This window comes from Camelus bactrianus, chromosome 33 (assembly GCF_048773025.1).
Source record: "Camelus bactrianus isolate YW-2024 breed Bactrian camel chromosome 33, ASM4877302v1, whole genome shotgun sequence".
Taxonomy (NCBI): Eukaryota; Metazoa; Chordata; class Mammalia; order Artiodactyla; family Camelidae; genus Camelus; species Camelus bactrianus.
In genome coordinates, this window is record NC_133571.1 from 4,468,484 (window position 1) to 4,540,572 (window position 72,089).

Sequence of the window (72,089 nt, forward strand, 5' to 3'; positions counted from 1 at the left end):
CATCTCCTGATTTATTGGCCTGTGGTTGGGGGAGCAGAATGAGTTTGGACTCAGCAACAGTCTCATTCTTTTAGTGCTTAGCAACAGTGTGATAAAGATAGCCATAATTTGATGAGGACACAAAATAAAACAAAATTAGGGAAAAAACAGAAAGGAACAACTAGAATATTTATGCATTTTAATAATTTTTCCTTGTTTTAAAAATATAGGAAGTCCCAGAAAATGTCAAGGAGTAGGAAAAATATTTTCCAATGATTTCTTCAGTACAAGCCAATTACAACATATTTTGACATCTACATTTTTATTGTTTTAATATATTTTTAACAAAGGTAAAGTCTGTGTGCATACACACTTAAGAAAATTATATTCTTTCCATTTCACTCAATGTTGTATTATTAAACCCTTGCAATAAAATTTAAAAACTCTTTGCAAACATTTATTTTTATTTACATAGACAATCATGTCATCTGTGCATAGGAACTGTTTTGTATCTTCTTTTCCGGTCTGTATGTTTGTTTTTTTTTTCTACCTCATTGTGCTGGCTAGAACTTCCAGTATTATGTGGAAAGTAGTAATAAGGGGTATATCCTTTCTGGTTTTGATTTTAGGGTAAAAGCTTTGCATCTTCCCACCTTTAAGTATAATAGATGTTAGCTATAAGATATTTTAAAAAAAATCAATTTGAAGATGTTCTATTCCTAGTTTTCTGAGAGATTTTATCATGAACATATATTGAATTTTTTCAATGCTTTGTGTATGTGTGTTTGCATCTGTTGATACAATCATGATTTTCTTCTTTAGAAAGACTGAATTGATTTATTTTTAAATATTGAATAAGACTTGCATCTCTAGAATAAATTAATTTGGTTATATCCTGTAATTATGTTTATATATTAAAAAATTTCATTTGTCAATATTTTGTTAAGAATCGTTACATCTACATCCATGAGGATTATTGGTCTATAGCTTTGTGTGTGTGTATTGTCTTGTCTAGTTTTTAGTACCAGGGTAGTTCTAGCTTCATAAAATGAACTGGAAATTGTTGTCTCTTATTCAATTTTCTTGTGATGATTGTATAGAACTGATGTTAATTCTTGTTTGAATGTTTGGTAGAATTCTCCAGGGAAACCATCTCAGCCTGGAGATTCTGTTTGGAGATTTGGAGTTCTTAAATTGTGAATTCAATGTCCTTAATAGTTATAAAGTTATTCAAAATATTTTTTTCATATTCTGTATTTTGTGCTTTTCAAAAACTATGTGCATTTAATCTAAGTTGTCAGATTTAGTGTAGAGTTGTTTGTAGTATTTCCATAACATCATTTGGATGTCTGCAAGGACTGTATTGATTTCCTTTGTCTTACTCCTAATGTCGGTAATATGTGTCTTTTCTCTTTTTTAAAATTGCTGGTCTTGCAAGAGGTTTGTCAATCTTACTGTTCTTTTCAAAGCAGCAAATTTTTTATTCTTTGATTGTCCTCTATTTTTTCAGTTCTCTTTATTTTTGCTTTTATATTTATTGTTTATTCTTCTGCATTCCTTCACATCAGTTTACTCTTATTTTTCTATATTGTGAGTTGAGACTTTTCCCCCTTTTCTAGTGTCAAAATTAAGTGCTATTAATTTCTTTCTTAACATTGCTTAAGTTGGCCATATCAAACAAATTTTGATATGTTGTTTTTTAATTTTTATTTAATGAAATATTTTTCATAATTCTCTTGAAAATTCTTCCTTCACCCATGGAGTAATTGGAATTGTGTTCACTATATTCCAAGTGTTTCATGATTTTCTTGTTATCTTTTTATTATTATATGTAATTTGATTCCACTGAGTCTGGAGAAAGCACTCTATGATTTTTAAATTATTTTATATTTATTTAAGTTTGTTTTGTGGCCCAGGATAATACTACCTTTCTTAGTATGTGTCTGTGATACTTGAAAACAAAGTGTCTTCTTCCCTTGCTGTGTAAAGTTCTATAAATAATAATTAGCCCCCATTTGGTTAATAGTGATGTTGCAGTATATGTACTTGCTGATTGTCATATAAATTGCTGAGATGGAGTACTGACGTCGTCACTCAAAACGTGGATTTATCTATTTCCCCATTCAGTTCCATCAGTTTTTGTTTTACATATTTTACAGCTCTACTGTTGGGTTTATATACACATAGCATGGCTTTGTCTTCTTAGTGGATTGACCCTTTCATCATTATATAATGTCCCTCTCTATGTTTCTGGCAATTTTCTTTGCTCTAAAGCTTACTTTACTTGGTATTAATATTGCTACTCCAGTTTTTCATTTTACTTTTTCTTTGTTTTCTTTTTCTCAACTTTCTGTGGATTATTACACATTTTAAAATTCCATTTGATTTATCTATACTGGTTTTGAGTTGTCTTTCTATAAAGCTTTTAGTGATTATTCTAGGTATTACAATGTTTATATATAATTTATTGCGCACTACTTGTGTCAACATTTACTACTTCAAGTAAAGTGCAGAGATCTTACATCCCTGAGTGCCTTTACTCTCCACTATTTATAAAATAATTGAACTAAATATTTCTTCTACATACATTTAGAGTTATATCAAATAATATTATAACTTTTGCTTCAACCATCAACCATAATTTGAAAAACTCAAAAGGAGAAGGAAAATGTATATATGCCCATATTGTTATTGCATACCACATACTGGTTTTTCTCCCTTCCTGATGTGTATAGAACTTTCTGTGTAGAGCTTTGAGTAGAAGACTCTTTTATATAGAGAGCTTGCTTTAGCTATTATTTTATTGTAGATCTGCTGGCAGGAGAGCTGGGGGTACCTCTTTGCAGCCTGGTGAGTGTGAAAGTCTAAGCTTCAAACTTGACTTCTGTGGAATGGCTGGAAGTGAGACCAGTTTTCTACCACCCACTGTGGTGTTTAGTTGTAGCATAGCAGTTACTATCTAAAAGTTTCCTGTCTTATCATGCTGCTTTTTTCCTGGTCCTTTAACTAGAGATAGCAGATTTTATTTGTGCTGCTTTTTTTTTTTTTTTTCCTGAGCCCATTAGTGTTTCTGGTTTGCCAGCATCTTCAGCTTCAAGTCTAGATATATAAGGCAAAAAGAAAATCCAAGGAAGTCACCACCATGTTGTTCTTTGGGTCCCAAATTGCCTAGCTTATCCACATTCTTCTCTCAACTTTGCGGAGTCTTTTTATGTTTATTTTATTCATAATGCCCAAAGGTTTTATTGTGCTTAATGAGATAAACAGGAAAGGGTGTATCAATCCACCTTCCCAGAAATGGACATCTAAACAGAATTATTTATAAGTGCAAAATCTGTGCATTAACAACTACAAAACTTGAGTGAAAAAAGACTAATATCTTGTAAATGGATAAATATACGGTGTTCATGGATTGGAAGACTTATTATTGCTAAAATCAATTCTCTACAACCAGATCTACAGATTCAGTGCAACTGCATTCAAAATCTTAGCAGAATTTTTAATATAAATAAATCATTTTCTACAATTTATATAAAGAAGGATCTAGAATAGCCAAATACATTTAGAAAAAGAACAAATTTGAGGAATTTATACTAATGATTTCAAGTCTTGAGATAAAGCTATGATAATCAGGACAGTGTTGGCAAAAGGAAAGATACATACATAAATGGGAAATAATATGAAGTCTAGAAATAGAGTCACACATACATGGCCAATTGATTTTCATCATGGTTTACATGAAAATTAATGCAGGAAGAATAATCGTTTCAACAACTAATGTTAAATCATATATATAAAAAAGTTAACCTCAATCCATACATCACATCATATACAAAAATTAATTCAGAATGTATCATATATCTAAATGCAAAAATCTAAAACTATAAAATGTATTAAAGAAAATATTGAGGGGAAAATGTGTCACCTTGGGTTAAGCAAAGTTATCCTAGGTAAAATACAAAATGCACAATAAAAATTGATAAAATTTAGATTTTTTCAAAATTAAAAACTTTTGCTTCTTAAAACATACTTAAGAGAATGGAAGAAAAATAACAAGCTGAGAGAAAATATTTGCAAAGCATATATCCAGTAAAGGTCTTACATCAAAAATATATGAAGAACTCTAAAAGCTCAATAACTAGAAATCAAATAAACCCACAAAAATAGGCAAAAGATTTGAATGAACATTTCACCCAAAGAAGATATAAAGTTGACAAACAACCAAATAAACATAATCTTGGTATCATTAGACATTAAAAAATGCAAATTAAAACCATAATGAAATACCATTAATAACTTAGATAACCTTAGAATGGTTTAAAAAAAGTTAGGTTATGGAGCAACTTGAACTCTCATACATTGGTTTGGAAATCAGTGTGGCAGTTTATTCTAAAGTAAAATATATATATACATATTACCCAGAAATCCCACCACTGGGTATTTGCTCAAGTGTTCCATACAAAGGAACAAGATAAAATACCAGAAGAAGAACTAACTGAAGTGGAGATAGGCAATCTACCTGAGAAAGAGTTCAGGGTAGTTATTGTAAAGATGACCAAAGAACTTGGGAGAAAAATGGAAGCACATAGTGAGAAGTTAGAAGTTTTTAACACAGAGAAAATATAAAGAGCAACCAAACAGAGGTAAAGAATACAGTAACTGAAATGAAAAACACACTAGATGGAATCAGCAGTAGACTGTGAAACAGAGGAATAGGTCAGCAAGCTGAAAGACGAAGTAGTGGAAATCACTGATGCTAAACAGAAAATGGAATATAAAGAAATGAAGACATTTACGAGATCACTAGCACAACATCACATGCACTAATATTTATAATACAGGGGTTCCAGAAGGAGAAAAGAGAAAGGGGCTGATAATATATTTGAAGACATAATAGCTAGAAACTTCCCTACCCCGGGAAAGGAAACAGTCATCCAAATCCAGAAAGCATTTATGCAGAAAATTAACTCAAAGAGGAACTCTCTAAGTGAAAAAGAAAAAGCCACAGCTAGAAACAGAAAAGTTACAGTATGAAAAAGCTCATCCGTAAAAAGCAAGCATATAATAAAGATAGGAAATCATCCACACAAAACTGATAGAAATGTTAAAAGATGATTCACTTCAGATCTAAAGACACACACAGAATTAAAGTGAGGAAATGGAAAAAGGTATTCCCCATAAAATGAACATCAAAAGAAAGGCAAGGAAGCAAAACTTTGACAAAATAGAGTTTGAAATAAAAACTATGACCAGAGACATAGAAAGACATTGCTTAAAGATAAAGGGATGAATCCAAGCAGAAGATATAACTCTTGTAAATATATATGCACCCAACATACGAGCACCTAAATACATAAAACAAGTATTAATGAATATGAAGGGAGAAATAAAATAGATTGTAACACAATAAAGGTAGGGTTATTTAACACTCAACTTACATCAATAGATCTCATCCCAACAACAACAACAACAACAACAACAAATCAATAAAGAAACACTGGCCTTAAATGATACATTACACAAAATGGCCTTTATATATAAAAATAACATTTATATATTAATTACATATATAATATAAGTATAAATTTGTAACTATTTAAATAGTTCCATCCAAAGCAGAAGTATGCACATTCTTCTCAAGTGCACATGAAACATTCTCCAGGATAGATCCCATGCTAGGCCACAAAATATGTCTTGGTAAATTTGAGAAAAGTGAAATCATATCAAATGTCTCTTCTGACCACAGTGTTATGAGACTAGAAATCAACTACAAGAAAAAAAAAACTACAAAAAAAAAAAAAAAAAGAAATACAAACACATGGAGGCTAAACTATATGCTGCTAAACAACTAGTGGATCATGGATAAAAATCAAAGAGGAAACTAGAAAAAAAAATACCCAGGGAAAATGAAAAATAAGACACTACAGTCCAAAATCTACAGGACACAGCAAAAGCAGTCCTAAGAGGGAAGTTATAGTGATACAAGCTTACCTCAGGAAACAAGAAAAGTCTCCAATAAGCAATCTAATCTTACACCTAAAGCAACTAGACAAAGGAAAAATAAAAACAAAACCCCATGTTAGTAGAAGAAAATAAATCATGAATATTAGAGCAGAAATAAATGAAATAGACAGTTAAAAATAGAAAAAGATTGATGAAACAAAGAGCTGGTTCTTTGAAAAGATAAACAAAATTGATGAACTCTTAGCCAGACTCATCAAGGGAAAAAGGAGAAGTTACAACTGACACCACAGAAATACAGGGGATCATAAAAGACTACTACAAACAACTATATGCCAATAAAATGGATAGCCTAGAAGAAATGGACAAAATCTTAGAAATGTACAATCTCCCAAGACTTAACCAGGAAAAAATAGGAAACATAGGCACAGCAAATACTGGTAATGAAATTGAATCAGTAATTTTAAAACTCCAAATAAACAGAAGTCCTGGACCAGTTGGATTAGAAGTGAATTCTCCCAAACATTTAGAGAAGAGTTAACACCTGTCCTTCTGGCAACTATTCCAAATTTTGCAAAGGAAGAAAGACTTCCAAACTCAGTCTATGAGGCCAGGATCACCCTAATACCAAAAACAGTCAAAGGTAATACAAAAAGAAATGAAGGTAGGAGGGAGGGAAGGAAGAAAAAAAAAGAGAGAAATTATAGGCCTGTATCACTGATGAAGATAGATGCAAAAATCTTCAATAAAATATTAGCAAACTGAACACAATAGAATAGTAAAAGGATCATACACTGTGGTCAAGTGGGATTGATCTCAGGGATGCAAGGATTTTTCAATATCTGAAAATCAATCAATGTAATACACCATATTTACAAACTGAAGAATAAAAATCATACGATCATCTCAATAGATACAGATAAAGCTTTTGATAAAATTCATCCATTTAAAACTTTAAAAGAATTCTCAACAAAGTGAGTATAGAGGGAACATATCTCAACACAATATTTGACAAACCCACAGCTAACATCATACTCAACAGTGAAAAGCTTAAAAATTTTCCTCTAAGATCAGGAACAAGACATGGATGCCCACTCTTACCACTTTTATTTATATAGTATTGGAAGTCATGGCCACAGCAATCAGATAAGAATAAGAAAAATTTCAAGTTGAAAGGAAGTACAAGTCACTGTTTTCAGATAACATAATACTATCCATAAAAAAAATCCTAAAGTCACCACCAGAAAACTACTAGAACTCATCAATTAATTTGGTAAAGTTACAACATACAAAATTAATATACATGTTGCCTTTCTATACACTAACAACAAACTATCACAAAGAAATTAAGGAAACAATCCCATTTACAGTCACATCATAAAGAATAAAATACCTAGGATGATGCTTACCTAAGGAGGTAAAAGACCCATACTTAGAAAACTAAAACCATGATGAAAAAAATTGAAAATGACACAAACAGATGGAAAGATATACAATATTCTTGGACTGGATAAGTTAATATTATTAAAATTATCTTACTATGCAAGGCAAGTTACAGAGTTAATACAACCCCTATCAATATGCCAATGGCATTTACCAAGGAAATAAAATAAATAATTTTAGAATTTGTATGGCAACACAAAAGATCCCAAATATCCAACGCAATCTTGAGAAAGAACAGAGCCGAAGAATCATGCTCCCTGACATCGGACAATACTACAAAGCTACAGTATGGTACTGGCATGAAAACAGACACATAGATCAATGGAACAGGATAAAAAGCCCGGAAGTAAAGCAATGAACTTATGGTCAATTAATCTATGGCAAGAATATAGAATAAGGAAAACACAGACTCTTCAAAAAGTGGTGCTGGAAAAATTGGACAGCTAAGGGTAAAAGAATAAAATTAGGATATTCTCTAGCACTATACACAAAAATAAAGTCAAATTGAATCACTATATTTTACTCCTGTAATTTATATAATATGATACACAAACTACATACTTCAATAAAGAAAAAACTGATGATGTTATTAAGCAACGTGACCTCTCATACATTAATTTGGAAGTGCAAAATGGTACAGCAACATTGAAAAATCAGTGTGACAGTTTCTTATAAATATATACTTACATATGACTGAGCAATCTCACCACTGGGTATATATGCTCAAGTGAAATGAAACTGTATGTTCATACAAAGGCCTAGGCACAAATGTTCATAGAAGCTTTATTCATGATGCCAAAAACTGAAAATAATCCAAATGTTTATCAACTAGTGAACAGATGATAAAACAATAGTTCAACAGAATACTGCTTGGCAAGAAAAGAACTGAATTACTGATACACACAATGCGGATGAATTTTGAAAGCTTATTGCCAGGTCAAATGGACCCAACTCAAAACTTTACACACTATGTGATTCCATTCATGTTACACTGTGGAATAGACATATTTATAGAAAGAAAAAAAGAAACTGAGGGGTGGTTTCCAGGTGCTTGGATAGGGATAATAAAGAATTTTTTCTCAGTGGAAATGATGAGTACCTTGATTGTGGTGGTAGTTCTTATGAGGCGGTATGTGACTATCAAAACTGTAATTGCTCACTTTTAAAAGGCTGAATATCAAACACTAATAAAAATATACTTTAGTAGACACCTGGATCTCAGTATTATAGGAAAACTGGATTTTACTGAATTAAAAAGAAATATGAAATCACAGGGTTGAAGCATGGTATGTGTAACCTGTAGGGTTCAGTGCCTTATAAATCACTCCATAACTGTTTGTTGAAGTTGTTAATTGGGACACAATTCCTGATATTTTCATTTCAGATCAGCATCTTTTAAGCAAAAAATTGTGGTGTTGGGGCCCAGCACAGGCTCCCCAAAATGTGCCTCTATGTCATGCTGATTATTTTGAATTAAAGTTACTTAAAAAACAGCCAAAGCAATAGGGACACTTTGGCACTCCTCTCTCCCTGAAGGCAGGAAATAAGCCCCTCATGTGAAATGTGCACTCCCCGACTCTGGAGATAGAAGGACACCCTTACTGCTGGCGGTAGTGAAATCAGGCCAAGAAGCCTATATGTACAAACGTTTTATTTTTTAAATTCACTACCCCAAGCTCAAAGTCTGTTCAGATTCTTTACTAATTGAGCACGCAGAACCTAAGTTTCTTTGTCCTGTTAATTCCTCACAAACATACTGTTTCTTTGTCTGAAAAGTATCAAAGCTGCCTGCTTTGACCACTTCTTAGGTCTCATTTTTATGAGACCTCTGTGCACACTAATTAGAGTTTACTTATTTTTCTCCTGTTAATCTGCCTTGTGTTAAGACAAAAGAACTCAGGAGGAGTAGCAAGGGAAAATCCGCTCCCCCCAATAATGGTTAAACTGAACATGCAGATGCCTGTTGGCAAAAATATTGTACCGAGTGGGAATTAGTTTCACAATGGAGCACTCTAGGACAGCATTGTCATTATAAATTATGAATTTCTATTCATTGTTCACTTTTTTTAATTGATTGGGGCATCTATATTAATTTCTCTTTTTAACTGCATGTCAGAAATAATTTATAAGTACAGAAATAAATTTACCAGTTGTCTTAAACAGTATCACCATCTATTAATAGGTAGCTTTTTAAACCCAAGATATTTTTAGTTCCACTGTAATTTTCATGAGTCATTTGTCATCACTGAGCTTTATTTTATTCTATCATAGTGCCTTAGCACAAAAAAAAATTAACACTGATAATGTAGAATATTGTATTAGGGTCTCCATAGTTCAAAGAGACTTGAATAAATTTCAGATGGGTGAGTGCCCCTTTGCTATCCTTGGGACTGTCAATGAAGTGTCATATACATAACTATGGAACAGACAGTGATAGCTGTTAATAGGTTATTCAATAGTTATTTAACAAATATTTACTGAGTTTGTTTGTAAATTCTGCAACATGGGCCCCTAAAGATGTTGTCCCCATAGGCATAAGTGTCTTGTCAAGCTGTCTACTGGAGTTGCACACTACCATGTGTGACTCATCTGCCACTGCTTCTGCAAAGTCTGTTTCATTTTATGCCCTAGGAATGAAAAAGGATTAAAATATCAATTTCATCCCCACCAACATAAAAACCATTTGAATGTCCAGGAAATCCTGGAACCTGATCAAGGGAAGTAGAATATCGTAAAAAGAAAGGGCTCTGGAATGAAATCAAATTGGACAAATTCCAAGCTATGTGACTCTTACTTTGCTTCTATAATTTTAGATTGCCTCATTTAGAGAGAGAGGAAATGATTATATTCTTTTTATAGTATTGTAAATGTCATATGTAATTTTTGAAATGCATGGAGTACAAAGCATAAGCAATACATTATAGTTCCATTTCCTGTTCTCCAGGCCTGATCCATGAGTTGAGTAGATGCAGTTCCTATCTTTGTGGACCTTATTATGACTTGGGACCTAGAATAATCATGTGGTTATTGAAGAAGTCAGTATAGCCTCTAGGAACCTGTCTATAAGTTACCTCTTAAATTCTGGCACTTGGTTTTAATCTTGTTTATGCATTTTATAAAATAAAATTTATTTTCATCTACCATCCTATATGTGTGAAGAGGAAGAGGGGATTTCCTTTTTCAACTCAGGCCACAGTAGTAAAATTCTCTGTGATAGACTCTGTAGATTCCCCACTGATGTCTCTAATTCTCTAGAGAAAAGTACAAATTAACTAAACTTTTGCTCAACCTTTTATTGAATAAAACTAACGTTGCTTAGTGCTACATAGTAAAGATGAACTGGCACAACTAAGAGAGCGTACATTGATGAAATATATGTTGCTTTTAGTATGGTAATCTGTTTAGACAGGAGGACATAACTTTCACTATGGCTTGATATACAAGATGGTCAGTTGAGCTCTGGCAGTAGATTGATTTCTGAATGGTCAAATCAATCAATTAATACTAGCAGCTAAATGTACAGGAATTTATCTGTTGCATTTATTGTTAAGATAGTTTAATGCAATTCATATTGTGTGGCGTATTTTTTACTTTAAGTTCAACATTAATTAATGGTGAAAAATAGTCTGGATGGATGCTAGGTAAGTTACTCATGACATGAAATGGACATGACCTATGAATAATAATGCTTAGTATAATCATTAAGATTGTAACTATTTTTATTGGGTTTTCTATATTTTTCAACAAGTTTGGTATTGGTTGATCTATTTCTGTGGGAATAATTTTTGTAGAAAACAATTACCATTAAATATCTCTTACACCTTACAAATAGTACACTCACTATGCTTTTCTGAAAAGGTTACCAAAGTACTTCATAATCAGATACACTAGTATTAGCCCTCCAGTGCATGGGAGGAGTTAAGGTTTAGTAACTAAGTATAAATTTCAATTATACATAGTGAATCAGTAGCCAAGAGAGAAAATGAATCCTTTTGGGGCCTCATTCTGTGCTCTGGCCTGACCACACCATGTCAACAGCATAAATCTACTCAGGGCGTTCAGGGCATTTATTAATGAGGTCATGTGGATGTGCCAGGAATAGAGTGATTTTACTGAGTACTGTAGAATCACAAACAGGAGCACTGAGTTAAACAGACATGAAATTTCAAAACTTCACACTGATAAACACATGTTGCAAAAGAGGAAGAAGATGAAATGGGAAGGGCATTTTCTCCTTCAAAACCCTTTATTCTGATTGATTATTTTTAATTTCAGTTTGATCATAATGAAGGGAGCAAAAATACTGAAGTCATCACATACACTAAAGATACCAATTAGCAGGTATTTTTACTATGTTCAATAAATGACTTTGGTAAAGTAGTGCCTTCGTTTGCAATTATGTTTGTCATCTTGATCCTAGGTTATTATCAATTGTTCTTTTATTAAACTATCAGATAACCTGGAAGAACATGAAGTTGGTATTTGAAATCTTATGTTTGTTTCTTGGCTTTTCTCACCAGCTTTATATACGTTTGTGTAAGCCATTGGACTAGAAATATGATATATTTTCATTTGGTCAAGTGTGTGCACCTGTAAAGAAGTTTAAAACCAAATATAGATTTGAGATTTGTGCATTTATCTGTATGTATGGTATATTTTTTTGAAATATAAATTTCTCTGTACACGTATAGAGGAAGTTGTAGAACAGATACCAAACTGAGGATTTGTGTGTTCTCTAGAGGAGTAGGTAGAAAAAAATGAGAATTTAAAGAAAATGTTTTATCACATATTAATCTATGTATATGTGCATGTGTGTACATCTATATGCAGATATATACATATGTATATATGCAATGTGTGTATACATAAAAACACATATGTACATGTGTATGTAATATTTTTATAGATTGTCCCATACATTCCTGCAACTACTACTTCTATATTAAACATGTGTTTGAGATGTCCTTGTGTTAATGCATATAGATTTACCTTTTTTTGAGACTACTAACAAAATGTCTATCAGAAGGATGAATCATACTTTATTTGACAAATCATTCATTGATGGATTTTGAAATTTTTCTAGAGTAGGTTTGAAAAATGGAGTTGATTATTAATAGGCTATGAATATACTCCCCAAAGTAGCTGTACCAAATTACATGTGTACAAGAAATACATAACAATGTTTTTCCTCACTTCCTGGCAATAGTGATTTTACTACTTTTAATTTTTTTTATCTGGAAGTTTTAAAATAATTTCAATTTGAATTTGCTTCTTTCTAAAACATCATTGCCTATTTCTCCATCATACTTATTGAGGTTTGTCCACTTTTATAAATTACATCTTCATATTATTTTCACCTTTTTGTTGGACTTTATATTTTTCTTATTTGCCTAATATATTTATTTGCAAATAAATAATTTTCTATTATGTTCATTTGCAAATAAGTAATTTTCTGCTATCTTGGTGCCTGTGTTTCAACTCTGGTAATGTTTTTCTATCCTACAGAGGTTTTAAAATGTAATATAATCAAATAGCAATTTTCTTTTTTAAAGTTTACAATTTTGGTTACAGTTTCATTATTGTTTTCTTAACAAGTCTACTGTTTAATCTCTCAGGACTGAAAAAACCAGTTATTAATATGATAAAGAATTAACAACAAAGGAATGTCAAGGGAAGGGCACAACTGCCTCATTCTCTAGGGTATAATAGCTATTCCAGTTTTATCACCGAGCTTCAAAACAAAATGAATTTTTATATTTTCTAAATGAAATAATGTACAACCACCATCTTAGGCTGTACAACCACCATCTTAGGCTGAGCTTATCACTTTCAAACACAAAGCTTCATTTTAAGCTTGGTAAAAAACTTAACAGGAATGATGGCCGACCTTAGTATGTAGTGTGTACCTTACAGGCAATGTTTTTTTAACAACCATAACACAGTTATAATGCCATTAATGAAGTCCTCAATTTAGAATCTGGAACATTCTTCCATGAAGGGGGGAGGGGGGATTTCAGTCCAATGAGTCTGTCTCAAGATCTTCATCTCTTGTTTGCTCCACTTGTATTCTCTTTTCAGTAACTGGATTAATGCTTTGAGCCCAAAATTAGATACATTTTTTATTACTGTAGATTACATGTTGTCTGGTGCTCAGTTTCCATTTGTTCCTCTTGCCTGCGTTTTCTATCTGCTGCGTCTTTCTCATGTTGGCCGTTCACCATCTTCCTTCTATGAGCAGTCTGAAAGTTTCTTCCACCTTTTCTCTTTTCACCTTGATCATCTCCTTCCTCTTCAGAATCAGAGTTTGAAGTAACCCGTTTTAGCTAAATTTTTCCTTTCTGATTTAACTTCTTTGTTCCCCTCTTTTTTATCTGGCTCTTTTTTTGGCTTATCTTCTTCCTTCTGGCCTCTTCATCCTTTTTAGGCTGCTTGTTAGGTTGTTTTTCCTCTTGACCCTTTTTCTTACTTTTGTCTTCTTCAGTTACCAGGTCACTTTCTGAAGGACAGGTATGTTTTACCATTTGGGGTCGGCCTCTTGGTTTTGGAATCTTGACTTCTGTAGCTGTTTTAGTACTCACTTTCAGATTAACAGATGCTGCTGCTGCTGCCGCCACTACTCCGGCCTCCTCAGTTTCTACCTGTTTTTCTGCCTTTCTCTCTCTCCCTCTTCTGGCAGCTTTTGGAGTGATTATGTCAATTGCTTTAGTCACGTCCTCATCGCTGGCTTTTTCTTCATGATCAGTATCTTCCTTTGAAACACTAGTTTCCTTTTCTTCAATGTCAACATCACATGATGCATTTGATTGTTTAGTTGATGTCTGTTGACTTGAAAATTTCACTTTCGGATTGTTACCTATCTCCCATAAACCTTCATTAAAACCTTTTCGTTTATTTGGTTTGCCGTACTTTTCCTTATTTTCTGAGTAAGGAAATATATATATATATATATATATATATATATATATATATATATATATATTTTTTTTTTTTTTGGAAATATATTCTTTGGGCCTATAAAAGCAGTCTCATAAGTTCCAAAAAAGAAAAAAAAAAAAAAAAGGTAGTTTGTTTGTTGGTGTTTTTACAGCCCCATCGGGAACTTCATCTACTCGAGCTGGCCAGTGAGGATAACCTTTCATCTTGGCGAAGATGAGGTCCCCAGGTTTGAAATCGCAAGTCATGTTTCGGGGACGAGGCTGGAGGTCCGAAGCCCACGAAGGAGATAAGGGGGGAGGACAGGAACCCAGGTCCCCCGAGGGGCGGGAGGGGTGGGAGGGGTGGATGCCTTGCGGTGTCCCGACGCGCCTGCCAGGGCCGCGGGCGCAGAGGCTGCGGTGGCCGGCCAGCCGCCTCTGCTCGAGTCCACGCAAGCCACCGGAGCCACCAGCTGCCACAGAGGCGTCTCAACGGCCCCAAATCACCGCCGCCGCCGCCCGCCGCCGCCCGCCGCCGCCGCCGCCGCCCGCCGCCGCCCGCCGCCGCCGCCGCCGCCGCCCGCCGCCGCCGCCGCCCGCCGCCGCCGCCGCCCGCCGCCGCCGCCGCCGCCGCCGCCGCGCTGCTCACAATTTGCTTTTTTCTAATTTGTATTGTGCACATTAGTTAACAAGATCTTTTCACCAATAAAATTTATTAAATTATTATATTTTCTTCTAATAGATCAATAACTTTATCTTTAATTTTGTATTAATTTGTTTTTCATTTATTTTCATGATCTAACATTTTACGCATTTATTTTTTTTCTGGACCTTAATCTACCAGAATTACACTAATTATAGTCCTTGGTTCCTCACATCTTTAAACAACGGCCCAAGCATTTTATGTGTATGTTTATTGTCTTTTAGTAATACAGTTGACCCTAGAAAAACATAGATTTGAACTGCTCAGGTCCACTTCTTTGCAGATTTTTTTTTTCAATAAATGGTACTACAGTCTGTAAGATCCAGGGTTTGTTGAACCTGTGGATGCAGAATTCCAGATACAGAGGGCCAGCTCTAAAGTTATATACAGATTTTTAGTAGCACGAGGGTCAGACCCCTAACCCTCTCCGTGTTCAAACATGAGCACTTCTGAATCAACTCCCTTAACAAAAAGGGGATCTCGAAAATAACCTGTATCTTTCTGTGCTTTCTCCCACCATCGTTTGCCATAAGACAAACATTATTCCAAATTCTGAGTTCATCATTCTTTTCTATTCTAGTATATTTTTAAAATTAATAAAGTATAAGTTATAAACAATAAAATCACACTTTTAAATGCACAAGCCAATGATTTTTGATAATGCATGTACTCAAAATACTCATCTCCTCAATTAATCCAATTGTAGACCATTTACAACTCTTCAGAGAGTTCCATCATGCCCTTTTGCAATTACACTCCCCCTTCACTGTCTGCTATAAGCAACCACTGATTTAATTCCTATTAGATTATATTAGATGTGCATGCCCCCCAAATATTACATAAATGGCTTCTTTCTCTCAGAGAATGTGAGATTCATCCATATTGTATGTAGCAGAAGTTTGTTCACTTATAATGCTGAATAATATTTTACTATATATATATTTGAATAGTTTACTTAGTATATATAGTATATGTTGTATAAATAAATTATTTGAACTTTTTTCCCATTTCAGGACCATTATGAATAAAACTGTTCTGAATAGTCACATACCAGTGTATTTGTGGATGTATGTTTTCATTTCTCTTATGTAAATTTCAAGATGTAGCATTGCTGGGTTTACACACCAAGGGTATTATTTAACTTCATAAGAAACTGTCAAATAGTTTTCCAAGGTTATTATACTGTTTACTCTTATCAGTAATATGTGAGAGTCCCAGTTATTCTAAATCCCTGCCAACTCCTGGAATTGTTCTTTTAAATTTCAGTCATTCTTGTGGGTAAAAAGTGGTGTCTCACAGCAATTTTGCTTTCATTTTCAGATTGCTAATGATATTGAGCAATTTTTGTGTATGAACTCATTGACCATTTGTATACTTTCATTGGTGAAATGTTTGTTCATTATCTTTTGCATTCTGAATATTGGGTTGTGTGTGTTCTTCTTATTGACTTATGAGAACTTTTTATATGTATTTAGATAAATGTGCCTTGTCAGATTTTTAGGTTTCTACTATTTCCTCCTAGTCTGCAAGTTAAGTTTTCACTTTCTTGAGAATGTCCTAAAAAGAGTATATGATTTGAATTTGATAAAGTACAGTTAATTAATTTTATCTTTTATGTTTGATGCTTTGGGGAGGCTAGGAAATTTTTGCTTATCCCAAGCTGTTGATTTCCTTCTTTGTTTTCTGTAAGTCTTCTATTTAGCTTTCATGTTTAGGTCAGTAATTCATTTAAAATTAATTTTGCTTATTGTGAGGTAAATTATTTACAGTAAGTATATCCAGTTGCTCCAACTCCACTTGAAAAAAACTGAACTACATTTTTCTCCTATTGAATTACATTGTCTCCAATGTTGAAAATCAATTGGCCATGTATTTGTGGATTCTGTACTTTTCATGACTATTATTATTCCAGTAATTTTTTTGATAACTGGGGCTTTAAAAATATGTCTTGGAAAAAAGTTAGTTTATGTTTTCCAACATTATTAATTTTTTTGAAACTTGTTTCAATCATTTGGGTACTTTGAATTTTTCTACAAATTTTAGAATCAGCATACAGATAACACATAAATATTGCTGAGACGTAACTGAGATAGCATTTTGTTTATAGTTCAAGTGGATATTCATCTTAATCGTGGATATTCAAATCTATTAATTAGTTATAAATTTCCACTTATTTAGATTTTTTAAAACTTTCAGCAATGTTTTGTATTTTTCAGTATACAGGTCTTCCACATGGTTTGTGAGCTTTGTCCCTAAGTATTTTATGTTCTTAATTCTGTGTATATGCAATTTTGCTTCAGTGTCTGGTTCTTCAATGCATCTATATAGAAATATAATTGATTTTTGTATATTGATCTCATTCCCTGTAGTCTTGTTAAACTCACTTATTATTTTGAAGTTTATTGATTTTCTACATATATGGTCATGTCATCTGCAAATAGAGCTTAATTATTTCTTTCCAATCTGTATGCATTTAATTTCTTCTTCTTGCCTTATCTTACTGGCTAGAACTGCTAGTTAAAGGCAGTGGTTGGGGGAAACATACTCTCATTCTTAATCTTAGGAGGAAAACATTCAGTAGTTCAAATTTAATTATATCATTAACTGAAGATTTTTTTATGAATGCCCTTTATCTGTTTTAGGAAATTGCTTTCTATTCCTAGTTTGTTGAATTTTTGTTTTATTCTCAGAAGAGGACTTGCATCTTGTTAAATGCTGAAGATTATCACCAGCTTTTTCTTTTTTAGTTTGTTCTTATGATGAATTGCTTTGATTGATTTTTAAATTTTAAATTAACCTTGTATTAGCAAGAAAAAAACCTACTTAATCATGGTGTATAAACCTTTCTATATATTAAATTATATTGTTTAAACTTTTGCTTGAATTTTTGCATGTATGTTCATGAGGGATATTGGTCTGTAGATTTCTGTTCTTGTAATGCTTTTGGTCAGGTTTTGGTATCAGGGTAATGCTGGTTTTCTCAATTTTCTGGATGAGTTTCTTTAGAATTAGTATATATTTTTTAATGTCTACTAGAATTGACCAGAAAAACCATCACAGCCTGATGTCTTCTTTGTGGAAAAAATTTTAACTACAAATTCAATTCCTTTAGTAGATAATAAGATCATCTACTTCTTGCAGGAACTCCAGTTTTCATGTTTTTTTCTCTTCAAGAATTTATCCATTGCACCTAAATTTGTTTAAATTACCAACACAAAATTATTAATGACATTCCCTTCATATCTTGTTTGCATTTATAATAATGTCACTATGTTTTCCTGATATTGGTAACATGCCTTCTCTCTTTTTTCTTTATCTATATGGACAAAGTTTATGACATATTAATCTTCTTAAAGAAATTGCATTTGTTGTCATTATTTTTTCTATTGTTTTTCCATTTCATTGATTTCCAATTTGATCTTTACTGTTTTTTATCCTCTACTTATTTTGTGTTTCATTTATTCCGTCTTTTCTAGTTTCTTGATATACAAGCTCAGGTCCTTGATTTAGACTTTCTTTCCCAATATAAGCACTTAGTCCTCTAAATTTTCCACCAGTTTCTACTTTAAGTGTATTACAAAAATCTGGTTAAGTTGTGTTCTCATTTTTGCTTGAGTAAAATTAGTTTTTAATCTTATTTTAGATTAATTTGTTGACCTATGAGGCTTTAAAAAAATAAGTGTATTATTTAGTTCCTAGCTCTCTGGAAATTTTCCAAAGATCTTCCTATTATAGTTTTCTAATTTAATTCCATTATAGTCAGAATATATTTTGTTTGATGTGAATCCTTTTTAACCCAGAATGTGGTTTATGTTGATAAATGTTCTGAATTAGCTGGATGAAATGTTCTATAAACATCATTTAGGTCAATTTTGTCATTTGTATTTTTCAAGTCCTCTATATGCTTATGATTTTCTGTCTACTCATCTGTCAGTTTTTGAGAAAAGGATATTGAAATCTCTGACTTATTATGGAGTTACCTGTTATTTCTTATAGTTCTATTAGTTTTTGTTTAATGTATTTTGAAGCTTTGTTATTAGGTACACAAGTGTGTAAGATTCTTTGTTCTCTGATGAGTTGACTGCTTTGTTTTTATGAAATAGACTTTTTTATCCCTGCTAATATTCTTGTTTCTGAAATTCACTTTATCTAATAATATATATAGCCACACCAGGTTTTTCTTAATGTGTTTTAATGTGGTGTGTTGGTTTATTAGAAACTCTCTTACAAATTATTGCAAATGGTTTAAAACAACAGAAATTTTCTCCTTAACTGTTCTAGAGGTCAAAAGTCCAAAATCAACACATCAGCAGGCCTGGTTCATCTGGAAGTGCTGAGGGGGAATCCATTCCACATCTCTGTCCTTGCTTCTATTAGCCGTTGACAATTTTTAGCATTCTTTGGCTTGTAAACAAATCACTCTAATTTCTAAATCCCATCTTCACATGGTTTTTCCCTCTGTGTCTCTGTTTCTATTCTTATCTCTTATATTGGACTTATCATTGGATTTTAGTCTAAACTCAATCAAAGATGTTCTCATCTCAGTATCCTTACCTTAATTTATCTTCAAAGACCCTTATTCCAAATAAGGTCACATTCTGAAGCTCCAGATGGACATAGTTCAACTTTTGGCTGCCACAGTTCAACTCACTACACTTGATACATCTTTTGCCTTCCTCTGACTTGTAACCTATTTGTAGGCTACCTTATATTTATAGTGGGTCTTTGGTAAGCATGATATAATTGGGTCTTTTCATCTAGTTTCACAGTATCTCTCTTTTATATAGAGATTTAGCACATTTATATTTTATGTAATTATTAATATTGTTAGTTTTAAATCCGTCCACTTGTTAGCTGTTTTCTATTTCCCCCATCTATTCTAGCTTCCCCTTTTTCACATTTGCTTCCTTCTTTTGGAGTAATAATAATAAATTATTATTATTATTATTATATTTTTATTCTTTGATTTTGTTTGTAAGTTTAGTTTTGCTTTTTTACTGTGAGAATTCTAAGTGAACTGATTTTAAGTTTCTGATTATCTATCTATATATATATAGGTAGAAAGAACTGAATAATACACCAGAATGGATTTCCTCAAAACCAAATAGTATTACACTAATTCTTAATAGCATCTACCATGAGCAATGCACTGTTTTAGGTATTTTACTCATGTCAACTCATTTAATAGAACAACTCTATTAAGTATATACTATTTTATAGATAAGAACATTCAGATACAAGAAGTTTAACTACTCTTCTTAAAGTAGCAGGTAAATAGTAATATCTGGGACACAGAACTACTCAGTATCCAGAGATCATATTCTTAACTAGAATGCTAGTAAAGCTTCACAATGTTTGACTTTGTTGTTCTTGTTGACTTTCTACATGGGCCTTGAGTGAAAGTGAGGGTTTTGTGTGTGTGTGTGTGTCTTTTCTTCCACTTTCTTTTTCCTTTCTTTTCCCTAGTTTCCTCTCACATCTGTTGACTTAATCAGTGCCTTTATCTAGATACTGACCCTAGTCCAAAATTAGGTACTACATTGGTGTTTAGGGGGCTTTCCTCTTTTGGAATATTATAAATCCAAGTTCTCATTCTGCATCAGCTTGATGCAAGTCTTGGCTGAGCAGCTGTCTTTCTTCCTTCTCGTAACTCATACAGAAGCTTGATCAGAGGTCATAGCACCAAGAAAAAAAATTATACACCAAACTAGGCACAAAATTCATGACCCTGTGAGCCTGGCTCTGTTTATTTGTTACCTGCAGGTCTCTTGGGGTCCTGGTTCCCTGATTCCCTGCAGGAATTGAGCTCTTGACAACTTCTCCTGAATTCTGGTTCAGAAGTCATGCATGTATTTGTTTCAGCACCTTTTTACCACTCTTTTTATTTGAAGGTTAGTTATTAGCATATCCAATTTGGCAAATGTAGACACTGGGCCTCAAACTAGCTAAGCAGCTTTCCCGAGGTCACCTCGTTAGTGCTAGTCAGAACCAGGCATTAAATTCATAACAGAACAACTCAGGAGTCTGTGTTCTCTCACTCTACCATACATCCTTCTAAGACACAGATAATACACGTTTATCCTGTGGGCCAGGCCTCTGGAATACCATGACTTAATCTAACCCTTCAAGTTCAAGCATAACCTCGTGTACTGCCTGTGGAAAGACTGCTTTCTTCATTTGCTTTCATCCACAGGGAGAGCAGTGGTAGGCAGGTCTTTCAAATGAAAAATATCTTAACATGATGTGATTCAAATCAGGGTCAAAACCTGACAGTGTTGTGTACACATACATTTAGTGAAGGCAATGTGAATTTATTAAGCATCTGCCTGTAGAACAAGTTAGAAAAGTTTCATTATATTGGTGGGATCATCTTAGCAATAACATATGAAAAATGACCCAGCCTTGTTAGTCTCCATACTAGCCCAGCAGGGATGTATTAAGAAAAAATGAACAATATGGAGCATCTGTTTGGCCAGGCATCTTTTGAAGACTTTTACGTTTGTTAATTTGCCTTATTTTAAAAAAAAATGAGTTGTGTATTTTACTACATAATAGTTATCATTGAGAGAATATAGGCTCAAAGAGATTAAGTAATTTGTTCACTAACACCTGTCAACTAAGTAGAAAGCCAGGTATCTCTGGTCCCATATCAGATGCGTCCTCTTTTTTAGCAGCTAGATTGCCTTTGTCTGACGTCTTACCACGACTTGTTGAAAGACGTCCACTTCAGGAGCAAGTATTTTTAGACTCACAAGTGTTTCTTTTATCTTTAAAAAGGCCTACATTCTTTATTAACATTGGTATTAATAATCATTCTTCATTCTTGGACTAGGCACAAATAGAAGTTGCTCTGTAGCTGATAAGGTTTCTCTCAGTGACCTTTCCCATGTGACACTTCTGTGGCCACTGACCTACAACTACCATCCCAAAAATGGAACATGACCTAAGCTGGGCCAATTACAGGTCTCGTCCCCCTGGACACAGTGATTGGTTCAAGGGATAGGTGGATATACGAGCCACAAGCTCCTCCTTAGATATAAGATAGAGAGAAGACCTGTATCTCCTGAACTCCTGAACATTTGCTCCTGAACAGAGCAAATTAATATCATCTTATCAGGTGATGAAGAAAATTCACTTACAGTTGAAGAGATCAAAGCCAGTAAGCTGCCAGGGGTGTAAGTGTGTGATAAACAGTTTCCTAGTCTCTGGATCCAGGCATCTCTAAAAACAAGCCTCCTCCTGCCTGTCCATTGTTGGGTTATACAAGTCAATAAAGTTTGCTAAAGCTCTTCTAAGTTGAATTTATGCTCTTTGCTACCTGCAGTATCTTGCCTGATACAGCTTCTTACCAAAGAGAACAACTTACAAATGGGAAATCATGGATCTTTTGCCCATGGAATTTTATGGTATTGTTCCCCCTGCCACGATCACATCACCCCCCAAAGAGTAGCAATGATAGAAGACATAGAAGTACTGTTTCTACTATGACTGTCATAACTTCTACAGATTACATCAGAAAATGCAAACTTCATACACTTAACCTCTCTCCTCAGATTATACAAAGACAGAACTGCTTTGGAGGATGTGGGCATTTTCTAGATGGCACTGACAAAGACTGGGCAGAAATGAGAAGGAATAATGGATTTTCCCAGAATTAGCCATAGTGCCCTCACCAACATTTCTGGCTTAGGATGCTGGCATGGTTGGCAGGGGGATTTTTATCTGACTATTAAGAAATCCCATACATTAAAGTGCCAGAGACTGCTGATTGTGTTTTCCTTTTCCCTTTTAAAGAGAGATGCCTTTGATTTCACCTGCAAAAAATCATGAGGAACAACCCTAAGAGTGGAAGAGTTCTGCTTATGCCAAGACAGAAAACACCGAGTGCCTCTGTGAGGAAGACGCCAGTGGTGAGCCTGACGATGGGACCGTATCTCAGAGGCCATCCAAGGACTACCTTAAAGTGAGTAAAGGGGAAAATTCAGAATATAAAAATCCCAGAAGTGGCCTTTATCAATCAAGTTGCCTTGTTTCTCAAAGAGAAGTGGCCTGTTTGTTTTTATGGCACCTTTCTCCCTTGAGATACACCTACTTCATGTCTCATTCCTTTCAAAGCTTTCTATTGGAAATAAAAAGATTTTTCTTCTTGACATTTATTCAGTCTTAAATAATGTATTTATTATCAGCTTCCTCTCTGTTATGTACCGGCTATGCTTGGAATTGTCCAGTCTTCCCTAGATTGGACTACAGGGAAGTTCACTCTTTAGCTCATTCTGTTCCCTGGACTCTTTCCCTTGCACTCCTGTAACCATCCTCACCATCGTGGCCAAAGACTAGCTAATTGTCAAAGACAATGGACCTTACTTACTATATCTTACTTAACATCACAGAGGAGATTAATCCCTCCCAAGAAATCCCTTTTTTGGCACTTGTGAAGCTTCCTTGCTGTTCTATTCTGTAGTCATTCTTCAGACTTATCCCTTGGACTCTTAATTCTTTTCTAAACATTAATACTTTTCAAAAATTATTTTAGGCCTTTTTCACATTACTCTGTCCCTGAACTATTCTGTTCAGCTTAACTAAATGCTGATGGCTCCAAAATACTCACATGAGTACCAGATCCATGTATCCAGCTGCCTGATGAGTATTCTTAATTTAAGGTTTCCAGCAGAAAAAAAAAAAAACCTCAGCTTGTCCAAATGTAAACTAAACATTTCTTGCACTACTTCAAATTTCTTCCTTGTCCTATATTTCTTACTTAAATTAATTACTGTACAGAGTAATGCAAGATTTTTAATTCTATTTTATTGAAGTATAATTGATTTACAATATTTTATTAGTTTCAGGTATACAGCAAATCAATTTAGTTATACATATACATATATATTCTTTTTCAGATTATTTTTCGTTATAGGTTATTACAAGATATTGAATATAGTTCCCTGTGCTGTACAGTAGGACCTTGTTGTTTATCTATTTTATATATAGAAATGTATATATGTTAATCCCAAACTCAGAATTTGTTCCTCTCTCCCCGTTTCCCTTTTGGTAACCATAAGTTTGTTTTCTATGTCTGTGACTCTTACTTCTGGTTTGTAAGTAAGATGATTTATATCATTTTTTCAGATTCTACATATGAGATATTATATTTGTCTTTCTCTGTTTGACTTACTTTACTTAATATGTAATGTCTGGGTTCATCTGTGTTGCTACAAAAGGCATTATTATATTCTTTTTTGTGGCTGGGTAATATTCCATTGTATATATATGTATATGTATGTGTGTCTCTGTGTGTGTGTATGTGTATGTGTGTATGCCACATTTTCTTTACCCATTCCTCTGTTGATGGACATTTAGCTGCTTCTATGCTTCTATGTCTTGGCTATTGTAAATAGTGATGGTATAAATGTTGGGGTGCATGTATCTTTTCAAATTAGAGTTTTCTCCAGATATATGCCCAGGAGTGGGATGCTGGATAAAGGATAACTCAATTTTTCATTTTTTAAGGAACCCCCATCTCATTGTGATTCCTTCTTTATGTCTTTAGTTGTAGGAGATCTTTTCTGTAGGTTCCAGTCTTTTCCATCAATGGTTGTTCTGCAGTTAATTGTGACTTACGTCTTAGTGAGCTCTGGCTCCTTCTACTCTGCCATCTTGGCTGCTCTCCTTTTCATTCTCTGTTATTTCCAACCTATTTATTCCTTTCAAGCTACTTTGTAAATAATCCTTGAATAGGTGCCCTCCTTTAAACTCCTGCTACTTTCCAGAACATACCTTCATTTCCATGCTTAATTACTGTTGTAGCTTAACCATTTCCTGCCTCTAAACTGTCTTCTATTTTACCACCAAGGTAAGCTTTCAAAAATGGAAGCTGAGTCAGATTCCATTCCTTCTGGAAATCTTCAGTGGTTGCCCTTGTCTTTGGTATAATTCAAACCCTATAGTGTACTATTGAACATGCTTTATTGTTCAGTCCCCATCCAACTAGTCAGCTCCACCTCCCGTTCTATCACTGTACTTTATACTTTGACAGTTGATGTTCTGGGACATTTTCAGGATTCTGTCCTTGAAGAAGGGAAAGAACAGCTGTTGCTTCTCACTATACACAATTTTGTTTTAAAGTGAAGAGCTTGGTTTATTTTCTAGGTGTGTTTTTTTTATGAATCAAAATATCTTCCAAAATGTAATGGGTATTGATTCTCAGGAATTCTCTGATTATCCAAATAGGTCTAGAAAAGTAATATCATAAACCAATACTATGTTATTCCAATTCTGTTGAAATGCATTAACAGGAAGTGAATATGTATACTTTTAACAACATTTAGGCTATTTTAGTTGTATAAATTTACAAAATGTATTCTTCATCATCAACATCATCATGCACTTTAAAAAAAGACAGAGATGAAATGAAATAGTTGGAGTAATAGGTCATGCTTATGGACACGTCTTGGTTAAACGTGTGTTGGGGTCATGGAAGAACTTACTGACATGCAGAAGGGAACAATATGAAAACACATAGATGTGCATATTTCATTTACAATTTTATAATTTTGAACTTAATAATATAGTGTTTATATTTGAGAGTATCTTAAACTGGGTATTAGCAGCTAAAAATAAAAGCAAAGTATATTCATTATGTCATAAAAGCAAGTGAATTACACCAGATTTAAATGTTAAAAAATGATTTCCTGAATTTTAAATGAGAATAATAGGATAAACAGTGTTATTATTAATAACAATACTCAAAATTAGGGAGCGCTTCTCATATCCTAAGTACTTATATCCATTTAAATCTCAAAATTTTCATAGATTAGGAAATGGACCTTTAGATAAGTGAAATCATATTCCAAAGATCCATGTAACTAAAAGTTGCAAACCCAGGTTTTCCTTGGCTTCCCAAGCACTATTTATAAGATAACTTAATTTTTTATTATTCACCTCCTGATGAATGTTGGAAAAGCTCTATGGGTAAGAACAGAACAGATAAATGTAGGAAGTAAAAGTCAAGAAAAAAGTTCCCAGTAGTGAGTGTTGAACTGTATATGCTGAATCCATACGTGATCATTTCTGATAAGCCACTTTGAAACAAGGACTATGTTATCCATAAGCGGAACCTATGTCCATTTGCTTCTGTAGTTGTAAAGAAGTTTTAGCTGTGATGCAAATTATGTATTAGAAGATAGACTACCTCAGTAACTAGATCAACAGAAGCACTTGTGCTAAAAAATACCCCTTTTTATAGCATAAATAACTGGTAGAGAAGTAGAAACTGATGAGAGATGGATCTCTGTTTCCCATGTCTTTAAGAAGAGAATACTGGTTTTCAACTTCACAACATTGGATTCAATTCCTCCTTTCATATCTTCCCTGTATAAGCTCTGAATTCACTTAAGTAATTTTATCATAAACATCATTTTTTTCTGTGACTTTAAAAAACAAGATCAGTAATGAAGGTAAAAAGAGAAATTATCCTTTGCTCCCTACTCTGAATCGAGGACAAAGAATTATTCTTGAAAATACCACCATAGAATTGAATTCATCGTGCTGTGTGAATTGCACTTTTTAAGGTTGTAAAAGGTGTGACATTTTTATCTAGCAACAATTCAAAAGTGACCACAAAATAAATGAGCTTCCTGGTTTTGCAGCATTATGTCATTCCAATATAAAAGTTCTCAGAATTACTTCTAACTGAAGAGTTAGAAAGTAAATAAACGGGGCTTCATCTCTAGGTATTGAAGTTTTTTATTCATGCAACTCTCTCTTCAAACTCTTTTTTACCCCCCGATTCTTCAAGAGGCAATACAAAGCAACAGAGAAAGCAGTTAAGACCTGTGCTCCCCTGACTGAACTGAAAGTGCCAGATGTGGGTAAAAGAATGCATTTTTCCCATTTGCAGTCCTCTAGTCCTTGTAGTGGTTTCCGAAGGAATTCAGCAGAACTCCTGGGTATCAAAGAGCACAGGTTACAAGACATTGGACCTCAGAAACTAAGATAGAAGAGAATCTATAAGGCCGTCTAGCTAGTTTCTTCAAAGATCTATCATACTCTCTATAGCTTTCTTGATATGTGGTCAGCTAAATAACTGAGTATTTCGAGAGCCATCATGTTTTTCACCTAATCTTTTACCTATGTGTTAACTCTGCTAGTGTATTATGATTATACTGAGCAAAAGCTGTTAGATGTATCTTATGGTACACACTAATGTTACCAAGTCCAAACACATTCTGCTCACCACACAACAGGCCAATAAATTGGGAGACAAGGTGTTGGAGCAAGGAGTAGCAACTTTATTTGGAAAGCTGACAGACCAAAAAGATGATAGGCTAATGTCTTGGAAAATCATCTTACTCAAGTCAGAACTTACGAAAAAGGGGAGAGGGTGTGGTTGGTTGTTGCAAACTTCTTGGTGCAGGAATTCTTGTAGCTGTCCACATGGATTAGAAAACAAATGCTATTTTCTATTCTGCAACTTGTTATCTTTATAGGAGGGCAGAAGTGTTACTATCCTTAAAGGTCAGAGCTTTGAGAATAGGCTCTCTTGTATATTTCAGGCCAAAGGCAACATTTCTTTTAAAAAGTTGCAGAGCGAGCAAGACAGCCTAGAAAGTAAGACACAGGGTTAAAAGCCAAAGGAACAGATCTACAATGGAGTCACATTTGTTCTTTTCTTTTTCACTAAGTCTGTTCCTTTTTCCATAGTCCTTCTTGATATTATATTTCTCTTACATCATATTTATCAAAAACAAATATCATTAATTATTTCAGTTGTTCCATAAAGATACTTAGTTTTGTAAACTTCTATTTTAGCAGTTCTTCCCCAGAACCGCTTCTGTTGTCAATGCTATTTTTGAAACTATGCTTCCTAGAATAGAACATAAGACTCCAGATATGAACTGACTAGGGTAAAATATACTAAGACATTTTTCTTGGTTTTAATGCTGTATATTTATAAATTATGTCTAAGATTGGATTATTCCTTTAGGGAAAAAAAAGTAAAATGTGAATTGGGAATAAGAAATTCTTGAGGAATTACTGAAGATTACTTAAAATTATTGTTTTTAGTCTGTGTGAATTTTTTATACTTCTGAGCCTTAAATTTTTACTGTAATTTTATTTTACTCATTTTGGCTTATTTAGGTGTTTTTATACTGAGACTTTCATTAGGTTTTTTTTTTTTTTTTTTTTTTTTTGCAGTTTGCCATCTTCACAAGTGATAATCTGCTCTCTATGTGACCACATAGTTTATTTGATTAAAATAATGAGGACTTCTGCTCTTTATCAAGATGGAGTAAAATGGAACAGGTTTACCCTCTACCATAAAACTACTAAAAGAAACAAACAAAATCTACGAAACAATGGCATTCAAGACATTGGGCATCAAGCAACATAAGATAGTAAACCCGTGAGATGGATGTGAAAAACAGGTGAGCCCTACAATTGCCTAAGCTTACTTCTTGGTGAAAGTTTCCAGGCCACAAAACAGAGAGTGGAGCAGAGGCAGAGCCTGGGAGGTGTGTCCAGAAAAGCCACAGCAACTAGTTGTCACAATGTGAAGTCCCAGAAAGAAGGCAGCTGAGCACAAAGAGAATTCTGAAGATCTGAAAATAGTTTCCCTTCAGTATTCTGCTGAGTACAACTGCATACTGATGCATACACATGAGAAAATCACTCAAGGTGGGGAAAGAAACATTCAAAAAGGATTACAAAGAATAATACCTAGTGCTGACACAGAACCAGGACTAATATATGTTCTAAACAGCCAGAGTAGAATATTTCATAATCCACAGTACATCAGATAAAGGACAAAGCACGATCACATTAGTACTGAGAAAACATTAACCTTGTTTAAACACAGGTCTGGCTGGTCTCATCTAATAAAGTCAAAAGCAAGACCTAAAAGGATCAAACTGTTTCCCTGTTTTTTTAAATCCTGTCTCAGGTTAAAGTTCAAGAATATGTATAGAAGTAATAAGACAGATCTAGCACCAAATATGATCGAATTCAGTGTCTGACATTTGATCAAAGATTAACAGAGACTCAAAGAATCAGGAAAATACAACCTATGCATAAAAAGTTGATCAATTCAAACTGACACAGAAATGACTTAGCTGATAAAATGAGTAGGCAATAACATTAAAAGTTTTTATGACTCTATTTTATATGTTTAAGAAGCTAAAGGAATGACTGAACACTTACAATATTGACATGGGAGATCTAAACATGACCCAACGTAACTCTATAGAAATGGAAATTAAAATTAGATTAAAAATACACGGGATAGTGTTAATATCAGATTAGACATTGCAGAAAAATATGTAGCAATAGAAATTATCAAATGGAAACACAGAGATAAAATATTTGAGAAGTGATGGTCAGAAATAATTTTAAAAAATCAGTACCTAAAAATAGTCCAAATTTGTTTAAAACAATAAACTTAGAGATCTGAGAAGCTAAATAAAACCCAAGAAACATGGGTAAAAATATATCAAGGCAAAAAATAATCAACCTAATTAAAATCAGTGATAAAGAAAAAATCTTAAAAGCAAGCAGAGTAAAAAGAACATGTTAAATATAGAGGAATCAAGATAAAGATAACAGAATATTTCTTGTGAGAAACTATGCACACTGAAAGAGAGTGGGACAATATGATTAAAGTACTCAAATCAAAAACCAATCAATTTAGTACTATTTAATCAAAATTCTTTTTTCAAATGAAGGTGAAACAAAGACAGTTTCAGACATCCAGTAGTTGAAAGAATTCAACCACAAATCTGAATTTCAAGGAATGTTAAAGGAAGTCTTTTAAGCAAAGAAATGATACTAGATGGAAATCATTTTTGTACAAAGAAAGATAGACCACCAAGAATGATAATTACTTGGGTAAATATAGACTTAATTTTTAATTATTTAAATCTCTTTAAAAGAAAATTAACCTCTTTTTTTTTTTAATTAAAGTCTATTCAGTTACAATGCATCAATTTCTGCTGCACAACATAATGCCCCAGTCAGGCATGCATATACATATATTCATTTTCATATTCTTTTTAATTAAAGGTTATTACATGATATTGAATATAGTTCTCTGTGCTATACAGAAGAAACATGCTTTTTTTTAATCTATTTTTACATATAATGGTTATCATGTTCAAACCTCAAACTCCCAAATTTATCCCTTCTCACCTCCTTTCCCCCTGGTAACCATAAGGTTGTTTACTATGTCTGAGAGTCTGTTTCTGTTTTATAGATTAGTTCATTAGTGTCCCTCCCTTTTTTTCCCCCCATAGATTCCACATATGAGTGATATCATATGGTATTTTTCTCTTTCTGGCTTACTTCACCTAGAATGACAATCTCTAGATCCATCCATGTTGCTGCAAATGACATTATTTCATTATTTTTTATGGCTGAGTAATATTCCATTGTATGAATATGCAACAACTTCTTTATCCAGTCATCTGTCAATGACATTTAGGTTACTTCCATGACTTGGCTATTCTATATAGTGATGTTACAAATGTTAAGGTGCATGTATTTTTCAAATTAGAGTTCCCTCAGGATACATGCCTAGGAATGAAATTGCTGGATAATATGGTAAATTTATTTTTAGTTTTTTGAGGAATTTCTGTACTATTTTACATAATGGTTTCACCAAACTACATTCCCACCAGCAGTGTAGGAGGGTTCCCTTTTCTCCACAGCCTCTCCAGCATTTGTCATTTGTGGATTTTTTAATGATGGCCATTCTGACTGGTGTGAGGTGATACCTCATTGTAGTTTTACTTTGCATTTCTCTGATAATTAGCAATATTGAGCACTTTTTTCATGTGCTTGTTGACCATTTGTATATCTTCATTGGAGAATTGCTTGATTACATCTTCTGTCCATTTTTGGATTGAGTTGTTTGTCTGATTTTTGTTCTTAGGTTGCATGAGTTATTTATATATTCTGGAAATTGAGCCCTTGTGAATCATATCATTTGCAAATATTTTGTCCCATTTTGTAGCTTGTCATTTTGTTTTGCTTATGCTGTGCAAAAGCTGTAAGTTTAATTGGGTCCCATTTGTTTATTTTTGCTTTTATTTCTTTTGCCTGAGTAGACTGCCTTAGGAGAACGTTGTTGAGATTTATGTCAGAGAATGTTTGCCTATGTTTTCTTCTGTGAGATTTATTGTGTCTTGCTTTATATTTGACTTTTTAAGCCATTTTGAATTTATTTTTGTACATAGTGTGAGGGAGTATTCTAACTTCATTGATTTACATGCTGCTGTCCAGTTTTCCCAACATCACTTGCTGAAGAGATTGTCTTTTCTCCATTGCATATACTTGCCTCCTTTGTTGAAGATTAATTGGCTAGAAGTCTCTGGGTTTATTTCTGGGCTCTCTATTTTGTTCCATTCATCCATATGTCTGTTTTTATGCCAGTACCAAGCTGTTTTGATTATTGTAGCTTTGTAGAGTTGTCTGAAGTCTAGGAAAGTTATTCCTCCAGCTTCATTCTTTTTATTCAGTATTCCTTTGGCAATTCTGGGCCTTTTGTGATTCCATTTAAATTTTAGGATTATTTGTTTTAGTTCTGTGAAAAATGTCCTGGGTAATTTGATAGAGGTTGCATTAAATCTGTAGATTGCTTTGGGCAGTATGGCCATTTTAACAATTTTGATTCTTCCAACCCAAGAACATGAAATGTCTTTCCATTTCTTTAGGCCATCTTTAATTTTCTTAGTCAATGTTTTGTAGTTCTCTGTGTATAAGTCTTTCACTTCCTTGGTCAAATTTATTCCCAAGTATTTTCTTTTTCTTTTTCTTTTTTTTTTCTTCTTTTTGATGCAATTTTAAAAGGGATTGTTTCTTTACCTTCCTTTTTTGATATTTCATTGTTAGTGTAAAGAAATGCCACTGATTTCTGTATGTTAATCTTGTATCCTGCTGCCCTGCCAAATTCTTTTATCAGCTCTAGTATTTTTTGTGTGGAGCCTTTAGGGTTTTCTATATATAGTATCACGTCATCCATATATAATGAAAATTTTACCTCTTCTCTTCCAATTTGGATCACTTTTATTTCCTTTTCTTGTCTAATTGCTATGGCTAGGGCTTCCAATACTGTATCGAGTAGAAGTGATGAGAGTGAGCATCCTTGTCTTGTTCCAAATTTTAGTGGGAAGGCTTTCAGCTTTTCACTGTTGAGTATTCTGCTGACTGTAGGTTTGTCATAAATAGCATTTATTATGTTGAGATATGTCCTCTGTATACCCACTTTGGTAACAGTTCTCATCATAATAGGTGTCAAAGAATTTTATCAAATGCTTTTTCTGCATCTACTGAGATGATCATGTGATTTTTGTCCTTTCTCTTGTTGATGTGGTGTATCATGTTGATTGATTTGCATATGTTGAAACTTCCTTGTTTCTGTGGGATGAACCCAACTTGATCTTAATGTATAATCTTCTTTTTTATGTGCTGTTGGATTCTGTTTGCTAATATTTTGTTGAGGATTTTTGCATCTATGTTCATCAGTAATATTAGCCTTTAGTTTTCTTTTTTTTGGTAGTGTCATCATCTGTCTTTGGTATCAGGGTGATAGTGGTTTCATAGAATGAGTTTGGGAGTATCCCCCCCCTTTCAATCTTTTGGTAGAGTTTGAGAAGGATTGGTATGAACTCTTCTTTGTATGTTTGATAGAATTCCCCAGTGAAGCCATCTGGTCCTGGACTTCTGTTTGCAAGTTGTTTTTTTCTTTTGTTTTGTTTTGTTTTTTACTGATTCAATTTCACTTCTAGTGATTGGTCTGTTCAAATAATCTGTTTCTTCTTGAGTCAGTTTTGGTGGACTGTATGTTTCTAGAAACTTGTCAATTTCTTCTGAGTTGTTCAGTTTATTGCCTTTTAGTTGTTCATATTATTCTCTCATGATTGTTTTATTTCTGTGGTGTTGGTTATAATTTCTCCATTTTCATTTCTTATTTTATTCATTTATGTGCTCTCTCTTCTCTTCCTGGTGAGCCTAGCCAGAGGTTTGTCAGTTTTGTTTACTCTTTCAAAAAAACAGCTCTTGATTTGATTGATTTTTCTATTTTTTTTTAATCTCTGTTTTATGTATTTCCTCCCTGATCTTTATTATTTGTTTCTTTCTGCTGACTTTCGGTTTTATTTGTTTTTCTTTTTTCTAATTCTTTTAGGTGGTAGGTTAGGTTGTTTATTTGACATTGTTTTTGCTTTTTGAGGAAGGCCTGTATTGCTCTGAACTTCCCTCTTAAGACTGCTTTTGCTGCATCACATAGATTTTGTGTGATTGTGTTTTCATTGTCATTTGTCTCAAAGTATTTTTTAATTTCTTCTTTGATTTCATCATTGACCCACTGGTTTTTTAGTAGCATGTTGTTTAGTCTCAATGCTGTCACTTTTTTCTCTTTTTTTTTTTTTCTGTGATTGATTTCTAGTTTCATGCCATTGTGATCAGAGTAGATGCTAGAAATAATTTCTGTCCTCTTAAATTTGTTGAGACTTTTTCTGTGCCTGAGTATGTGGTCTGTCCTAGAGAATGTTCCATGAGCACTTGGCAAGAATGTATATTCCGCTTTTTGGGGAAGAATACCAACCAAGTTCAACTGTTCTATTATGTCATTTAGTATCTCTTTTGTCACTTATTTTCTGTCTGGAAGACATGTCCAATGATGTTAGTGGGGTTTTATAGTCTGCTACATTATTGTATTCCTATCAGTTTCTTCCTTTATGTTTGTTAGTACTTGTTTTATATATTTAGGTGCTCCTATATTGGGTGCACATATGGTAATGAGTGTACTATCCTTATCTTGTGTTGCTCCTTTGATCATTATATAGTGTCCTTCATTATCTTTCTTTATGGCCTTCGTTTTAAAGTCTATTTTGTCTGATATTAGTATTGCTACTCCTGCTTTATTTTCATTCCATTTGCATGAGATAGCTTTTTCCATCCTCTCACTTTCAATCTATGTGTGTCCTTCACTCTAAAGTGGGTTTCTTGTAGGCAGCATATTGTAGGCTTTTGTTTTATTATCCAATCTGCCACTCTATGTCTTTTGATTGGAGCATTTAGTCCATTGACACTTACAGTAATTATTGATAGATGTGTGTTTGTTGCCATTTTGAACTTTGTTTTCCAGTAGATTTTGTATTTCTTTTTTATTCCTTTCTTTTCCTTTTTGTTTTCCTTTTTGTGGCTTGATAATTTTCTTTTGTATTAGCTTGGTTTCTTCTTGGTTTTTGTGACTCTATTGTATGCTTTTGAAGTGTGGTTGCCCTGTTTTTCAAATATGTTAATCCCTTTCTATAGACTGGTAGACCCTTGCTGTAGGCTGGTAGTCATGTAGGTTCAAATATACTGAAGGAGGTTCAGTTTGAATGAACTACATTTAGTGAATTCATATTTAATCTTATTATCTTACATGGTTATTTTAGAACTTATTAGGCATCAATGAACATCAAATTCACTGGTGAAGAATAACCCATCTCTAGTCTCTGACTACTGTGTCATTTTTGGTGATTTCTCTAAGATGACTAAAATTGTTCTGCAATAGCAGTTCCAAAAATTTACAGTACCCTGGTGAAGGGTGACATGAAGAAATGAAGAGACTCTAGGGATCAGGCTTAGCAAGTTTCTTTATTATCCATAGTATTGGTTTCCTAATTTGTAGGATTTTGGGCCAGATAATCTCTAGATTCCTTTCTAATTTCAGATCTTAAATTTTTGGTTAAAAAAGAGTGCTTATCAATTGTGTTGCTTACATTTGCTTGTTTTTCCTTCCAGACAACATTAAATGCTGGTTTAAAGTCCCTGAAGACAAGAAGGCCATGTGGGCAGAGAGAGTGAAATCAGCCACAGAGATGTAGTACTTTCAACTAACCACTTTTCCTGGGCTCTCTGCATTGACCCAGTGATCATACTTGAAATTACAGGTAATTGTTAGTTGGCTTATCATCTGTTTATCATCTCCTCTTTCTTATTTCTTAAATTTGCTTTGCCTAATTTTTGCTTTGATAGAGAACATCTCAGTCCATTTACATTGCTAGTACCAAAGTAACTCCTTTTAGCACACCAATCCTTATGCACATACATTAAGCCTGTCAGTATTTATTTGCAGAGTACAATGTTCAAATGCATGTGTATAAACTCATCTGTTATACATTTCCCCTTTTGATTGCCCTGTGCGTAAAACCCAGCCTCCTCTCTTCTTTATCACAAGTTCTTTAAGGACAGAGCAATCTGGAAATTCATTTTTCTTAATAGACCAGCTTTAACACAATGTTCACTTGAAAAACATTTCTTCCTCCTTAGCTGATGATAAAAACATGAAAATAGAAGCTAGACTTAACCCTCATCTTAGCCACTGCTTTTAACTTGCCAACACATGCAACCTCTGCAAGAACAGTTAACAAATGATAGGACTGAATTAGGTGTTCTCTCCTTGATGGAAGTTTTAATGAGGTGAGTAATAAACCAAAGGTAGAGAGAATCAGACAGAAAGAGAATGTAAGTGGATGAATAGTTTGGAAAACATGTAATTCAGCAGAATAATGCCTGGACTAAATCATGAGTGTTCGTTGTATTCATAGGCAATGAATATTTTTAGTGGGGTCATTCCAACTCTTTTTAAAAGAAGGAACTCAGAGAAATAGTACCTCAAAATTTCAGAAAACTGGTCTTTATTTAGGTCCTTATCCCTGTCAATACTTAATTTCCTTGAATCTTTGAATGTAATATTTTCTAAATGTTAGAATCCAGTGGCTATTAGGGTAAGCAGAAACTTAAAATTTTCAAGGATATCATTTTTGCTACATTTAGACCCATTCATAATTTATCTGGATTGTTAACACAAATAAGAACCATATCAGTTTATCAAATATAATCCTGATGTTGTGTGACAATAATTAAATTGTGGGTGACTAAAGGTAGAGGGAATATCAAAATAACAGCCTATTAGGGATTTTTTATTAACAGATTTTGTTTGTATTCTGCTCTTTTTAAATTGCTCCTTTTTTTGCTTTAGCTGGAAGAGTCAACTAAATTTATTCCTAGGGATCATGAAATTTTTATAGCATATAAAATTTTAACATATACACACATTAAAATTTCCATGATAACTATATAAATATTTATTAAATATATGTATATATATTTAAAATCAACTTGTTAACAAAGGAGGGAATTCAAACGTAATTTCAGTTTAACCTGATTTAGCATGTAGGCAATATGGTATGATAGAAAGATCACAGTCTTTTGCAATAAAACAGGCCTTAGTTTAAACCTAGTTCTGCTACTTATAAATTGTGTAACATTGAGCAAGTAACTAACAATCTTTCTAGAGTTGGTGTTCTCATTTACAAAATGGGGTTAATCTCCCTTTACTTCTTTATATATTTTCAAAGATTAAATAATTAATACAGTAAAAATCTTGAATTTTTTTGAAAACCCATAAACTAGAGAGTAGGAACAGTAGAAAAAAATTGTTTTTAATTTCTGTAAAGGATAGTCCAAAGCCTTACTGGAAAGACAATATGGGTAAATGATTTTCTAGTGGGAAAAAAAGTAACATTTCACAGAAACTAGATAGAATAATGAGGGAACACATTGATCATCTACATGTTTACTAGAAACACTATTCTGTCAAAAGTGGAGTTTCTAATCTTGTTTTATTGATAAGTTTAGCTCTCAGAAGTGAGGTTTGTGAAATACAAGAACAAGCTTTTCTGGTTTTCTTTCTGATAAACAAGAAAGAACCAGTTAGTCAAGTGGAAGTGAAGGCAATACTGGGGGAAAAGTGGTCATCTAGTCTTTAATTTTAATAGCCAAAAAAAGAAACCTGGGTCAGGCTGCTAAAAAAAAAAAAAAAAAAAAAATTGCTGTACAAGAATCCTTTCAAGAGAAATTTTCAAAAAAGGGATTCCCTAATCCCATTCCTAGAAAGCCAGTGGGCTTGGATGGCCCAAGAGTCTGATAGTGAAAATTCTTCCAGGCCAATCTTGTGTTAGCTAGGATTTGAAAAAGATGTCCAAGACAACAGACTAACAAGTATTATGTTATATAAAAGCATACACCTTGAAAGAGAAAATAGATATAGAGAAATGGGGGATTCTTAAATTGGGTTCTGATAAGGAAGAAGATTTGTAAAGAAAATGTCAATGGCACTCACACTTTCAAAGCGCTTGTACATAATGTAGAAGAAAGCATATTTAACCTAGGGCACTGGGACAAAACTTTGAGGATAGCTAAAAATTGCATCAAGCAAATATACAGTGCTTGGGATAGATACAATAATGTTAAAGATCCAATTAAGTTAAAAAAAAAAACAACCCTCTCAGCACCTGTTTTTTTCTCAGTTTCTATAATAGAGAATGATCTTTTTAATTGGACAGAGCAGGTTATTAGTAAATGTTACTGCATAACAGAAACTTGAAAATCTCAGTGGCATACACCAATAAGCATATATTTCTTTTTCACATGTTAGCAGCTCATTTTCCTCTTGGAATCAGCAAAGTAGCCAGGACATGTTCTGGTGACAATAGCAGATGCACAAAAAACCATGTCCAATTGTGCAAGCCAGTGTCAATGCCTTGTTTGTATCACCTCTACTTACATTCAATTGGCCAAAGCAAGTCAGATGTCTGAGCCCACTGTCAAAGAATATTTGGGGGGTGGGGGAAAGGGAGAATTATAAAATTAAATAACAAAAGGAATAGATATAGAGAAGGGTGAAGAATTAGGGGCAATAATTTAATCTACCACAAATACTGATGAAGTCATATGATACTCTTGGGGCCCAGGGCAGGCTGGCCTAGATATGCCTTCATGGCCTATTGATTATTTTGAATAAAATTTACCTAAAATGATCAGTGCAAGAGAAACATTTTGACTCTCCTTTCTGTCACCCTAAAGGCAGGAAATAAATCTCCCATGTGAAAGATTTACTCCCTGCCTTGGGAGGTAGAAAGATACCCTTATTGCCAGAGACAGGCCAAGAAACCTATATAAACAAATCTTGTAACTTCTTTACTACCCCAAGCCCAAACTCTGCTTAGCTTCTCCACTAAGTGAGCATCTAAACCCTAATTTTCTTTGTCCTGTCATTTTCTTACAAATGTGTTGTTTCTTCTTCTTTCTCTAAAAAGTATAAAAGCTACTTGCTTTGGCTACTTCTTAAGTCCCATTTCTATGAGACCTCTGTGTGCATGATTAAAATGTTTCTTTTTCTCCAGTTAATTTATTTTGTGTCAATTTTATTATTAGCCCAGCCATAAAATCTCAAGAGGGATACAAGGAGAAACTTCCCCCTTCCTGAGAATACCTATTTTATTTTGTTATACCATATAATTTAATACTAAAGATTCTGCTTTGCACATGAGGAAGCTGATAAAAAAATGTGAAAACTATATCCTGAATATAAGCTTAATGCTCTGTCCAATGCAAAAATATTGCCTAAAATACTCAAAAGGCATATTTACCATTGCTAAATATTGAAGTTTTTTTTTTAATACTTTGAAATATATGTCTTCATTCAATATTAGCTAAACTCCTGCTATGAGAAGGTACAAGACACAAGCCTGGAAATTTAATAGTAAACAAAATGGGGTTTTTGATATTAAGGACTATGGGGGGAAGGGTATATAGCTCAGTAGTAGAGTGCATGCCTAGCATTCACAGGGTCCTGGGTTCAACCCTCAGTACCTTCATCAAACAAATAAATAACTAAATAAACTTAATTACCTCCCCCTATAAATAAATAAATAAATAAATAAATAAATAAATAAATAAATAAATAAATAAATAATTTTAAAAGGACTTACAGGGACTAGTGATATTCATTTAAAAATGAAAGTCATACAAACATTTCCAAATATTTTATTGAAATTTGTTTTACTTTATTTTTTTTCATGAAAAAGAAGAACTAATAAAGATAGTAAATAAAAACTTAAAAGACAGAGATCTGAAAGTCAGCTGTAATGAGGGATTCAATGGTGTCATGGGGAGAAAATACTGGTTAAAATCAGAGACTGTGCATTCCAGATCTGAATCTGTCCCTTACTAGCTGTGCTGATATTTAAAAAAAAAAAATTAATTCCTTTTAGCTTCAGTACTCATTTTAGTAAAATTGGGGTAATAGTATCTATTCTCCCTACCTCATATAATTGTTACATCTCAAACCCATTAAAATCATAAAGTGCTTTAAAATTGGGGCACTTTAAAAAGTAATTAAACAAGACTCAGAAAACAGATAAAATAATAGCTGAACTTGCTGGCATAAATTTAATCTGACACTATTTTCTGTAACTCTGGGTTCCTTTTTCAAGCTCCAAGGCAGAAAGTTAAAGGATATTTTAAAGGCCCTTTTAACTGCTATGATTCTACTGCTGTAAACAATCATCAAAAACATCTTATTTTCTGTGGACCACTAGCGCTTGAATTTGTCACCATGTTGCAAAAGGCTGATTGAGTATCAAACACCAACATAGGCTCCTGTTTGAACATCACATAGGGAGAAAAACAGCTGCCCTCACTGCTAGCTTTGATGATCATTTACTCTGGTGAAAGTAAATAATGTCTGCTCCTTTGAAAGCTGACTGAAGTTACTTTAAAACAGGATTCATTTTTGCTTATGGGTGAGTTTTAATTTAGAATTAGCATTCCATTCAGGGTCAAGAACAAATATATGTGTGTATGTGTATGGCTGAAACATTATACTGTACACCAGAAATTGACACATTGTAGACTGACTATACAAAAACAAACAAAAAAAACTCACCTTAATAGAATTTTGTGTGCTTAAGACAGAGCTTTTCTGAGATTATTTTGCAGTGAAACAGAATGTCCCACAGCCTTTTCCACCATTACTTTTGATACCATTGTTGACAGCTTTAATTCCATGTGCATTTAAAATTTTTTATTAGCCCCCTAGTTTTTCACTTTTCTTGTCTTCTGTAAGCTCCATGTTAGGCACCCCTCCCTGGTTCATAGTCTTGATATTGTCATCCCTAAACAAAATACCACCTCTGAAATGCTGACTTCTCTGAATACCACTGCCTGTCCCTCAGCTTATCTAGTTTGGTGGTGCCATTTCAGCAGCTGTTCACTCTCAGGGTCTGTTTTCTTTCTGTATTTGTTTTACCATAAACATTTAACTTTTAAAATACTTTAGATTTGCAGAAAAATTGTGAAGAGAGTACAAGGAGTTCTTATATACCCCACACTTGGTTTTTTCTAACTAACCTCTTACGTTAGTATAGTACACTTGTCACAATTAATGAACCAATATTGACACATTATTAGTAATAAAGTCTATACTTTATTCATATTTCCTTAATTTTTCCCTAATTTTTTCCTCTGTTCCAGGATTCTAGACAGGGATGTTATATTTAGTCACCATGTCTCCTTAGGCTACTCTTACATCTGCTATGTAGGTAGTCTTGGCTGTGACAGTTTCTCAAACTTCCCTTGATAATTTTGAGTACTGGTCTAGTATTTTTGTAGAATGTAATTTGTTTGATGTTTCCGTCATGATTGAACTGAGGTTATAGGTTTTGTGGAGGAAGAGCACAGAGGTAAAATGCTATTCTTATCACATCATATCAGTACGTATGTATGTAACATGTATATATTATTAACATGACTTTGCTTAATCTTCTGGATAAAGTAGTGTTTTTTTGTTTTCTTCAGTGTAAAATTACTTTTTCCCCTTTCCCATACTGTACATTTTGGAAGAGTATTAGCTATGCCCGGCCCTTGCTTAAGGAGTAAGGAGTTATACTGCATCTCCTTGAATACGAAGTATCTGTATAAATTACGTGGAATTCTTTTGCACTGGAGATTCTCTCTTTTTCTTATTAATTAATTTTTGTTTATTCAGTCAGTCATTTGTTTACATCAGTGTAAAATCAGGGATACTTATTTTATACTTCACTTTATAATTTAAAGCTATATATTTTATTTTGTTGCTCAAATCATTCCAGCTTTGGCCATTAAAATCTCTTTCATTTGGCTTATGTGTCCCTTTGACGTGCCTCTCATCATTCTATTTTCTCTTTAAGCACTTCCTCATTTTCTGACACTACAAGATGCTCCAGCCTCATCTTGTCTATTTCCTGCCCCAGTCCTAGAATTAACTATTTATCCAAGGTGGCCTGGTTCCTTTCATTGAAGAATGGAATTAGAAACCAAGGTCTAGGATCTATCTTAGAGACTTTTGATTTATTGATCCATTACTTTCTCAGCTTCTATCTTCTACTCCTGTGTTCTAATTTCCATTCTTCAAATTTCACACTTCCTTTTTCTTCAAACTTTATCAACCTTAATCCATCACTTTCACTTGATTATCTTGCCTCACTTTATATTTTGTTGAGAAAATACATGCAAAAAGGAAATCCCTCGTATTTTCACCACCCAAACTACCAATCTGTTTATCTTTACTCAGACTATTTCAACCCATCCAATACAGAGACTGAAATGTCTGCATTCTGGAATCTTAAGGAGTGAGGGAAATGTAAATTTATTGTTATTCTGCTTGTGAAATTTCACATAATCTCCTTGTTTTCAAAATTATTTACAGCTATTTCCATGTTCAGTTTCCTGGAGTCAATTATTTCCCTGATTCACCTTCTGTAAGTAGTAAAAGTCGATCTTCTGCCAGGGTGGAGGTGAAGAATGATTGGTAGAAGGAAAAAAACAGACTTCCAACTGTTTCAGTCCACTTCAAACTCTAATCTTGAGAGAAACCTAAAGACAGTGCTTTCTGGGCCTTTCTAGGTTCTCTGGCTTGAATAAATCCCTTCGGGTTCCATTCTATCACCTTATCCCACTTTCCCCACCACAGTTTTCACCCTATCTCCAATAATTTAAGTTTTACTTTATTCGCCAAAATCAGTTACCATTCATAAATATACTCCAAAAATTTTTACCCATTGTTTTCTCCTGTCATTGATCTGTAGGATTTATAATTTTTATCTTTATTTACTACCATTTCAGTGATTTTGGGGAAAATAAAATAACATACATGCTCAATGTGTTCTCTTTCATCAAAATTCTCAAAAGGCAGAGATTTCAAAAATCCTGCCTTCTTAGATCAAGTTTTTAAATTACCCATTTTCCCCCCAAACTTCCAGATTTCATCATCATTGCTAGACATGAAAAACTAAAATCTGAAGTGAAAAGAACATTTGTCTTTGGAGCCAAAGACAGTTCGATTTGGATCTTAGTCATTCTGTGTACAGTTATATACCAAAATTAAAAGTTTAAGTTAAAAAAATAGAAATTCTTTATTTTACAGTTCTATAGGTGACAAATTCAATATCAACATAGTGGTAGGTAACACTCCCAAAAGATCTATGGGATATTCCTTTCTTGACCTCTTTTAGCTTCATTTTTACTTGGCTGCATCATTCCAATCTCTGCCTCTGTCTTCACATGGTCAACTCTCCCGTGTGTCACTTCCTTTGCCTTTCTGTTACAAGGACACTTCTTATCACCTCATCTCAAAATCTTTAATTAATTACATTGCAAAAAGCTTTTTTTTTTCCCCAAATAAGATAATATTTGCAATTTTCAGGAATTAGGACTTGATCTTTGACTAGCCATTATTCAACCTACTACAATATGTGTCAGTCAGGTCATTTGCTCGCAAGCAACAGGAATTGATCTTGTTGTCTTAGAAGAGCAGGAATCTATTGTAAGATGACATTGGAGACTCACAGTTGATGGAGACCTGAAGGTCAGTTTGGGTGATGGAAAAGAACAAAGAGGTGGGTGTCCAAAGGCCAATAAGTAGGTACATTCTGCCCCAGGACAATGTCACTGTGAATAAACTGTAACCAAATATTTTCCTTTGGGTTCCTTCATCAAGATTCAAAGTTTTTCTCCAAGGTGGCTGGTTAGCTTAAGCCTAAGCCACACATTATTTCTGGTTCTTAAGGGCTGGGAGATGGGGCACTTCCTGCCACAAACAAGTATCCCCAAGTAGGAGAGCAGCTAGATGTTAAACAGTTTTTAAAAAGGAAAATATCCATTATAAAGAAGAACTATTCCTCACGTTAGGAAGATGAAGAAGCAGATACTGAAACTAGCAAGTGGGAAAATAGGATCAAACCCCAGGGCTGTTAACTCCATAGTTTATACTCTTTTCAGGCAGTGATGTTGCCTTCTGCTATATTAAGATTCATGCTATTTATAGAATTTTGCATTGATGAAGTAATTATAAGTAACCTATAGTGAAAAAGAATATGAAAACAAATATATGTATGACTGAAATATTATGCTGTACACCAGAAACTGACACATTGTAGACTGACTATACTTCAATAAAAATAATATAATTTAAATAAAGTAATTAATTATATATATTCTCCCTAATTCACAGGATAAATGAATGTCAAAAACTTTAGAAACTGATTTGAATGACATTTAAGCTCTCCACTTTATGGAACATTAAAACATTCAAACTTCAGTACCCTTTCAAATCTAATTCTGAAAATTCTATTTTTAAAATAATGCTATCATTACTCAAAGGAATTTTGGAACTCCTATTTTTAAAATTAGCACAAAAGTCCCCACATTGCAAGTTTGTATCTTAAAGACCAATCCATGCATGTTTATATTATTGCTCCTACTAAAATATCTGTTTTAAATGAAATGGGGGGGCTGATATCCTTTTAAGAAACACTTCTGGCATAAATTCTAATGTAGTAAGCAACTGGTCAAAAATGCTGGTTGCTACAGAAACCACTAAGTTTGGATTTTAAGTTCTATAAGAAGGGGAAGACACCAATCTTTATAAAGATACTCATGACTTGTCAGCATTGAAAGAGAAAAGAAATACTCTGTGGTTAAGGAAACTGAAAGTTCATATACCTATTTCAAGATCTTAGAGTTAGTACATAGTCAGAATTTTTATCCTGTACTAACACAAAACCCATGCAAATTTTAAACTTAAAAAACATAAGGTGGAGTTATAGCTCAGTTTTCTTTGCAAAAAAGATGAGAGCTTTGGAAATAAGCTAAGAAGAAATATAGACTTTATTTTCCTTCTTTGTTTCTCTTGATGTAGAGTTGACAGAATTTCTAAGAAAGAGTGCTTGGAAAGAAGGACACAGATTTCAAGAGTAAGTAATTTCTTCCTTATTTACCAAGAAAAAACTAAACAAGATTATGATTTAAAACAAATACCAAGTAGAAGTACTGAATTGTGCAAGTTCATTCTTTCTATAACAAATATATCTTAGTAATTCTAAGTTTAGTTGTTTTACTAAATATTTCACATTGATTTATACGAAAGAGAAAACACCCTTTTCTCTCTCTCTTACTCAGTTAACCATTAAATGACTTTTTAAAGACCAAATCAGAACATGTGTTTTAGGTTTCTCAGCATACAGTTTCAAATATTTGAAATTAAGGTTTTCTAAAACATTAAAAAATGTACTTAGTGGCTTGTTACATAAATAACTCAGTATTTGCTGCTCTTGCTGCCTAAATGTTCAGCCCATTTTTATCTGCTGGAACTACTCATTCCTCACATGTAGCTCACCCAGTACAGCTCTATGAAGCCTTGCTCAGCATTCCTAAACAGAGCATTCACATTGTACTTTATAACATTGATGCTATCTGAGTCATGCTATAATTTTGTATAAGCCTGTCTCACACACGTCTATGAGTACTTCAAGGATAGGAATCATGTATTATGAAGCTTTCTATTATGAATGCAAAGTAGAGCACCTGCTGCAACATACTAAACTTATAAATATTTTTAAGTGGACATGGGATATCTAAGTGAATGAGTGAGGGAGAAAACTGAGCAAAATTATATCTGATTTGGGATGAGTGACTAAATACACTGATTCAAGAAGTCAATTGTATTTTTTCTGTTATTAACTCCAGGTTTTATTTTTTTACGTGACTTGTGTTAGTTTTTACAGCCAACTGAATACTTGAGTTTTAAAAAGATCTTACCTCTAGCTGGGGAGCCCAGGGCTTAGAGTCTGATATTCAAGTGGCAAACATAAGAGCATGTTTCAACTGTTAACAAACCGAAGCCATTCCTTTCTACTGGGAAGATTTTTCCCACCGTAGCACAAGGGCTTTGGAACCCGCAAAGGTCTAGATCATTAGGACTAAAGATTTACTAGGGAAAGAATATTTTCTTGTTTTTCTAAATATTAAAAATCAATCACTCCTGAGAATTTTTACCTGAGGTTTTGGACTCACTCTCAGAACTCCCGCCGAGACAGGTGGATGAAATTCCTGTCACTGTAATGATCATCAGAAGTGAAAAGCAGTTGTTTATTTTTCTAAGTAGATTGAGACTTCTGGCATTGTCCATGTGAACTGGTAACTTCTTTGTAAATATTTATAAGTATTATAAAAATCATAAAGGAGGGAGTGAATATATACATTTTCTCAATGGATTAAAGAGAAGACTTTGTTACCTAGAAAAGGGCTTGCTGCCCAATACACATAGGTGCCAACGCCATGACAAGTGTTTTTGAGAAAAGAAAAGTCTTTATTGTGTGGTCAACCAGCAAGAAGACAGGCGGCAAGTTAACGCTTTCTCCCCAGTCTGGGTTTTGTAAAACTTTTACAGGTAAAGGGAAATGAGCTCATAGGCACAAGTACTGGCAGGGCAGGTTTGGAGGGCTTCATAACTTGGCCACTGTGGTAGAATATAGTAAAGGAACCCAGATCTTCCTGGACAGTGGGTCCTTTGCTTCTGAAATTGTTCTGGCGTTCAGGTTATAGTCATGTCCCAGTGTTTTGGTTTCATGTAAGGGAGAAACTTTGGTTCTGGGTATTATTTGAGGTCAAAATTTTCTCCTTTCTGTATGTTTTGGCTGCATGACTTGCAGTTTTGTTCTGCCGTCTTTGCAGAACAACTTATTACCGTGTTAGGAACAGGATTGGGCCAGTCTGGTCTGGCATGCAGTGCAAACCCTCCCTTTTCATTCCTTATTCTTGAGGATAGGGGGTAATGGCCACTCTAGCTACTTCCTACTGATAAGGGGTGCAGGTCTGGGTTTGTGGAATGAAATTTTTTTTACATTTAATCATAAGTATTCACAAAGATGAGGCCAAGGCTTTGGGTCTGGGACTTTATGTTCAAAGACTGTCATACAGGTTGGAATTTTAGGACTTAAAAATATGAGATAAACAGTAAATGTGGAGTTTGACAAGTAGGAATATAAATCTTAGCAAGCACAAATCAATGACACCTAGTTTAGGTGATCCCTCAAATATAGACATTGTCCCCAGTGGGATCCATGAGAAGATAGTTCCTAAGTGATCAAATCCAGGCTCTTGTGGTGACACTTTTTTGGAGCCAACTTACATGCTATCTGATTTTATCTAAGTGGGTTTCAGCTTCTGATGAGCTATTAGTATATACACAACAGGAGCTATGGATGACTACACATATGCCTCCATTTCCTGCTAAAATATAATCTAAAGCAATTCTATTGTCTAGCATTGTTTTGGCTAAAAAGTCTACAGCCCTCTTTTGGGAGGCTATGTCTTGCACTGAATCATTAGCTACCATTCCTAAAATAAGAGAAAAGATTTCACAGTCACAAGGGGAGAACTTGGGATCATAAGGTTGCAGCTGGCAGCTGTTAGCAGATGTTGTTTTGTGAACTGCTGGTCCTTGCTCTGATATAGTTCAGAAAATTCAAGTTCTCCATATACAGAACATGTCTGAAACTACATTCACAATGGCAGCCCAGCTCTGTTTTTAATGTCTGAATCACAGTTACTCCATTTTGATTTTTAAATGCATTCTTATTCTTCTCTTTAATGGTTAAAGCAGATGCACAGTGTATGTTTGACAGGCTGTTTTGGTTAGCATAACATGTAAAGTAAGTCAAGTAAATCACGTATAAGCCAGAATGGCTTCCCCATACTTCAATATGTAAAAATTTCCCCTGTCACTTCCTACTTTTAATTGCAAATCTTTTGAGAGAAAGCACTGATGTTGAAAATATTTGTTCCTCAATACCAGAGTGTTGCTGACTGCCCTGTGTCCATAATGCCCCTAGCTGCTACACCTTTTTTTCTATTGGATAGATGGATAGATAGATAGATTTGCCTAGTTATCCACTTGGGGGGAAACTAATCAGACATAATAAACAAGCACAGAGGTAGACTTATGAAAAATACACTTCATAGATTATACATTTTATCAACTATAACAAATTGCCACACAAACATTCTATGTGTGCTTTTAGCAGTAGACTTAAAACAAGCAGTGATACAGGTCATAGTAGTTATGCTCAGTGACAATTTCACTAGAGAAATTTCTTTCTCTCCTGAACATTAGGGGAAAGTATAATTAGAAGTAATACAATGACTTTAAATTTTGATAGAGAGACAAATGTTTCACAAGTAGTTGAATTGAGTTAGTAGGCTGGCTTTTATAGGCTTGGTCCAGATTCTTGGGTGAGTGATCTACCAGTGATGCTGTCTTCTTCTTGTCCTGATTTGGGTGTCATTTCTCTTCTATTTGTGTATTATGTTAAGATGAGTTTGAAGTCAACAGTCCTTTCTATATACCAGAGTAGGGCAGAGGCCCTTTTTAAGTGAAATATAACTTGAAGGGTAAATTCCTTTTAGTTTTCCTGTGCCTGACCTACTTAAGAATACCTGATAAAGGTCTTTCAATCTATGTTGGAATTGCAGTCATTTGACTGATGTCTTTGACAGTACACATAATTTCCTTGATGCAAGTCATGGAGCATGTGACCTTTGTCCAAAGTTAGATTACTATGGTAAGCCTCAGAGACTAACTTGGAATATTCTTTTAATAATTTAATGTAATTCTACAATAATGTAATATAGCAATGAGGAGATACATTGAAAATGAGCCTTAAATAGTTAAAAAAAAAAAAAAACTTCAAATACAATTAACAACATGGGAACATAATATCCACAAAGAAATACTATTGAAACATGATTATTTTCTAAAATTATCCTCATTTCTGTCAAATTAATACTAATTTGCTTAAAAATAGGTCTGGTTTCTGTAAATTTGGTTTAATTATTTACATAAGTGTAATTGAACATATAGGCTCTTGTAAATTTGGCTTTGCTGGATCTTATCAAAAGGGACCTCATATTGAGCTTATAAAATGGGTCTTAAGACCAGGAAAGCCATGTGAAGGGCCTGCTATCATAGTCCACCCTCAATAGCTATAGATTTGGGTAAATTACCTTCTTTACAAGGTACCAAAATATCTTGAGATTCCTGCATCTGTCAAGAGGTGGTCTTCCTTATTCACCTGATAAGGCTACTGTGAACCTAACAGTTCCTAATTTCTGAAGGAATCAAGTAGAGAGAAAAGGTAAATGTTTCAATTCTACTTACAAAGGTATAATTTACCAAGCAGCTGTAAGTCAAAATTAGCTTAAGGGAAAGGTTTCCTTATATCCAGTTCAGCAATACAATCTGAAAGTTATCAAAAACCTATACTTGTCAAAAAAATTGTTTTTAAGAATCTTTCTGAATATGAAGCAATTTTACAATAGCATCAGAGTACAACAATAACTGTCTATAAATAACAAAAGACAAAAAGACACAAAGACCTGATTACAATTTAATTGACAAATCAGGTTATTTTGTGACATATAATATTAAAATAATATAATATTATACCAGGACCTTGTTCAAATTTTTGAAATGTTATATAATTTCTAGAACTTTTGTGTTAATGACATTTATCCACAGAGGGTCCCCAAAAGAAGAACCCAATTAGACCTATACCAAGACATTATAATTAAGATGGCCAAGGCTACAGATAAAGAAATGATTCTAAAGGTAGAAAAACCAAAGGGTTAGTTATAAGGGGATCCTCATAAAGCTTTCAGCTGATTTCTCTACACAATCATTTCAGGTCAGAAGGGAGTGGCAAGATACAAAACTGCAACCTAGGACACACTATTCAGCAAGACTATCCTTTAGAATAGAAAGAAAGATAAAGAATTTCATGGACAAGCAAAAACTAAAAAAATTCAGCAATACTAAACCCATGCTAAAAGAAAAATTGAATGGTCTACTCTAAATAGAAAAGAAGCAGAATGCTATAGAAAAGAGAAAACCATAATTGGAAAGATGATAACTACAATGAGCTGCAGCAGAATAGACATGAAGATGTAAAAGAGGACATCAAAAATATTAAAGGTGGGAGAGGGGAGCAAAAATATAAACTTTTTTCTTTTTCCTTTTGGTTCTTTTTAAGATGTGTTTGAGCTCATATGACTCTAAGTTTAAAGCAAAAAAAGATATAGTATTGGGTTAATATACTTGAAAAACAGGCTAACCACAAATCAAAAGCATGCAACAGAGCCACAAGAACCAAAAGACACCAAGATAATACAAAAGAAAATTATCAAACCACAAAAGGAAAAACAAAAAGAAAGAAACAAAGGGGAAACACTAAAACAACTGGAAAACAAAGTTCAAAATGTCAATAAACACACATCTATCAATAATAACCATAAATGCCAATGGGCTAAATGCTCCAATCAAAAGACATAGAGTGCAGATTGGATATTAAAACAAAAACATACAATACGCTGCATATAAGAGATCCACATTAGGGTGAAGGTCACACATAGATTGAAAGTGAGAGGATGGAATTTTCGATATTTCACTTAAAAGGAAATGACAAGAAATCGTGAGTAGCAATACTCATATCAGACAAAATAGACTTTAAAACAAAGGCCATAAAGAAAGATAAAGAAGGACACTATATAATGATCAAAGGAGCAATACAAGATGAGGATATTACACTCATTAACATATATGCACCCAATATAGGAGCACCTAAATACATAAAGCAAATACTAACAAGCATAAAGGGAGAAATCAATGGGAACATAATCACAGTAGGAGACTTTAACAACACATTAACATTATTAGACAGATCTTCCTGACAGAAAGTCAACAAGACAATGGACATACAAAATGACACAAAAGAACAGTTGGACGTGGTTGATATTTTTATGACATTACATACCCAAAAAACAGAATATATATTCTTTTCAGGCTTGCATGGAACATTCTCTAGGATAGACCACATACTCGGGCACAAATGAAGCCTCAACAAATTTGATAGAAATTATTTCAAGCATCTTTTCTGACTATAATGCCACAAAACTAGAAATCAACCATAGAAAAAAAAAAGGAGAAAAAAATGACAGCATGGAGATTAAACATGTTACCAAAAAAAAAACAATGGGTCAACAATGAAATCAAAGAAGAAATTAAAAAATATTTTGAGACAAATAACAATGAAAACACAATCACACAAAATTTATGCAATGCAGGCCCAGCAATACAGGCCTTCCACAAAAAATAAGAAAAATCTCAGATAAACAACCTAACTTACCACCTAAAGAATTAGAAAAACAAGAGCAAACAAAACCTAATGTCAGCAGAAGGAAATAAATAATAAAGATCAGGGAGGAAATAAAGTAGAGGTTTAAAAAGTAGAAAAAATCAGTCAAAGAGCTGGTTTTTTGAAGGGTAAGTTAAATTGACAAATTTCTGGCCAGGATCACAAAAAATAAAAGAGAGAGAACAAAAATAAACAAAATGAGAAAGGAAATGGAGAAATTACAACCAATATACAGAAAAACAAAAACAAAAACAAAAACCCCATAGAAGAATACTATGAACAGCTATATTGAAACAAGTTGGACAACCTAGAAGAAATGGACAAATTTCTGGAAACACACAGTCCACCAAAACTGAATCAAGAAGAAACAGATCACTTGAAGAGTCCAATCAATAGAGATTACATAGAATCAGAAACAAATCTCCCTACAACAAAATTCTATAGCCAGATGGCTTCACTGGGGAATTCAACCAAACATACAAAAAAGAACTCATATTGATCCTTCTTAAACTCTTACAAAAGATTTAAAAGGAGAGAAAATTCCCAAACTCATTCTATGAAACCACCATCACTCTGATACCAAAACCAGAGAAAGACACTATTAAAAAAGAGAATTATAGGCCAATATCATTGATGAATATAGATCTAAAAATCCTCAACAATATAATAGCAAACAGAATCCAACAGCACATAAAAAGAATCATACACCCCGATCAATTTGGTTCCATCCTAGGGACACAAGGATGGTTCAACACATGCAAAACAATCAATGTGATACACCACATCAACAAAAGAAGGGACAAACATCACATGATCATCTCAATAGATGAAAAAGCATTTGACAAAATTCAACACCCATTTATGATAAAAACTGTTACCAAAGTGGGTATAGAGGGAACATATATCAACATAGCAAAAGCTATTCATGACAAGCCCACAGACAGCATAATATTCAATAGTGAAAAACTCAAAGCCTTCCCACTAAAATCTGGAGCAAGACAAGGATACAGTCTCTCACAAATTCTATTCAAGACGGTGTGGGAAGTCCTAGCCACAGCAATCAGGGAAGAAAAAGAAATAAAAGGAATCCAAATTGGAAGAGAAGAGGTAAAATTGTCACTATGTGCAGATGACATGATACTGTATATAGAAAACCCTTAAAGCTCCACACAAAAAGTACTAGAGATAATGAAAGAATTCAGCAAGGTAGCAGGAAAAAAGATTAACATGCAGAAGTCAGTTGCCTTTCTTTGCACTAACAATGAAATAGCAGGAAAAGAAAGTAAAGAGACACTCTCCTTTAAAATTTCATCCAAAAAAATAAAATACTTAGGAATAAATCTGACCAAGGAGCTGAAAGATATATATATATGGAGAACTACAAAACATTGATAAAATTAAAGATGACTTAAATAAATGGAAAAATTTACCATACTCTTGAATTAGAAGAATGAATATTGTTAAAATGGCCATACTGCCCTTGGCAATCTACAAATTCAATGTGATCCCTAACAAATTACCTGTGACATTTGTCACAGAACTAGAACAAATAATCCTAAAATGTATATAGAATCACAAAAGACACAGAATTGCCAAAGCAATACTGAAGAAAAAGAACACAGCTGGAGGAATAACCCTCCCAGACTTCAGACAATACTACAGAGCTACGGTAATCAAAACAGCATGGTATTGGTACAAAAACAGACATATGGACCAATGGAACAGAAAAGAGAGCCCAGAAATAAATCCACAGATCTACAGTCAATTAATCTTTGACAAAGGAGACAAGAATATACCATAGAGAAAAGACAGTTTCTTCAGCAAGTGGTGTTGGGAAAACCAGACAGCAGCATGTAAATCAGTGAAGTTAGAACACTCTCTCACACCACACACAAAAATAAACTCAAAATGGCTTAAAGATTTAAATATAAGACAAGACACTCTAAACCTCTTAGAAGAAAACCTAGACAAAGTATTATATGACATAAATCTCAGCCTTGTTCTCTTAGGGCAGTCTACCCAGGCAATAGAAATAAAAGCAAAAATAAACAATGGGACCTAATTAAGTTGATAAGGTTTTTCACAGCAAGGGAAATCATAAGCAAAACAAAATGACAACTTATAGAATGGGAGAAATATTGGCAAATTATGTGACTGACAAAGGCTTAATTCCCAGAATATACAAAGAGCTCATACAACTTAACAACAACAACCAGCAACCCAATCCAGAAATGGGCCGAAGACCTAAAAGAGCAATTCTCCAGTAAAGATGTAAATATAAATATATAAGATGATCACACTTTTAGAGCCTCCATGTTTTTAAAATTTCCTTTCTCATGAGTACAGAAATTTAACTAGCTATTTTATCCAAAGTTGAAATGGGGCTTAGATCGTGACTCCAAGTTTCCATTTTTTTCTCCATAGACTAAGGAGCTTTTTACTTAAACTCTTTTCTCCTGGGCTTCTATTTGAAAGAAAAATATTTTCAAATGGAACATGATGCTGATGGGACACAGAAACCATTCTGTTTTGTGAACTGGGACTTTAGCCTGGTCCTTTAAATAGCTTTACTTAAGAGTGAGTGGGTATATATTTATATGCCTAAAACATTATGCTGTATACCAGAAATTTACACAACATTGTAAACTGACTATACTGCAATAAAAAAGAACACAAGAAAAAAAAAAAAGAGTAGGTGAAAAAGGATTGTTGATCTCATTTGTGATCAGTGGCACTACTTTATACAGTGGCTTGTTCTATCCCACTGACATTCATTTATTCATTCGTTTCCATCCATTCAGCATCTATTTATTTATTTTAAGTGTTTATTGAATTCCTACTATATGCTAAGCAATGTGTTAGCAGTGGAGATACGAGGATAAACAAGAACAGGTCTCTGACCTCAAATTGCTTTCACTGTGGTAGAACAGAAAACAACAGAATTATAACAGTTGTTGTAATAGCACACGGAAGGAATGATTTACTGTTCTGTGTGGTGTTGGAAAGTGGTTTCAGAAGGTTTACAAGAGCAAATGATACTAGGATAAAAGGAAAAGAGGAATGGATAAAATGGACAAAAGGAAAAGCGAATTTAATATTCTAGGGCTATCCACTATGAGCCAAGCCCTATACAGGGCACCTTATGATCTTTTTCTTATTTATCTGATTAACCTTGCATGGTACATTATCCCTATTTTATATATGAGAAAACAGAAGCTCAGATATATTGGTCAAGGTTATTATGGAAATAAGTAACAGAACTGAGATGGCTCTACATCAGGTTCTTCATAACCATGTTCCTTCCAATAAGCCAAAAAGAGGAAACAGGTTTAAATACTGCATGTGCAACGTACTCACATTTTGCCAAGTATACCAGACTTTTCTCTCATTTAACCTGCTTTGCCTATAGCTCCTGAAACATTTGATTACCTCTCCAATGCCAACTATAACTAATCTGACCAACAGCAAACCTATCAACAGGCAGAGCTGACCTAATGAGATTATCTCTCAAGAATGTGAACAAAAAACTATAATCATGATAGTGTTCATGTGTTGATGGATTGTTGGCCTGGTGGGTCACTTCATGCTGAGGCTGAAGCAGACTGGAGGGAATGAAGCAAACCAGTGTCATAGGTGGGCCAACATACTGCAGGATCAGAAACCATGAGTAAGCAGAGAAAACTGTCAGAGGAAGAAGAGAGAAGCAGAAAGAGGCTTCTGGAAATTGAGAGACACTAAGACACGGCAGCTATAATCATTGAAAGAAAATTTCTGTTTCTTATTAAGACAGTCTGGCTGTACTTCTCAACTTTCCTATTACCCTTCTCCCCACTACCATTGTATATACACACCTTTAACTGGAGCTAAATATTATTAGACTTATTTTGATAAAAAGATTTTGAACGGGGCCGACACTAAGAGCATAAGAGACAATAGCTTAGAATCACTGGAGCAGAATGGCACCTTGTTTACACCAATGAGCTTTGAAGAGGAACGGGGTCAGGGTGAGAATATGAAATGATTTTTATGTTAGGCCAAAGATTTAGACCCTAGTATAAAAGGATAAGGGAGGATGTAAGAACCTTTGAATGCTTTAAAGCACTTCCTTGAACTATCATAACTGGTTTATCTTTGTACCAGCAGTACCTGACTGAGAGGCTTGTGCACAATTTATGTTTGAAAAATATTTTTTGTAACAATTAAACAAATGAGAGAAAAAATAATCAGAGAATTCAGTTCTACAGCACAATTATAATAAGTAAAATTATGATTGAAATCTAATTATAAAGAGCTTTGAGGATGGATTGAGCATTAAAGGATCATGGGACGATGCCAACAGTGAAACATGGAAGTAATCCCACCAGCGATGACGTGGAAGCATAAGACAGCATTGTCTATGCTGAAGGTGATGAGTAGTGTGATATAATTTTGAAGAGAAAAGAAAGGATGGCAGAGGATGAAGTGTGAGAGATCAGTAGGGATTTGTTCAAGAAAGACTTTGTAATACCTACTAACAATCTGGAGCATTCATGTTTTACAAGTTCACAAAGAATCACTGAAGGATTTTCTATAGAGGAATTAATGCATTCACTCCCACAACAAATATTTATTGATTAAAAAAACTATGTTCCAGCTATCATTCTTTGTACTGTGAATGTACTGGTGAGCAAAATAGTAAAGGAAAAAAAACTTACATAATTTACATTTTATTGGAAACAGACTGACAATAAAATAATATAATCAAATGTATAAAGTTTACTAGAAGTAATATGTGATACGAAAAAGTAATTACATTGGGTAAGGAGAATTAGAAGTGACAGGCAGGAGGCTGCTGTTTTAACTGGGTGGTTGATGGAGGCATCACTGAAAAGATGGTTTGAGCAAAGGCGTGAAGAAGGTGAACGAATAAACCTGAGTGATGCCTGGTGGAAGGACATTGCAGGAACAGATTTTCTCCCACCACCATAAGTGGCCTGAGACAAAAGACAGGGAAAGTCAGAACTATAGGGACAAGGTAGAATGTGTGAAATGGAGAGTAGGAGATAGGATCAGAGAAGGAATGTGAGGCCAGATTATGTAGGGCCTCATGAGCAGACATGAATTTTAGTGTGGATATTCTGGCAGCTAAGCAGAGATATTTTTCTTTCTTTTTTTTTTCTTACCTGATTGCTACTATCTATTTATTTATTTATTTATTTGTTTGTTTGTTTTGTTTGTTTGTTTGTTTATTGAAGTATAGTTGATTTACAAAGCTGTGTTAGTTTCTGGTGTACAGCACAGTGATTCAGTCCTATATATGTATACATACTCTTTTTCATTATAGGTTATTACAAGGTAATGAATATAGTTCCCTGTGCTGTACCGTAGGACCTTGCTGTTTATCTATTTTCTGTGCCATAGTTTGTATCTGCTAATCCTAAACTCTAAATTTATCCCTCCCCGCCTTTCCCCTTGGGTAATCATAAATTTGTTTTCCATGTACGTGAGTCTGTTTCTGTTTTGTAAATAAGTGTACTTGTGCCATTTTTTTTTAGATTCCACATATAAGTGATAGCATATGATATTGGCATTTCTCTGTTTGACTTACTTCACTTAGTATGATAATCTTATTTGTTACCACTTCTTTATTCAATCATCTGTCAATGGATATTTAAGTCGCTTCCATGTCTTAGCTATTGTAAATAGTGCTGCTATGAACATTGGGAAACATGTATCTTTTTGAATTGGAGTTTTCTCCGATATATACCCAGGATGAGATTGCTGGATCATATAGTAACTCTATTTTTGGTTTTTAAGGAGTCTCCATACTGTTTTCCATAGTGGCTGCACAAAAGTACATTATTACCAGCAGCATAGGAGGGTTCCCTTTTCTCTACATCTTCTCCAGCATTTATTATCTGTGGACTTTTTAATGATGACCATTCTGAGTGCTATGAGGTGATACTTCATTGTAGTTTTGATTTGCGTTTCTCTGATACTTAGTGATACTGAGCATCTTTTCATATGCCTATTGGTGATCTGCATGTCTTCATTGGAGAAATGTCTGTTTAGGTCCAGAAGATATATATTTAGGACAGTAAGACACTTAGGATAATTTTGGTTCTAAATAATGGAAATTACAATAAGGAAATTTATTAGGTCATATTATAGGATCTGAAGATAAGGAATTTACAATAGATTAGAGACTGCAGAAGAAAAGATCAGTGAACTTGAATATGTACTTACATTCTATCCAAAAAAAGCACAAAGAGAAGAGAAAAAAAACCTGAAAAAAATTACCAGAGCAGCATTGATCTGTTACGTCTAAAATATGTGTAATTTGAATCTAAGAAATGTAGAACAGAAAGTAATTGAGAAAAAAAAAGACAAATTTTCTAAATTCAATAAAAAACTATAAATTCAAGACTCAAGAATTTCAGCTAACCTCTATTTCTAGCCTTATAAAGAAAACCACACCAAAGTACACCAAAATCAAATGCTGAAAACCAAGGATAAAGGGAAAATCATGAAGGAGCCAGGAAAAAAGGACAGAATATGCATAAAAATTACTGCAGCATTACTGTTAGAACCTATTTAAGCCTGAAAACAATGAAGGGATGTTAAAATGATAAAGGAGAAAAATAAAGTCAACCTAGATTTTTATCCTGTGCAAAAAATACCTGTTACAAAAGAATATGAAATACTTTTTTAAACAAGTGAGAGCTCAAAGAATTCATCTCTAGTAGACTGTAATTACAAACAAGTATAAAGAAAGTTCCACAGACAGAAAGATAATTTTACCAGAGAGAATTTCATAAATACACAAAGGAATTAAGATTGCCAAATGTGGTAAATTTGTGGATGAATATAAAAATCATCTCCCATCAAATATCAATCTAACATTACATCCTTATTACCATTCTGATAGGCTTCTGCACCAAGCCACCACCACCTAGTAATCTTTCAACTAGACATGCATTTTAATTGGTCTCCCTGGTTCAGCCCTTATTCCAATACATTGTATTCTCAACACAACAGACAGCCTTTTAAAATGTGCCTTGCAGATTATATCACCTTCTTGCTCACAATCCTCCAATGGCTTCTCAGCTTATTTATAGTAAAAGCCAAATCTTCATAATTATTACAAAACTCTGTAACATTAGCTCTCCCTGTATCCTCCTCCTCTCTGAAACCTTATCTTAGAGAACCTTTCCCTTCATCCATTCTACTCAGCAACATTGACTTCTTTGCTAGTCTTTGAAGACAACAGGCATTTTCCTGTCCCATAATTTTTGCTGTTAATTCTCTTCCCAACTAGAGCATACTTCCCCTGTATATCCCCAAAGCTCACTTCCTCATCTCCTTTTCCTTCTGTACAGCGTCAACTCAGAAATGCCTTCTTTGTCACATCCACAGCCCCCAAATTTCCTCTTTCTTTCATTATTTTTGAAACTTTTATTTTTTATAGCAGTTTTAGATTCTCAGCAAAATTGAGAGGAAGGCAGATTTCCCATATGCCCCCTATTTCCACACATGCAGAGCCTCCCTCATTATCAACATCTCCCACAAGAGTGGTGCATTTGTTACAAATTTCCCATGCTTTTTTTAAACATAGTATTTATTACCATCTGACACACTCAATATTTTTCTTATTTTATTTATGTCTCTTCTACTAAAATATAAGTTCCAAGGTGACTCAAATGTATTCTGTATGAAATTTTTCTTTGACTTTCCAGGATAGTCACAGTTTCCTCAGCTTCTCATTCATACCACACCGTATGCGAGTTCCAACTGGTTACGTTCTCATTAACACTTGATATTGTCAGTCTTTTTTTTCTTTGACCATTCTGGTAAGGGAGGAGAATTTGCTCCCTGAAAGATGGGAGGTGTTGTTTCTGGAAGAAAGAATGTATACTACAAGACAAAAGCATCAAATACATACACAAATACAGGAAAAACATGACTATATTTGTAAAAATAAAAATGTGGAATAAGATCAATCCAATACAGACTTCTGTAGGCTATTTATGTCAAGGGGATAAAAAGATAGAAATTTTTAATGGATTGGTGACATGTTCCAAATTATTTCTCTTATTCCTCAGTAGGCACTGACAGAACATCCTCGTCAGCCTTTTGGAGTGTGAGACAGATAGTTGTTAATTTCATGCTTTGGGAAAGTTTTGAGAGATTTTCAAGTTCAATTATTTTAATTGCCATTAAATTCCCTACAGTAAATTTTAACCAGCAACCTGGCTGGAGAATCCCTTATGCATTTTTAAAAATATTGAAGTAAAATTTAAATATAGGAAATGATACAAATTATAAAGATACAGCTCAATTTTCACAAGTTGAATACACCAACATAAACATTGCCCAGATCTAAAAACAAAATACTTCAAGCATTTAAAGAGTCTCCTTTATAGTCCCTTCTACTCATCATCTGTTTCAAGAATAACCATTATTCAGGCTTCCTCCTGATAACATTTTCCCATTCTTTACTTTGAAGTGGAATCAAATCACCCGCGATTTTAGTGTCAGACTTTTTTTCTTCAGTGTTAAATCTGTGAGATGCAGCCATATTGTTGACTGCAGCTGTAAACTGGGTATCCTCACTGCTGTACTTGACCATTCATTTACCTAATCTACTGTCAGTGGACATTTTTTTCAGTTTGGGGCAGTTGTGCTTCTATTAAGGTTCTAATGCATATCTTTTGGCAAATGTACACACAGATACAGTTCTGTTGGATATATACCAAAGAGTGGAAGTGCCGTCTTAAGGGTTGGCTACATATCTGTTTAACTTTAAACAATATCACCAGTGTTTTCATTTTACTTTGTATGGTAAATAGTGCATTTGATTACAGGAAGCAGAGTACTTTACTGTCTGGTGATTGCAAGCAGATAGGTAAGCTGCTGCTAAGTGTGTAATATATTTTGCAAGCATATACCAGAACCAAGTCTCTTAGTTTCCTTTCTATCAGAGATTCAGAGATCATAATCTTATTCTACCTGTTGTTCAATATTTGTTTTATATATTGTCCCAAATTTTTCCAACTTTATTAAGAAATTACTGACAAATATAATTGTATATATTTTAAGTGTACAATGTGATCGTTACACACACACACACACACACAAATTGTGGAATGATCAGCAACATTGAGATAATTAACATAGCCATCACCTCACATAGTTAACTGTGTGTGTGTGTGTTGTGTGTGTGTGTGTCTGTGTGGTGAGAATGCCTAAGATATATATATTTTTTTTTTGGTTGGGGGAGGTAACTAGGTTTATTTATTTTTAGAGGAAGTACTGGTGATTGAACTCAGGCCCTCATGCATGCTAAGCAAGCGCTATACCATTTGAGCTACACCTTCCCCCCCAGGAATGCCTAAGATCTACTCTCAGAACTTTCACATATACAATACTGTTATTATTAACTATAGTCACCATGTTTTATATTATATTCTTAGGGCTTATTTTTCTTAAAAATGAAATCTGTACCTTTTGACCTACATTTCCCCATTTTTCCCTCCCCTAGACCCAGGCAACCCCATTGTATTCTGTTTCTATGAAATTATGTTTTTGGGAAAATTTCACATATATTTCCACTTTTCTGGTTACAGTAGGAGAGCAAATCAATTAATCTTCAAAGCTGGAAAAAAGAAGTCCTCTTTCTTTTACTTTATTTTTCTCTCAATTCATTTTGAAGTTTTCTATGTAGAGGTCCTGCATGAAATGTATTTATTTCTAGATATTTAATGCTTTTTAATGCTATTATACATCATATTCAATTTTTATTCTATATTTTTGCTAGTATATAGAAATAACAATTTTTAAAACATTAACATGGTATCTAGCTATCATGCTAAGTTCGATAATTAATTCTAATAACACACCTCTGGATTATTTTTTTATTGTCTTACTATACAATTAGTCTTTCTTTGGCATCTTCAGCTCCAACTATAGGTCAAAGACAGGATTGGAGAAAGACTTCATACTGGTGGCTACACTCACACTTAACCCTGAGCGATGAGCTGGTGTGCACCAGTTTCAAATGAGGTATTAGACATTTTAGGCAGAAGGAAGCTGTCTAATGACAAAGACATGGGAATGATGGAACCTGAGATCATTAAAAGATACACAGGGGAAGCGGTAGGAGATGAAAGTAGAGAAATTAGTGGAAACCAAATGGTAAATGTTCCCATATGTCAAATCAAGGAATTTGGAGGTTTTCCCACTCAACAAGAGTGTAAAGCAGTCAGTTTGAGATTTAAAGACCCCACTCCCATGGCCAGTGCTGTTATGTATGACCACAGACATTGTATTTGTACAGTTCCAGGGGATGCCATTTACCTCTGCTGCCATGTAAGCTGCACCCTTTGAAGTTGTATAACAAGGCAACCCAGCTTGTGGGAGCGTGGGGGGGGGGCAGATTGGAGAGGTGTTCTTAGAGACAGGGAAATCACTGTGAAATAAAAACAAATCCAAACTTCAGTAAGGAGAGGCTTTACTAAAAGACTATTGTAATAAGGAGAACACTGTGTAATATCTGTAAGTGTCTCAAATCTCAGATAGCAAAGGATCTTTCTTGGATAGAGAGGAGTCACAAACCTAGAAAACAAAAAACAAAAAACAGGATCAGCATTGGGACGGAGAATGTTTTTCCTGAGATCAGCAGATGATGCATGGAAGGGGTTCTAAGGAGGAGTAGTTCTGCACTGTAATGAGGGACCAGGCTTCCATCAAAGTTCAGAGTCCTGTGGGGAGGGGAGAAGCTTAAGTAAAGTTTGATCAAGTCCAGTTAACAATCACTTTGTTCCAGTTGACTGATGGGGACAAACATTTCAGCTAATCACTGATAAGGCAGAAAATGGAAATTTGGAGGGTCTGTGTCTGGCCTTGTCCTCAGGTAAACAAGGGGGTTATTCTTCATGAGTTTTATCTAAGTCATGTAGGAATCTGGGATCTTTGCAGTAAGTCATTTTCTGGAACACAAGAGATAGAGGATTCCTTTAATGATTGAGTGTTACCAAACCAAACTTAGGTCTGCTCACCCATATGCCGTGAAGCCAGTCAACTGAGACTGGGCTGTGAGGAGCTTAGGGAAGTTAGTGCTCAAAACACAACTCCCTGATGAGCGTCAGGAAAGAATTTTTAAAAGGCAAGGTGAGGGAGGGGAGTTGGAGGGTATGCAATTGACAAGTGTGCAATTCATGATTGGCTGATGGTGAGGTAATAGGAAGGTATCACAGGGGTTAATATTATCAATCCTTAGGTTTCAGTAGGTCTGAGGACTATGTGCTCATGGCGATCAAGTAGTTAAAGTCTTCCATTTGGTGGGAGTTTCACAGTCTGTAAAACAACTCAGGAAATGTGCATCTGATACTGTTATCAGGTCCTTCAGACAGAAGCTAAAGCAGAGGGTGTGGGGAGGAATCTGTCCCAGGAAGGCCCCATAGGGTCCTGCTCTGTTGCAGCTATTTTCTAGGATTATGTGGCTCAAGTAAACTTCAAAATGATCATTACATAGGTGTCTTCTGTAAATACCCAGGTGAAAAATGATTAAAAATTAAAATATCCAGAAATATTACTGATGTCCACAACCCTATTGGTTTTTGAGCCACAGTAAGTGCCAAGAAAGCAATGTTCCTATCTGGGAGAAGAAAACAGAAATTAATGTTTCCCTGGAGAAAATAAATGTCTCTACCTTGCACTGTCCCCACTGTGGTTTTATTCTTTTACCCAGGGAGCCTCCGATTCTCTTTACTCTCCACTACCTTATTATGGATTTTATAAGAACTAAAAATCGTAATTAGCATAAAACATTGATACAGAGCCGGGTACACCATGAGCTTTCAATAACTGTTCTCTGTTTTTGCTTTTCCTGATTCTTGTTTTTGCTATGGCTGAACAAGGACTATTTTGTCACTGAGTATACAAGCCAAGCCTATGGCCTTATTTAATTCATGGGTATAGAAGGAAAACTATAGCTAAAGCTAGATAAATTTGATTATTAATTACTGGTCAGATTCTTCAGAAACATACTGCAAATCCTCTGTACATAAATCACAATTCAAAATGCCAAGGATAAAAGACAAATTCCTGTTTGTACACCCCTCCCCCCCAGTTTTCTGCAGTGGGAACTCTCAGGTGTAAATTATTTTCAAATTATACAATACAGCACCATGGACCATTATAATTCATTGTTTGCAAGTTGCTGGGCAGTAACAGGAAAACTTTTTATTAACACTATTGTACTATTACTTCCAGTAATCACCTCTAATTATGTCTCCAACTGAGACAATTAGTAAATAATTACAAATTTCTTTTCTCATGATTTCCATTGGTACTATTTCAATTCTGAGAAGCTGTTAACTTTGGCAGCTTATAAACAATTTCTCACTATTCCTCCCCTAAAAAAATAGTTTACTGCTTTCAGAGGCTTGCATATTAATGAACTGTTTGCAATGCACAAGACTAAATTTCTAAAAGAAAAATCAAACTTAGTGAAACCACCAACACCACGGGGTGGTAACAAGTTATACCTGAATAAAGAAAGAAGCCTAAAATATTCCATAAATGTTTGTTTACATTCACAATAATTAAATTCATTAATTTGACAGGGTTATATTTAACTATTCACACAGCTGTTGGTATTTTTCTTGAGACAAAATTTTAAAAAGAAAAAAGCAAAAAAGACGTTTGCTCAACTGTCTGGCCTTGAGATACAGAGTCGTACTCTTATGTGTAATTTTAAATAACAATTTAATCTGCGGTCACAACACAATCACATCTCATCTGACAAAATTCCAGGACTGGGGTTTTCCTGATTTAAGAGTCTTTACAGACCCAGTGATTTACTTCTGACCTTAATTTCAGAAATCACTTGTCTTCACTTTAGAAAAACAGACTTTGAAACAATAAAAATATTAGATTCCATGGTTCACATAGGCAAAGATTCAAAAGTAGGTTCAAATTTAGCTGTCTAAAGTCAATATTTTATAAACAGTTGCATACTAATCATCTTTTTGGAAGGAGAAGTAAATGAAGGAACCTTTGTTTTCTAAGTAGTGAGCAATCCAATATGCCCAATTTTAATAAACCATGTACAGAAGATGTTGTCTAAGAAAAAGTTCTGCAGAGTGACCCAACACTGTAAGAGTATGCTATGAGTGCTAAAACCTGGAATCCATTCACTTATGTATTCTTTACTTTTTCTCATGTATTTATTCCAATACTGTGTTTTACTGAATGCATCCTAAGTGTGGGCCCCTGCACCAGACACTGAAAAAAAGCACTCATGTGAAAATGTAAGTCAGTGTACACACACTTTCTCACAGCTACATTCAGATCCGTAAGATAGTCTAGATACATTGACTTGGACAAAGCTATAATTTTAACAAATGTCAGAGTAAACCTAGTGACTCAGTCCTTACCTTCTCTCTTCTCTGCTGTTAAGAACAACACCCTAACAGGAAAGGGTAGATCAAACACTTTATAAAGGGAATTAAATCTGAAAAGGAAGTAAGTTATTGAAAGAACATTTAGTTATTGTATAGTGTCATGTCTGCAAAATTACCTGCCAATACATGGCAAAAACTTGCAGGTGTGTTCCCAGAAATATGGGAAGCATGGAGAATGTTATCATCATAGGCAATACTTGTCCTAGGGTTTTGATTTACAATACTTTGCCTTCTCCACTGCATCATACTACTACATTCATTCAGTATTCTTTATTGTCTCAACAAACTTTTGTCACAAACACCACAAAACCACTTTCAAACTGGTTGCACCAAAGCCACGATTAATTCAAAATTAAGGGATACCACTTGCGAGGTCTTAAATACGTTAATTATGGGTTACATTCAGAGGTATGTTGAAGCTAGTTCCTACTCACTCAAGCTATTGGATAGCTTGAAATGAGCCATGGTGGGAGTATTTACACTATAGAAATCAGTAAATTTTACAAATTAGAATGCTTATTTTAAAAGCTGGTTTATCAACACATTATTTGACATCTCTGATGAAAGTGATCAAAACCAGTTTAAAAAAAATGCACTGCAGGGCAGCGACGGCGGTGGAAGCCGGCAGCGCTACACATCAGCGGTCGCAAGGGACCCGACGGGCGCGGCGGCCTGGGGCGCCCGGGGAGCTGAGCCCCGGCCCCAGTGCGCGCAGCCGGCGAGCCGCGCGGGAGGCAAATGAAGATGAAACGATGTCAGCCAACCTAGAATACCTTTCCTTGGGAATTCTGGTCTTTCAGGCCACCAGTTCGGTTCTAACGATGCGTTATTCTAGGGCTTTAAAAGAGGAGGGGCCTCGTTATCTATTCTGCTACCGATGTGCTTGTGCCGAACTTTTGAAGTTAAGGGCCCATATTTTGTTAGTCTACAGAGACAGCAAATGTAGTAGTCCAGGAGGACTGAATCGAATATTACATCACGAAATTCTTAGTAAACCAATGGAAACTCTTACCTAGTAATTTTGATGACAGGATGTGCTTTTGTACAGTGGCCCTCAGATTCTCAAGAGCTTGGTTCTAAGGAACTTCCCGCTGGTGCTCAAGTTTGTAGGCCTCATGGCAGTGCTCACAGCATGTTTTTCAAGTGGCTTTGCCGGGGTTTACTTTGAGGAAATCTTAAAAGAAACCAAACAATCAGTATGGATAACAAATATTCAACTTAGTTTCCTTGGGAGTATATTTGGATTAATGAGTGTATATATTCATGATGAAGAACAAGTATCAAAGAATGGTTTCCTTCAGGTATATAACTGGCTGACCTGAATAGATGTTAGTCTTCAGACACTGGGAGGCCTTGTAATAGCTCCTGTTATTAAGTATGTGGATAATATTTTAAAAGGATTTGCAACCCCTTTGTCCATAATTTTATCAACACTGATATCCTATTTTGGGCTACAAGATTTTGTGCCAACCAGTGTCTTTTCCCTCGGAGCCATCCTTGTAATAACAGCTACTTTCCTATATGGTTATGATCCCGAACCTGCAGGAAATCCCACTAAAGCATAGTCCCAATACTATCTTTGTCTGGTTTTTCACAATGGTGCCCTGGGAAGCTCAATGTTAATCTTGCGCAGAGGACTGCTACAGGTTCTAAGAAGAAATCATCATGTTGAACCTGATCTTATTGTTCAAATGGTTTGAAAATATCAACATTTAAGGATAAAATATATGTATATGTAACAAAATGCCTATTGCATCTAGAAATCAGAACTTGAAAGTATTTCCAGGGATTAGAATAATTATCAGAAGAAATTTGAAATCTGAGTTTTAAAACATTTTACTTTTTGATTGCTGCCGAAATACCCTATACACTCTTTGCAAGAGCACACAACAAATGTCAAATATCAATTTTTGCAAATTTCACATATTTAATCTTATTAAATGTCTTTTCTCTTACTCTTTCTGAACACATGTATCAAATCACATGGAATATTCAATGTTTGAAAATTATAATTACCTATAAAGCTGTGAAGAAATAGAAGTATGATTTGAAAAACATTTTCATGTATCTGAGATTTTTATACTTATACAAAAGATTACTAAACAAAGGATTGCTGTATGTTGGAAAAATTCAACTGCATATAAATTGATAAAGTAACATTCTGGGTCTGATCTATCAGAGGATAAAATTCATATTTAATGTAAAGAAATATACACATTTCTCCATTTACATTTTAAGATGTTTTAGTGCTTCAAAAGTGCTGAAAGGAATCCTGTTGCTCCTTTGCTAGACAGTAGCCAATGACTTTCACACTAATTGAGTTTTGTCCTTAAACCCTTTATTGTGTTTCTTTTCTGTAAATCAGATAAATCCTTAATATTACTTTAAATTAAATTTTGGAGTGTGTTAATTTCCACTGAAGTTTTAAAATGTAATTTGAAGGGATTAAATAATCATTTAATAATTTAAAAAAAGTCTAATATCTCCATTTTGAGAATTTTGAATTATCAAAGCATATACTATACACATCTAGAACGTTTTAAAATGAATATTTTTCTCATTGATCTGTAAAAACTTCCTTTAATATACAACTCTTGACAAAACAACTACCAAAAAAATATTAGTACAGATGTCAGGGAATTGAGACCAAAATGACTTTTCTTGGAGGCATTCCAGATTGCCGTGATACTACGTTATTTTAGATGGAACTATAACTATAAATTCAAGGCTGCTCAGAAGAACTTTCTAGGTGTTTCATAAATGCAACATTCCCGGGAATACTCTGATCACATGTCTTGAAGAGGTAGCTGAATTCTGACCTCCCTTTCTGTGGCCCTACAAAAGCTGCCAGAAAGGAGCTTTAAAATAGTGGTTTCTTTTCAATTTTATCACTGAAATTGAGGTTGCAAATTACATGAGTTATTTAATAAATTCATTCAGGGAGAGAAAAGGTAGCAGAAATGATCAAATGAATTGGTGGGCACAAATACTTTCTAAAATTGGAATACAGGTTTATTTACTGATTAGAGACAAAATTACTTACTGTGTATGAAGTATTTTACTTTACTTTTTAAATTCATGCTTTATATATTTTAAGTCTCCTGTTCTAATAGTATAAAAACTGTAAAAATAAGTATTTTTATTTAGTTCTAATGGATTTTGTTAAAACAAAATTTGGCTCAAAAATACTATGTTACAAACTGTTGGGAACACTTGGCTAGTTAGGCCTGGCTTTGTTACTTTGCTGATGCAAACCTAGTCTGTAGGGACAGAGACCTAATCTATTCCATCTAGAGTTTTTAAAAGTGTTTAAAATTACAAAGTATTTTAAATTAATTTGCTGGTGATTCCAAATTGGCATCAAGCAAACTTTCTGGAACCCTGACTTAACAATTTTCAGTGACCACCTTTTAGAGTATGTGTTTAATAACTTTACCACATTTTGAGAATGGTGTTTTTAGACTGTAACAACATTCAGACTTACATTTTATTACCTGCTGCTAAGTGAAATTGAAATACTGCAAATGCATAGACTTTAAATATAAAGATTTGTGTTCAACTCACACTATTTAAGTATTAATTCCATAAGCATTCATAATTTTTCATTCAGGTTTAGCCTATCCCTATTTAAACACTTCAAAAAATAATACAAGGAAATTGTTGAACATGAGACATGTTAGTTATAGTAATAACATTCTCAGCTGCCCAAGATAACAATATTTTCAAGATTCCCAGTAAGTTTATAAAATGTAATCAAGAGTTCTAAGAAAGGGGGAAATCGTCTAAAGTATATTTTCTAAGTAAACTTTTATTATACAGGCATAATCTACATTTTGCTTTTCTAGTCAGTTTGAAAATGTTAGTGATTTGATTTGTAGTTTATAATTTTTAATTTATAAAGAAATAATCATATTTGAGAAGGTAGACCTATATCTTAGATCATGTCATATACACAGATAATGTCATTTTCTGTGTTTTGATGACCTCCAGAAGCTTTATTGTATCAGCCTTTTGTAATGATGACTCATTAATTATTTAAATTCTTACACTTTTTAAAGTTTACATGTTATCTCTCAACTACTTCACTCATTATAAAAATGTGCTAACTCATGGGGGAAGAGTACCAACTGATAGTTCTATAAAAATTAAGAATATGGTATTTTGGAAGAAAAGTTTAAAATGCAACATGTAGATGTTTCAATGCAGTAATATCAATTACTTAATAAGTGATTTTTATAGGTGTTATAGGCTACGTTCATGTGAAAAATGTAGTTTAGAGATGCAAAACTTAAGGGTTTACATCAATTTATATTGAATGTCACCATTTCAGAGAAGGAAAGGTAGTTTGATATTTAATCTATTTCGAAGGAGACAGAATCTGAGAGGAAACTGATTTTGTGCTCAGTAGATTTAGTGTAATACAGACTGTTCTTAAGAATTGATACATTTTTCCTACATATCAAATTATTAGACTTTTAAAATGTCATATATAGTGAGTTTTGTTTTGTTTTTAAAAACCAGGTTTAGCATCGCTCATTTTATTTACACTTTCATTGTTACAATATTTAATTATATATAAATATATACTCTATATAAGAAAAAGTTTATAAAAGTTATTTATGCTATATTGAAAATCATCTTAAGAATATCCTGGATATGTTGCATATTTGAGGTAATTACAGTACCAAAGAAAAAACACCTTTATCAGAATTTGGTCCTGTGTGCCTTGCTTTACCAAATACCTAACTTTTCTGGAGGATATTACCATAATTGACAACTATCGACACATAGGCAAAATTAGGATGTTTTGAGAATAATTGTAATTCAATTTTGTTGTTTCAACATTTGCTATTTAAATCCATTGTCTAACAGAATATTAAAATAGGTGTATTATTTAAAAAATGCACTGCAGAAAAAACAATTCCTAAAATTGATTAATTTTCATGAGGTTTTCTTTTTTGTTTTGTTTTGCTTTCAATATCAACAGTCTTTCTTTTCCAACTACTATAATTCTAAAAGATATCTTTATAGATTTCCTGGCTATTACAATAGACCTCTTAATTCTTGTAACTCTCTGGATTAATTATAGAATAAAATGTTTCTCAAAAGTTTATAAATGGACTAATTTTATGTCTGGCATCTTTTGTTCAATGCTACGCTATTGAGACTTGCTCATATTGTTGCATTAAACTAAATTTTACTCATTATCATTGTTGTATAACATATTCTATACTATACAACAATCCAGTTTTCAATCTATGTTGACTGACATTTGAACTGTATGCTGTTTGGTGCTATTATAACTGCACAAATACATGCATTTCTCTTGGATATAGCTAGGACTGAAATACATGAGTCAAAGGATATGCACACCTCCAACTTTAGCAAATATGCTATAGAGTTTTCCAAAAGTGCTACAGTGTTTTATATTCCCATCGGCAATGTGTGAGAATTGAGTTACCCCATGTGCTCATAAATATTTGACATGGCAGTCTTTTAAGTTTTATTCATTCTGGTGGATGTGTGGTGGATTCAAATTGTGACTCTAATTTGCATTTCTTGATGAGCAATGAGTACCTTTTCAATGTTCATTGATCATGTGGATTTGCTCATTTTTGAAGTTCCTCTTCAAGGTTTCTGGGGTTTCCTTGCCAGTTTTTCATCTGATTTGACTGTCTTTGTTATTGATTTATAGGAGTTCTTTGTATTTTTTAGAAATGAGTCCTTAATCAGATGTAAGTATTGAGTATGTATTCTAGCTTGTGGATTTGCCTTTTCAATCTCTTAGGGGAATCTTTTTACTAATGTAAATATATTAATTCCAATAATAGTCAGATTAGTGCTTTTCATGTCAAGTTTAAAAATAACAGATATAAAAGTTATATTGTACGTTTTACTATGTTTACATGTAATTTCATCTAGAGTTTATATTTAAGTATGAGCTTGAAGTCAGATTTCCACCACCCCCTTTCACCATAGATATTTAATTGCTCCAGCACTATTGTTTGAATAAACAATCTTTTCCTATAACCCTAAAGTATTTACATTTTCATGGTTCAGATTTCCATATATATGGATCTGTTTCTAAAATCTTTATTCTAAATCATTGGTCTATTTTTCTATCCTTATACAAAAAGCATATGACTTAATATAGTTCATAATAAGTCTTGATATATGAAATAGTGTTTCTTCCATGTGTAGTCATCTTCATCAAGATTGTCTTCGTTATTATTAAACTTTCAGTTTACATATATATGTTACATATATGAGATAGATATATATATATCTATCTCATATATATATTAGAAATAGCTTGCCAACTTACACACACACAAACACCCCTGGGATTTTGAAAGGGATCACACTGACTCTATTATGTGTCCTTTTTTAATAATGTATTTGTAAGGTTTTGATATCAAGATTACAAAGATGTCATAAAACATCTTTGTAAGTATTCATTCCTATTTATTCTCTAGAAAACTTTTTGTAAGATTAATGGCATCACTTCTTTAACTGTTAGCAATGACCAAACATTTGGTATAAAACATCTGGGCATGGAATTTTCTTTTGAGGAAGGTTTTGAATAATGAGTAGAACTTAATTCATAGATATAAGACGAATCTGATTTTCTCTTTCTTTTGTGGACAGACATGGTAAGTTGTATTTTTCTAGAATTTTGTTCTTTCCATCCATATATTTCTGTAAAATTTTTCACTTTACCCTTATAGTATTATTTTAACTCATATATTCCTATTTTCTTATCTTCATTATTTTCTTCCTCCTATTTTGGGTAGTTAATTTTCTGTTCTGTTTCTAACTTCTTGATATGGATGCTTAGATAATTGATTGTAATTTATAATATACAATTTAAGTGTATAAATTTCTCTCTAGGCATGGATTTAGCTATATCAGAAGTTTTCAGATGTGTTATTTTCATTATTATTCAGTTTAAAAATATTTTCTAATCTTCATTGTGGTTTCTTTATTGAACTATTTAAAAGTGTATTTCCTAATTTCCAAATATAAGAGAATTTTCTAGTTAACTTTTTAATTATTTCTAACATCATTCTGCTCCAAATATCAGCAAACATGTTTGGTATGATTTGAATCCTAATTCTGTTGACTGCCTTATGACCTTTTATACTTCAGTATATGTCCCATGTGCACTTAAAAAGAAAGTGTTGGAGAGCTTCATATACAGTGTTATATATAGTTAGGTAGGTCAAATTTGTAAATACAGTGTTCAGGTGTTCTACAGTCTTGGTGAATTTTTTTGTCTTATTGGTCTATTAGTTACTGTGAAAAAAATTACTGAAATCTTCCGGTACGAATGTGGAGTGGTATATTTCTCCTTGTATCACTTAATTTTTCCTTGTATTACAAATTTATTTTATTATTATAAACCTCATGAAAGAATGGCAACTGGAATATAATATGTGAACATCAAATAGGTTATAAAGTGTATCTCTTCATTTCAATCTCATATCAATAAAGCATATTTATATACTTACTTACAACTTGAATGATATAGTGTGATGGACAGAAGTGACCGGTTCTCTCCTCCTACTTACTGGAGGCTCACAATTGTATTTAACAGACATTAAGTCAGAGATCTGTAAGCTAGAAGAGACTGAATTCAGGACCATTGCAGAGGGCTGGCACTGGTGAAGAGCAGGCAAGAGCTCAGACTGTTGTAACTCAGTTCACATACAGAAATTGTCATGGTACTGCCACTGACCTGTTGGTCATGTGTCAACTACAAGTAAAGTATCCAAGTGAAAATAATCAATTTCCTTAAGCTCCCACTGCAATACTGAAAATATAAATTGACAACAAAACTTTCACAATTCTTGGTCATGAAGGAATCCTCACACATCAAGTACAATTAATTAAGCTCCTCAGAGACAGGGACTATGCCTTATGGATTATTTTAGTCTTACCACTGAGTCTTTTAACTTGGACTTTGGTGACAGTTGATAAATATTTGTTGAAAGAAACCCTTGAACCTGCTTGAACAGAGAGTAAATAGTAATAAGTAACATTTCAGTGAGCCTAGAAACCCCTCACAACACAGGTAGGTATTCAAGGTTTTGGTAATCTTAAAAAATATCACATTTGCCCTAACAGAATACAAAAGCCACAAGACAGGAAATGCTACCTACACTAGGATTACCTCTACTATGACTATTAACGTCCTATGTCAGAGATGATAGCAAGAAAAGATTGTATTTTTCAGCCCTGGAAATTGGAC

General features: G+C 33.8%; 2 pseudogenes; one reads left to right on the top strand and one right to left on the bottom strand.

Moving 5' to 3' along the window:
• Nucleotides 1-13,203: 13,203 nt before the first annotated feature.
• Nucleotides 13,204-14,716, bottom strand: LOC105067607 (PC4 and SFRS1-interacting protein-like; annotated as a pseudogene).
• Nucleotides 14,717-64,590: 49,874 nt separating this feature from the next.
• LOC105067610 (UDP-N-acetylglucosamine transporter pseudogene) lies at nucleotides 64,591-65,403 on the top strand (annotated as a pseudogene).
• The last annotated feature ends 6,686 nt before the right edge of the window (nucleotides 65,404-72,089 follow it).